At 39.2% G+C, this 65,736-nt stretch overlaps 2 protein-coding genes and 1 non-coding gene across 7 annotated transcripts; 2 read left to right on the top strand and 1 right to left on the bottom strand.

Annotated features, from left to right (window-relative positions):
• Window positions 1–8,338: 8,338 nt before the first annotated feature.
• On the top strand, window positions 8,339–18,598 carry ZBED3 (zinc finger BED-type containing 3). Of its 5 annotated transcripts, none has more exons than XM_032593367.1 (4): window positions 8,339–8,446; window positions 14,867–14,905; window positions 16,331–16,466; window positions 17,418–18,598. In XM_032593367.1, the coding sequence occupies exon 4, from the start codon at window positions 17,435–17,437 to the stop codon at window positions 18,137–18,139; it is 705 nt and encodes a 234-aa protein (XP_032449258.1). In that variant the 5' UTR covers window positions 8,339–8,446; window positions 14,867–14,905; window positions 16,331–16,466; window positions 17,418–17,434; the 3' UTR covers window positions 18,140–18,598. The 5 variants fall into 5 exon arrangements, with proteins under 5 accessions (XP_032449258.1, XP_032449255.1, XP_032449253.1 ...); XM_032593364.1 differs by lacking the exon at window positions 14,867–14,905 and adding an exon at window positions 14,756–14,828; XM_030323470.1 differs by lacking the exons at window positions 8,339–8,446; window positions 14,867–14,905 and adding exons at window positions 11,222–11,525; window positions 14,756–14,828.
• On the top strand, window positions 14,491–14,628 carry LOC115526969. The gene has a single exon (XR_003972813.1). It is a non-coding gene; the product is annotated as a small nucleolar RNA SNORA47 (small nucleolar RNA).
• Window positions 18,599–32,411: 13,813 nt separating the features above from the next.
• On the bottom strand, window positions 32,412–61,258 carry AGGF1 (angiogenic factor with G-patch and FHA domains 1). Its single transcript, XM_030323450.1, has 14 exons — window positions 60,692–61,258; window positions 57,936–58,038; window positions 56,619–56,818; window positions 55,500–55,664; window positions 52,291–52,479; window positions 50,247–50,577; window positions 49,139–49,250; window positions 47,874–47,925; window positions 45,087–45,188; window positions 44,057–44,222; window positions 41,940–42,022; window positions 38,200–38,327; window positions 36,480–36,579; window positions 32,412–34,642 (listed from the first exon to the last, which is right to left on the bottom strand). Exons 1-14 carry the CDS (start codon window positions 60,899–60,901, stop codon window positions 34,442–34,444), a joined length of 2,142 nt encoding a protein of 713 aa, XP_030179310.1. The 5' UTR covers window positions 60,902–61,258; the 3' UTR covers window positions 32,412–34,441.
• Window positions 61,259–65,736: the final 4,478 nt, after the last annotated feature.

The following is a 65,736-nucleotide window of genomic DNA, read 5'->3' as shown; positions in this document are numbered from 1 at the left end:
CACTGTGCTAGGCTTTATGGACAGAATGTCTAAAACATGAGATCTGATTCCTGCCACTAAGATCATTATATGATTGACCCTTGAACAACACAGTGTGAACTGCTCAGGTCCACTTATATGTGGATTTTTTTTTTTTTTTTTACCAACACAGAACTATAAATGTACATCTCTTCCTTGTGATTTCTTAATAACATTTTTTCTCTAGTTTCCTTTATTGAAAGAATATAGTAGATAATACATATAACATACAAAATATGTGTCAACTGACTGCTTATGTTATTGGTGAGGCTTCTGATTTACAGTAAGCTATCAGTAGTTAAGTTTTTGGGAAGTCGAAACTTATGTGAAGACTTTTGACTTCACAGAAGGGGGTCAATGCCCCAATCCCTGTGTCGTGCAAGGGTCAGCTGTACTTGAGCTGTGAAGGCAAGGCTAGCTTCTAAGATACAATGCGAATGTGTACATGCATGATACCAACCTGGAGGACAGGAGAAATTTAAATGTGCGAGATCCACCATAAGCTGGTATAGTCTAAGAAGTCTTCACAGGAGTGGTGACTCGAGGAATGAGAATGAGGTTTGGCTGGGCATGGAGGAAGGTTCTGGATTAACTAAATCATTCATACATTGAGGCAGGCTGGATCTTCCCAAGCAGCCAGAGCCAGAGCCAGTGGGCCACAGCATTCTGATCCTGTCTTTCTGAGGATAGTATGATAAACCCTAGACCTGTGAATCAGACTTCTGGTTGCAGACCCAAGCCATACATGCAATGGTTTCTTTCTCTCCTATTGTAAAACAGACACAAAAGAAAATCAAAGGATCCTTATTGTTGTTATTCTTTATAATTATGTCAAGAAATAGCCCAACCAGGTCTTTTGTGCAAGTTTGTCTTTCTCCTTTGGCAAAAGGAGTTGGTAAGAACTTCTGAAACTTGTGAGGAATGTCTGACACCAGGTCAGGTCACATCAAGTCTGACCACAGCTGGGGACACAGACCCCTGGGGTTGTGGTGAGATAAGCCTCTAGATGCTCACACTAACCAGCCACACAGGTGCTTTAAACAAGCAGTCCACAACACCCCCACTTTCCCCCGCTGCCGCCAATATTTGGAGCAAGTGGCCAATGGAGCAGCACCCAACACGTCACTTTGTAAGCATAACCCTTGCGAAGGACTCTGTGTAAGAACAGTAAGGCCTGTACTGCTGCATCATATCTCCTTGTCTTTTTTTTTTTTAACACTTTTTTTAAGTTTATGTATTTACTTTTGAGACAGAGAGATCAAGTGAGGTAGGGGCAGAGAGAGAGAGAGGGGAGAGAGAATCCCAAGCAGGCTCTGCGCTGCCAGCACAGAACTCGATATGGGGCTCGGACTCACAACTGTGAGATCATGACCTGAGCCGAAATTAAGAGTCAGATGCCTAACCGAGTGAGCCACCCAGGTGTCCTCTCTCCATGTGTTTTCTTGTGTGTTCTTTCTTCCTGGCCTCCCTTTCTTCCCTTCAAGATGTGGTAGTAAACAAAAAGGTAGTCCTGACTTTAGACGTAAACATTCCTCAGTGCATCTCACAGCAATAAGGTTTGATTCTGTCCATTCAACTGTATGTATGTTCACAGAAATTGCAACTTTGGGGCCAAGTGAAGTGGCCAGAAAGTGCACCATGGGCCTTTACGAGGAATTTTACAGCCCTAAGAGAAGAAAAATGTAAAATGTTATCGAGTGCGCCCTGCAAGCCTCCCATAGTCAGAGGCATGGAGTGGTCCATGGCGAATGGATGCACATAGACCACAACAGAACGCAGGATAGGGAACCAATGGATTCTGCAAACGTATTGAAATTCTGAGATAAATCCTTGTACTCTTTCTTCCTAACAGTTCTGAGAAATAGAAATCCTTGTCTAATGCTTCGCTGAGAATTCCCATAGGAAGGGCCGCCACCAGTGCTTTCTTCTCGTTCCAGTGACCTGGAAAAGGCCCCCTGGGAAGCAATACTTTCTAGAGGTGAGTACACAGGCATGTTACTGTCTGAGCCGGAGCTCAGTCTCTTCAAGGACACCGAGGCAGGTAAAAGATAGCAGGGAGATGGGGGAGTTACTTATTACTAAGCCATCATCCACCTGTTCTCTTGGTTATTACTTTCCGCTACATACTGAACAGTGTGAATCTTAAAAAGGTCTCAGCTCTGGTCCACAGTATTGTAATACTCCAATAGGCCTACAGGTCTCTAGTTTGTGTTCTTCAAACACAGTCCCACTACTTCCCCAAGGCGGTATACTTAAAATATAAATGTCACTATCAATGCTCTTGCTTAAAACTTCCTTCAGGACAAACTTCAAGCTTAGTTCACTATATTTCGAGCAAAAAAGAAAAGTGCATTTATATGTAATTACAGTGAAAATGTAAAGGTTCAAAGATACGTCTAAATAGTTTCATAAATCTTCAAGCAAAAAGCCAACCAATGAAAAAAGCATAAAATCTATGTGAACGTTTTTTCTAAACATTATATGGCAGAAAATGATAGACATAAAAAATGAAGAAGTTGGGTCTGAAAAAACCTAGAGGTGAGGATTGAATATAGTCTACTATGTGGGAATAAGTTTTGTTACAAGTGTAATAGCAAGTATAAAATGAAAACATTATTTGAAAGACACATTTATAGTTAACAAACGAAGCCTCTTCATCTTGGTGTGCATTTCTTTCTTACTCTCCCTGTTGCCGGGGCCTCACTTCCCATGATCACCTCTCAGACCACCTGCATTCAGTTCTTGTCTCAGTCACTGCATTTGGGGGGACCGAAGCTAAGAGAGTAGGTACCAGAGTTGTCCCAGAAAGGAGAAGCTTAGAACCTCCAAACCTCAGGATGGGATTCTGGACCTGGGTTGTTTACCCACCTGATGGTAACAAGAACCCCATTTCTGGTTGTAAGGGAGTGATGATAACTCTTGGTGGGCTGTAACAGCAGGAGAAAGATTCTCACCTGTAATGGATTAAGATGAGGAACAGATGAAAGAGGAAATGTTGGTTTATTTGGTATCTTTGGCTGATTCTATAAAATATACACATCCAGAAGCAACTAGCCTGATATACCATTAGAACAACCTATTAAATGGTCAGCTAAGATGTCATTTAGGGAATATCCTGTAGGAATAGGGTGCTGTCCTCTAAGGTAAATTATATGCATTAAATCAATGATTTATGGGTCTGTGTCCTCAATAACTAGAATACATGGGTTCTCAATACTGTGTACGCTTTCAAGCACCACAAAACCTGATGTCTATTAATATGGGTATTAAAAAGTAGCTAGATCAGAATGAAATCTTGACACTTGCAACAACACGGATGGAGCTAGAGAGTATAATGCTAAGTGAAATAAGTCAGAGAAAGACAAATACCATGTGATTTCACTCATATGTGGAATTCAAGAAGCAAAACAAATGAACAAAGAAAAAAAGAGACAAACCCAAAACAGACTCTTAACTATAGAGAACAAACTGATGGTCACCAGAGGGGAGGTGGGTGGAGTGATGGGTGAAATAGGTGATGGAGATTAAGAGTACACTTATCAAGATGAGCAATGAATAATGTATAGAATTGTCCAATTGCTGTACTGTACACATGAAACTAATATAACCCTGTATGTTAACTATACTGGAATTAAATAAGTAATGGAGTAAGTAAATACATACTTTTTTAAAGGTAGCTAGATCATACCTGTCTCCCAATTCTCAGCTCTTCAAATTACCTTTCACTTTTCTCTAGGTCAGCTAAGCTGTAGTCCTCCTAAAAGAGTAATTCTGAGAACACTTTTCCAGTCAGTCTTCCCCATTCCATTCCCCATTCCAGCAACTCTGTTCTCCAAGTTCCGTGTCTGATTTCTCTTGGCAAACTTTTCTTCCTCCCTTCCTTTGTCTCTTTTCTTCCCTCCTTTTTTCCTTCCTTTCTGCCTTCTTTCCTTCAAATTCTGCCAAGATGCATATAATTAAGAAAAAAACTAAGTATTCCAGGGCATCAGGACAAAAGGAAAATAAAAGATTAGCACAGGAACTGGTAGGTGTTACAAGTTGAATTGTGTATCCTTCCCCCTAGAAAAAGATATGTTGACGTCTTAAGTTCAGGTACCAAACCTGGGGTTATTATTTGGAAATAGAATGTTTGCAGATGTAATCAAGTTAAGGTGAGGTCATTAGATAGGGCTTAATCCAATATGACTGGGGTTTTTATAAAAAGGAAACCTGCATACAGACACACAAAGGAGATCATGTGCAAGAAAGGTGGAGACTAGAGTGACACAGCTGCAAAGAAAGCAAGGATGGCTGGCCACCACCACCAGAAGCTAGGAAGAAGCACGGAAGGATTTTCTCTACAGGTTTTAGAGGGACCATGGCCTTGGTGACACCTTGATTTTGGACTTATAACCTTCAGATCTATGAGAGAATAAATTCCCATTATTTAAGCCAATGAGTTTGTGGTACTTTGTTACAGCAGCGCTAGAAAACTAATGTAGGCATCCCATATTTGACTCAGTCTCTTCCTAGAAGCTGAAGCAAGGAAACAGTTTGTGGAATGATCCACAGTGCCCACAGGATTAAACAGTCCTATTTGCTCAGGGGATGCATAGCTTTTCATGACACTGAGAGATCAGAGAATGGTCTCCTCTATATCCTACAGAAAAAAAAAAAAAAACAACACTGTAGAAATCAATGGACAACATGTGGATGACATCATGACACTAGCCCCAATAAGAAGTTTTATGCAGCTATTTCCTACAAGGTGCACATCTAGGAATCAGAAATGAAAAAGGAGACATTACCATCAACCTTGCAGAAATAAAAAAAGTTAATTAAGGAATAATAGGCACAACTGTACATCAACACATTAGGCACCTTGGATGAAATAGACAAATTCCTAGAAAGATACAAACTACCAAAACTGACTCAAGAAGGAAGAGATGGGGGCGCCTGGGTGGCTCAACCAGTTGAGTGTCCAACTCTTTATTGTGGCTCAGGTCGTGATCCCAGGGTCAAGGACTGGGCCCTATGTTGGGCTCCATGATGAGCTTAAAGCCTGCTTACAATTCTCTCTGTCTCTCCCTCTGCCTCTCTCCCCCACTTGGGCATACTCTCTCACTAAAATAAAATTTTTAAAAAAATTTAAAAAAGAAAACAAGAAGGAAGAGACGATCTGAATAGACCTATAACAAATGAAATAATTAAATTAGTAATTAAAAAACTACTCATAAAGCCCAGGCCCAAATGGCTTCACTGCTGAATTCTACCAAACATTAAAAACAAACAAACAAATAAACACCAGTTACTTGCAAACTCTTCCAGAAAGGAGGAAAGAATACTTTTCAACTCATTTTATGAGGCCAGTATTACTCTGACACCAAAACCAGACAAAAATGCCACAAGGAAACTACAGACCAAAAGCACATATAGAATGTACCAAAAGAGTATGGTCCAAGTACACAGCTCTATAATTTTATGTCTTTGAGGTAATCTCCATAAATAGGTTTCTCACAATGGGTTTTTGGTAAGGTCAGACAGCAGATTTCAAGGCTATAATCTTTGGCAAGCATCTGGTGAGTAAATATTCCATGTTACCAATGAAATGCAGGTCTTAATGCTTTGCCAACTTCCAGAGGAGGGGAGAGAAGTGAGGTCTTCTGATGAAAACTAAATGTTATTTATTTATTGTTAAATGTATGATGGGGGCTCCTGGGTGGTTCAATCAGTTAAGGATCTGACTCTTGATTTCAGCTCAGGTCATGATCTCACAGTTCAAAAGTTCAAGCCCCATGTTAGTCTCTGTCTCTGTCAGTGTGGATCCTGCTTAGAATTCTCTCTCCCTCTTTCTCTGTCCCTACCCCACTCATATTCTCTCTCTCTCTCTCTCTCTCTCAAAATAAATAAGTAAACTTTAAAAAAAATAAATGCATGATGAAGGTTAGGGGAACTGCCACTACCAAAACAAGAATTGAAGAGCATTTTTCTTGCTGAAACCTGAAAAGTGTGGGGCAAAGAAGAAGAGTTATTAGGTATTTGAGAAATATTTTATAATTTATTTAGAAGTTAATTTAAAACTATAAGAAAGAGGTTTTAGATTATAAGAAAGTTTAGGCATTGAATCAAACACAGAAGACAAAGAGACTCTGTTTCTCTGGACTTTGAAAATAAATCCAAAACACATCTTGCTAGGATAACAAACATGTAATTTCAAGAGTCCAAATCCTACCCTTTTTCAAATTTTGGTTAAATGCTGCCAGTAAAAAAAAAAAAAAAAAAAAAAAAGAGCTGTTCTCAAATTGGTGTGGCACTTGAATGTTTCCTCTTATATAACTTTCCACTTTCTTCTTGGAGTTGAATTTGTCTTACTGTCTTACTGAAGTATAATCTTCCTGAGGGCAGGAATGGTCTCTCCAATTTCCAGACTCCTACTCGGGTTTAGGACAGTGCTTTGTTCACAACCAGCACTTAGTAAAAACTATTCTATGAACTAATGAAAATATCATGTACCTCATTACCTGGTCACTCTAAAAAATGGATTTTTAAAGTACTCAAAGTAATAAAGCCTGTTGTTAGGGGCGCCAGGGTGGCTCAGTCGGTTAAGCATCTGACTTCAGCTCAGGTCATGATCTCAAGGTCAGTGGGTTTGAGCCCTGTCAGCTCTGCTGACAGCTCAGAGCCTGGAGCCTGCTTTGGATTCTGTCTCCCTCTCTCTCTGACCCAGCTCACGCTCTGTTCTGCCTCTCAAAAATAAATAAACGTTAAAAATAAATAAATAAATAAATAAATAGGGGTGCCTGGGTGGCTGAGTTGGTTGAGCGCCCGACTTCAGCTCAGGTCATGATCTCACAGTCCATGAATTCGGGACCCGTGTCGGGCTCTGTGCTGACAGCTCAGAGCCTGGAGCCTGTTTGTATTCTGGGTCTCCCTCGCTCTCTGCCCCTCCCCAACTCATGCTCTGTCTCTCTCTCTCTCTGTCAAGAATAAACGTTAAAATTTTTTTTTAGTAAATAAAGCCTCTTGCTAAAAGGATTGCCAGATAACAATAAACTTTAAAATTTTGTTTATGAATTAAGCCATGAATAAGAGATGACTTAACCAGATTCATTTATACTAGTTACTATTCTTTTAAGCAGACATCCACAGCATTAAGTATCCTTCTAAGAAGAAAAACATTAACCTGATAGTTAATCTTCACATTGCAAAATTATCCCTTGTAAGACATCCGACCAGTTTCTTCTGAAACCATTCTTGGAATGGTAAGGAGAAATTTCATTAATAGGCTTTGAAACTTAGAAAAATGTCTAATTTATAGAAAAATAAGGTTGAAAAAAAACTACTTGAACCAAAGCATATAAGTGGACTATATTATTGTAACCAAAAATTTCCTGTCCTCCTTTTAAGAGAATTATACAATCTCTGCCCATTGTCATATAACTTGCAAGGTTTCCTTTTGAGAGTGTACTTTCTGGCCCCACTGACAACAGGCTTTGTCATATGACTTGCTTTGGCCAATAAAATGTGAGCAGAACTGAGGTGCACAGAATGTGTTTTAAGTTTTAAGAGCAGCACCTACCAGTGGTGTATAAGGGCTGACTGTAACATTTCCAGAAATTTGGCAAGCCACTTGTTAAACTTGTTAACAGTAGCTTGTTAAAAGTAGCTTGAAATCGGCCATGGTGGGTTTTTACATCATAGGTGAGTATTTACATCATGGAAACAGCAAACACTACAAACCAGGACTCCTCTTCCCTCAAAGTTGATTCCAGCACGTGGTGAGGTGAGTGTGTCCCAAAAAAGTTGATCTTTGAACCTGGAGCCTGGAGTGAATGAAACTAGTGGAATAGAGCCAAAGATACCTGCAGCAGATATAATCTGCTTGAGAAGTGAATCTTTGTTATTGTAAATCACTGAGTTGTAGGGGTTGTTACCTCAACATAATCCATGAAAAGGTGACTGATACCACTAGCTAGCGTTAAGTTTTAGAGCACCAACGGGCCCAACCTTTATCTGTCCAGACCATGGTTCAGTTGGCAACAACTTGAACCATCAGACTCCTTGAACCTGAAAAGATGCAAACTGCACTCAGACTCAAGATAGGAATCCAGGTCTTGGAAGGTTAATGTAAAAGTATAAAATAAAAATTAGATTTTCTAAAAGCACTAAACAATTGTATAATTTTTAAACCTTGGCAACCACAAGTCTGTCACTCGTGGACCTGGATAGTTAAGGAGTGACTCCCCAGTCCTTTCCCCTATAGGCCACACGTTACCACCCCACCCCCACTTTTACCCCCAGAAGCGTGAATTGAACGCTGTGTCTTTAAGGGAGACGCGCGCAGTGGTTTCCGCACAGGACAAAATGTCTGCGAGGATCCTGGAGGCGACCGGGCGATCCCAGACTTCCAGCCCGCCTTCCGCTCCCGCCACGCTTCGGGGGTGATGGGGTGAGTGTGCGCCACCACGCATGCTGTGGCGCTCCCCGAGGCTGGGTCAGGGCGCGGCAGGCCAGGGGTGGGGGGAGGGGACCAGCCACAAGCCTCGGGGCCGCAGGTGAGCCTTCGACCCGCAAACGCCAGTGTCCGCTATTATCACAGGCTGTCTGGTGCAGAGGCCGCCGGACGTGCCCTTCCTTCGCTGTGGTCAGGTTGTCCCCGGTGTAAAAGATGCGTGTGGCCCCAAAGTCTGAATAAAGGCACCGATCAGCTTCTTTTAGCACCTCATTTTTGCTCCTCCACAGTATCCCTTCAAAAAAGTTATTTGGGAATATCGAAAATCATCTGCTCTCCTTTTTAGTAAAATTGCCTTTTTTGCAGTCACACTTTTAACAGTGCAAGTGGTTGGGTGCCCTGTAGTGTGCTCTTTCTCTGAGATTATCTTAAGGTCTCAAATTTTGGAGAAGAGAAAACGGAATGCGAGCCAAATGCTCAAACAATCCCTGCCCCCACTTCCATGATGCTCAAACAAAAGAATTTTCTGATCCTCTCTGAGTACACAGGAGCAGTTTGCTGTAACTACTGACAGTAGACAAATGCCCCAAGCTTACCAAGCAAAATTATTTTTCCTTCCATGAAAGAAAAAAATAACCACCATCCGAACTTCTAATTAGCCCAGACTACATGGATACAGTGTTTAAGAGAAACTGCTGTAGAGCGAGCTTAATAAATTAACATAATTAGGGTAATTATTTTATGCACTTCGCATTAATCTATTATTTGTACACCCTTTTTGGCCAAAAATAGCTTGAGGCAAAGGACAATAAAAAGGATACAACAATGTGTAAAATGGCCAAGAGCCGAAACAAGGAAATTCTCAATTAAAAATTCTTTGTTACAAAGGCCTTCAAAGTAGGACAGCTTTAAATTCTTCTAATTCATATCAAAGTATGCATTTTACAAGACAAAATGGATCAACACCCTTCTTTTCAGGAACATATGTATTAAAGTAATGTAGGCCTGAACTAAAGATCCACTTCAGGGTAGAAAATTTTCATTTAAAAAAATGCATTAATAGAGAATACATCAGAGCCTTTTAGCTAATGGTAGAGGTATCTAAGAGTTTGGCTTAAGACACGTAGAGAACATCTCTGACTCTCCATATAATTAGTTGTGGGTCCAGTAAATTTTTTTAAAGTCCATGTGTAACCTTTATCTAATATTTTCAAACTTATCCCTTTCTTGCCTGAGCCAAGTATCTACACTTTACTTGGTTTTTAACTTCATCAAAGTCTTCAGCCTGGTGATTCCAGACTAGTTTTTCTAATTGTCTCGATTTGTTTATAAACAGATTAATTCATTAATTAATATTAGTAAACTAATATTTCTACAGAAATGGACAAGTAAAAGATGAATGAATTGTGTTTTCCTTGATATCTGGCTCAATTGTCAAGGCTAATTATTTGTTTTAATTATTATGTTCTGCTTTGATTAAAGTTACTGGTGGATGAAGTAAATGAAAATGTTTTTATTGTTTCCACACAAATCTATGTGGATTTTGCATTAGTGTGAATTTCTTACGAAAATCCAGGCTCAACCTACACATACTTGTTTGTAATCCTGCCAGATTAATCCATCTGAAGTGATTGGCCTTGGGTGTGGAAGGACAAATACAGCTATAATTCATTTGTTATTCCCTTTTGAGAACACTGCCTGGTTCTTTGGCCTTTAGCCTGCCTAATATGTTGTCTATGTTCAGGTTGAAGTGTAAAATAAAAAAATTAGTTTGTTTTATAGGATGATTTTTAATGTTCCAGTCATGTTTTTTATGTACATACACACATATTTACACAAATTACTCATCCAGGTTTTGATCTCCCTTATTCTCTATACTGGTATTCAGGGGGGTCATACTGAAGAATCTGCATTTTAATCTGATAGGTTTTGAGAAGACTGGAACTTCAGAGAACTGCAAATAAAACTTTAAATGCAGTTTGAAGTAATTCATGTGAATTTATTATCTTCCACGGCCTTTAACTTCTTACCATCCCTTCCAGATAGTGGATACTCAAATGAAACTCCCTTTGGGAGAGAGCAGAGGGTGGTACACTACTACTCTCTCCTCTTCCATGAAATAACAAAAATCTGCTTTTCTTTCAGCTTTTTTTCCTCTGAAACTGGACTAAAAAACTTCTACTGTTCATTTCATGCTAGCCACTTTTTTTTTTTTTTGTTTACTTATTTATTTAGAGAGAGAATGTGCACATGAGCTGGGAAGGAGCAAATAGAGAGGGAGAGAGAATCCCAAGCAGGCACCATGCTGTCAGCACAGAGCCCAACATGGGGGTCGAACCCACAAACCAAGAGATCATGACCTGAGCCAAAACCAAGAGTCAGAGGCTGAACCAACTGAGCCACCCAGGTGCCCCTAGCTACTTTCATTTAGCATCAAGAAATTTTATTTTAGGAGCACCTGTCTGGCTCAATTGGTAGAGCACCCGACTCGATCTCAGGGTCTTGAGTTCAAGCACCATGTTGGGCATGGAGCCTAGTTAAAAAAAAAAAAAAAAAAAAAAGAAGAAGAATAAGAAATTTTATTTTAAAATATCAGCTGGAGGGCACCTGGGTGGCTCAGTTGGTTAAGTATCTGACTCTTGATTTTGGCCCAGATTATGATCTCAGGGTTTGTGAGATCGAGCCCCATGTCAGGCTCTGTGCTGACAGCATGGAGCCTGCTTGGGATTCTGTCTCCCTCTCTCTGCCCCTCTCCCACTCATGCTCTTGCTTTCTCTCAAAATAAATAAATAAACTTAAAAAAATAAAATATGAGCTTGGAGGTCTAGTTATAAGACTAAAGAACTTGGTGAGAGTTAGCACTAGTGGCAATGTGTTTTTGGGCCCTGAAGGAGGTGGAAAGGGAAGAGCTGCTGAAGCAGCAATCTCTGCATGAACAGTTGTATAGGGCCCCTAAGGCCTACCTTTCCCCAGCATGGACACCGTGTGATGGAATTCACCCTCATGAGTGAACACTGCTCTGACCTTTACCACCTGTATCAGAATTATTGCTGGAAACATCTCTCCTCACCAGACGGTAAGCTTCTGGAGGGGATGGACTATGTGGGTCTTCTCTTGGCATCCTGGGTAGTAAGCCCTTGCCTGACCCTGAGCAGGTGCACAATGAGCAATTTGAATGAGAATAGATGGAGTGAATGGATGTAAGCAAAATAATCACATTCATTGGCACCTTTCTTATAATTTAAAAACTGTTTAAGCAGAAGAGCACCTAGGTGGTTCAGTCTGTTGAGCATCCTACTTTGGCTCAGGTCATGATCTCCTGGTTCATGGGTTCGGGGCCCATGCTGGGCTTTGTGCCAACAGCGAGGAGCCTGCTTTGGATTCTGTCACCCTCTCTCTCTGTGCCTCCCTCACTCATAGGTGTATATTCTCTGTCTCTCAAAAATAAACATAAAAACAAACAAAAAAAAAACCTCTGTCTTAAAAAAAAAACTAAGGAAAAATTTAGGGAGTTCTTATTTTTCATTTTCTTCATATTAGCTAACCATAAGTTAATAGGTGTGTGTTTTTGTTGGGTACTTGGTAAGGAAGAAATGCATATCAAAGGGCTCCAGGAAACCAGACCTCCCCATCAATTTTTTTTTCCTCCATCATTTTCTACCTGAGAGGTGAGCAACCTAATTTGCATGCAGGTCAATTTAGGAAATGAAAATAAATTTGGTTGGGGAGGGAAGGTGGATCTGTGATTCTTTGTTTTTTATATTCAAAAACCCTCAAGGGAATTCTTCCAACTTAAACTACCTATTGTAGTGAATAATAGAATGTCAAAGAGAAAAATAACACTGCCTTTAGCTACTAAGATCTTAATGTGGGCATGTATGAACAGTAAATGCTGGTAGTTTCTTTTTGCTCATGCCTTGAATTTATATGATATAGCACTAGAGAGTCCAACAGTGAGATCATCTGCATTATTTGATTTGAGCCACCAGTTTAGAGGCAGATAATCTTATCATTTCCCTTGACAGATGGGGAGATTGGGACTTGGTGAACTGGGCCTAAGAAAAGTAGAGTCAGGTCATTACACTGAATGCAGTGTCCCTTGAGTGCCCGCCTGTGCTAGGGAGATGAGTGAGGTGTGGATCAAGACTCTCCTTCTGCTCAGGCAGGGCACAGCAAACCACCTGATATCGAGCAACCCTCCACACTGGGTTCCTTCCACGACCAGATGGCAGCACCCTATGCCCCATCGGACTGATCCTCCAGTCTCCATAGTTAAGGTTGCTTAGCCCAGCCTGAGCTCACATACCCAAGGATTGTTTCATTAAATTATTTTGTATTTATGCTGTCACAAGCACTCTGTGAAGGCATGTACACAAGTTCTGTCTTTCCACAATGTCAGCTTTATTTAATCATAAAGCAAGGTTAACATAATTGTAAAGCAGATTCAGAATTCCAAACTCAAAGACCTTTCACTACGCATTTAACTTGGGGTCGTACATGACACGCAAAACAAGAAAGATACAGTAAGGGTAAGTTAATGAATGAAATGCGAAGTCAGTCCATGAGCACACAGCTGGGATGAGGCCTTGACCAGTATGGGTCCACTCAGCGCTTCCTGCTTACTGTGTTCAAGCAGTGGAGGATCTCCATCACTTTCAGAGATCAAACGAGCAGAGCCTTCAGTGGCAGTTGCCTGATGCCAGTGGGACATGGAAGGGTCAGCATCTGGAGAATCTGGCAGTTTGCCTCAAAAATCTTCCCTTTTTAAACGAGTTTCATCAGTCTAGCCCTTTCAGACTTCTTCTGGGTCTAATGATTATCGGTTCTCGTTTCTTCCAGGCTCCCTTGGTTTGGCTGGTTATCAGTTCTGGGTGCCCCCAGGCTGTTAACAGTTTTAGCAGTATCTGTTCTCAGCTCATCACCCTTGTCTGCTTTCTTGATTCATTACATCCTTGCCTGACATGAGTGACTCCATCTTGCTCTCTACATATGTACAGACCCTGCCATATATGTAGTCTACCTAAATGTGTCCACAGATGTGCATGCTTTCTTAGTACCTTTTTCCTCTTTTGTGTTGGATGCTTCCCTTTCTCCTTTCACACTAGCTGCCACCCCCTCAACCGTCCCTCAACCAACCGTGTATCTCCTTATTTCTCTTCAGATATATATAAAATCTTAATATATCCTACATAGATCTATATATTATTTAATAATAATGACATATTATACATACTTCATCTGACTTTTCTCCCTGTAGAGTTCCTCCAGAAATCCCTCTAGGTCATCTAGCAGAGTTCCAATCCATGCTTTGAATGGCTGCACAAAATTCCCTGGTGTGAACACATTATTTACCCAGCTATTCTCTGACAGGTGTTCCCATGTTTCCAGTTTTTTGACATCCCAGATAATACTGTAGTAAATATCCTAATACATTACTTTACGTATTAGTACTTTTAGTTCTACAGAATAGATTCCCAGGAGTGGATCCCTGATTATATTTATTTTTAATTAATAGAAATTGCCAGATTGCTTTCCTAAAAGCCTTCACATCTCCACTAGTAATGTATGAGCGTATCCTTTTCTTTGCCTCCCTTCTAGCTTTGGCTGACAGACCTCTTCATTTTTGTTAGTGTGACGGATCTGAGACCTTATTGTTATTTTAATAGCACTTCCCTGAATAGAAGTGATGTGTATCTTTTCACATATTTCTTGGCCATCTAACTTTGTTCTTAGGTCATTTGCCTATTCATATTTCTTGCCCATTTTTTTATTGGGTTATTTGTCTTTTTCTTGACAGTTTGTTAGAGCTCTTTGTGTATTAGGGTTGTGACTGAAGATGCTAACTAAGGCTTCTCTTCCAAGCCAAGATGGTTGGCTAGGAGGCTTCCCTCCCTCTGCACTGTAGGAAAAGTTGAAACAAGCTGAGGGGTTGTTTAGCAGAACTAGAAAGGCTGTTATGACTTGTGGCCACAGACTGCTGGTCACCGTTTAGATACTTAGTCTGAACAGAAGACTGTATTGAACCAGAATGTAGCCGTATGCGGAGGACTGAGAAGGTGAGGCAGTTCAGTACTGTGCTGCCTTCCACCGGTTAAGACCTCCGAGAGCGAAGGCCTGCCAAGGCAGAGGATGTCCCTCTGCTGCCCTTGGAGGGGCAGCGCTGTGCTGGCCGACATTTGTAGTGCTGCTTGTCTATGGCTCAGATGAGGCAGTCCACTAAGTCTAAGTCCACTAAGTCTTAATTCTGATTAAGACATCAGAATCAGTGCTTCTCACTCTTTTTTTCCACCTTCACTCTTGTAACAGATGGCATTCATGTATGTGGCACTCCTCTGGGCATCCCAGATTTTGAAGAAACCCAGAGACATCTTGCAGGGAGGTAAAGCATGACTAATTGTTCACCTCTGGTACTTTTAGGGGCACATCAGTAATGATCACTCTCAGAGTGTGGCACAGGTAAGACAGTCTACAGCTTATGCATAGTTTTCAACCCCCAGCTCAAGAAAGCATATCAGAATTCAAAGTAATAGTCTTGATATTCTAGAATACCTTTAAATCTCTTTTAATTTATAAAAAAACAAGGATTCATAATACTATTCTCTCCACTTTTGTTTATGTTTAGCAATAAAACAAGGAACTCTGAAAAGAAAAGATTCCACTGTAGACGAAATGGAATTCTAAAAAAAAAATTTTTAGGTAAATTTGGGTAACAAAAACAAAGTCTAATACTAAAATCTGGTCTGTTGACTACCCATAATGTTATATAACCATAATGTTTACTAAGCGTAAAGAAAATTATCCTTGAAAGTGGTCTGTAACTCCCCTCCTCATCCTATTACTCCCCTTTTGTGGACTTCAGGGATTTAGTAAATCTCTAGGAGGAAGTCTAGCCTTTAATTTTTAAAGATGTTTTATAATAATTGGCCTTCATGAGTAACCATATTCAAATCAATGCCTAATGTATCAGAAGATATGTAAATAGCTATTTCTTTTGTTAGAAGAAGCCTGGTACTTACTTGTCTTTTTTGATGATTCTGGTAAATTCCTTCTTTTTTTAAAAATACGAGCGATATGTTAAAGGTCATGCCTGAGCCTGATTAGACTTGCTTGGTGGGGGAAAAGTGAGCTTTGGAAAACTGTAATGTATCTGTAACAAGAATCTTAGCAATTGAAATAAAAGCTTACGCTAAACACTACTGCTATTATAGCAACTTATTTTTCCAACTTTGCCCTCCATCATTCCCAGTTAACGTTTAACCAAAAAGATGCTGGAAGTTTACTACCTCCACTGCTGCTGGCTCAAAGCCTGACAGTATGAATGGGCACTGACTATCTCACGGCACATCTTGGCCTTGATATTCCCCCTGAAATAAATTCTCAGAAGAGCTCCAAGTCTTCCACGTGTTCTCTTACTATTTTTAAAGTTCCAGAACAAAGTTGTTTAGAATCACACATTTGGTCCTTTGTGAAGCTACTTTCTGAAGAATCAACTTCACCTTTTCTATTCCCCCTTGGTTGGTAGGTTATTGCTATGATAAATTAACAGAAAAGACTTTGCAGCGACAGTCATTGGGTTGTGTTTGGATCCTTTTAACAACATACACGTTGGACAGAGCAAGTAGCTCTTACTTTTCTTTATTTTCTTCTTTCATTAAAAGTAGTGATCAAGCCTTTTATCTTTTAAATATATAGAAGGGAACACTGCATTGTGATGAGCAATAAAGAAAACAAATTTTGTTTTGTAACTGGAGCACCTGTGACAGGGTCAGAAAAACATGAACACTCGAACATGGTGCTAGCCAGCATTTCTAGTATCTATGTTTAGGGGGCGGTTTGCTGAATTTCTTTTACTCACTGCCTGTCCTCTGAATTTACTCCTAGCACTGCTGATGGTTCTTCAGAACTCAGGATTCCTGCTCAGTGTGTCCACCTGAGAACTTACATTGGCTGGAAACCATGAGGCAATGACAGGGACCCCCCAAGGCCGACAGGACATGGCCTAATACCTAATTTAAAGGTAACGATTTAGAAAACTGCTTTGTATTTTTGTTTTCCTAAAGACATACATTTTTAAAACTAAAGTTTTAGTGGTTTTTAGTGCTGCCATTTTCCTCATAAGCACGTTGTTTTTAAATTTACAAAACAAAGACTTACTTTGAAAAAAGTTCCCTCATTGAGAGGTTTTTAGAAGGCTGTTCAACTGGCACTTTCCCCCCTAAAGTGTAAGAAACACATTTTTCATTCCCAAAGCTTTCTTTTCAGCTCGTTTCTACAGTTGGTTCCCTAACACTAAGAAAACAAAACGGAGCCTTGCTCTTATTCTGAAAAGAATTCTTCAAGCTGGGGAGCAAACAGGGGTTCTCCCAGATTGCTCTGATGAGGCACTAGGATGACAGGGTAAAGAACAGTTGTGGAGGCTAAATGGCCCCCTTTTCAGAACCTCGTGCCTTCTTTTTAAGAAGAAAAGGAAAGGGGCGCCTGGGTGGCTCAGTCGGTTAAGGCTGTGAGCTCAGCTCAGGTCATGATCTCACAGTTCATGAGTTCGAGCCCATGTGGGGCTCTGTGCTGACAGCTCCGGGCCTGGAGCCTGCTTCGGATTCTGTCTCTCCCTCTCTCTGCCCGTGTCCCGCTCACGCTCTCTCTCAAAAATAAATAAAAGCATTAAAAAAAATAAAAAGTTAAAACTCATACATACAAGAGCACTTATTTAGCTGGTTTTTCCACTGAAGAAGCTTGGCTTCCCAGTTTTTAGTGTAACTACCCGCTAGCTGCGGACCCACGTGATTTTGAAGAGCGTTTCTAGTTCAGGGAAGAAGGCCTGGACACGTTGAACATTTTCTGAGGAATAAACCGTTAACACTGAAAAAGAACCCCAGGTACTACCCGAACGGAAGGAGTTTCCTCAGTTGTGAGCGTGTGTGTGTGTGTGGCTGGTGGCTGCCCTTACCTGTTTCTCCCTCGAACGCAGACGCCGCCGCGGAGAGAATGAGGAGTGACGAGCCGACGACGCCCATGGAAGACAGCGGCGCGCCAGACGACGCTACGGCGGCGCAGGGCGGCCCGTGTCCCGGCCTGGCCCCGGCCCCTCCCGGCCGCCTGGGGGCGCCCTACTGCGAGGCCTGGGGCTACTTTCACCTGGCCCCCGCGCGCCCGGGCCACGCGGCGGGCCAGTGGGCCACCTGCCGGCTGTGCGGGGAGCAGGTGAGCCGCGGCCCGGGCTTCCACTCGGGCACCCCGGCGCTGTGGAGGCACCTCAAGAGCGCGCATCGACGGGAGCTGGAGAAGAGCTCCGCCCGCAGCTCGCCGGCCGCCGCCCCGGGCCCGCTGCCGCCGCCGCCGCCTCCTCGCGGGCCCTCGGCCGAGGGCGACTGGGCGCGCCTGCTGGAGCAGATGGGCGCGCTGGCCGTGCGCTGCAGCCTGCGCGAGCGCGAGCTGGCGCGGCGCGAGGCGGCGGTGGAGCAGGGCGAGCGCGCCCTGGAGCTGAGGCGCAGGGCCCTGCAGGAGGAGGAGCGCGCGGCGGCCCAGGCGCGGCGGGAGCTGCAGGCCGAGAGGGAGGCGCTGCAGGGGCGGCTGCGGGAAGTGAGCCGCCGCGAAGGCGCCCTGGCCTTGGCCTCTACTCCGCTGCAGACTCCGCTCAAAGAAGAGCCCTTGGGGGAGAGGGACGGCTACATAATTACCAAGGTCCTGTAGGTCTGGGCCTCTTTCCACTCCCAACCCCTCCCGTGCCAGCGCTACTCCAAGAGTGGTCCACGGATCAGCCTCACCTGGGAGCTGAATCTCAGGCCCACCAAGATCTCCAAATGTGGACATTTGAGAAGCACTTAGGAAACCAGAGCAGAACCAAAAATCACTTAACGCTCTGTGCCCCGCCACGCCCCGGGATGCCTGGGAGCACCAGCTCCAGGGGCCTCCTTTGCTGTTGGGCTTCGGTGCAAGGAGGTGGTTTTCCTGCAACTCCTTTTGGAAGGACAGCTCCGTCCTATATTACCCGGAGTCCTGTAACTTCCATAGGTACCAAAGACTGCCACACCACGTGGCTGGACACCCGCCAGGGGAACCCAGGGTGGAGGGAGCACGGAAATGAGGATCGAGCGTTTTATCCAAGGAGAGTTTTATTTGTTTCCTCATGAATAAATCTTTGGCAAGTTGGCTTTGCCAGGCACGAGGTTCTGAAAAGGGGGCCATTTAGCCTCCACAACTGTTCTTTACCCTGTCATCCTAGTGCCTCATCAGAGCAATCTGGGAGAACCCCTGTTTGCTCCCCAGCTTGAAGAGAGCGCACCCCAGCTGTTCCCTTTCCGTTGAAGACCCAGTGGCAGCTGTGGTGCGTTTGTGCCTTACGCTTCCTTACTAGCAAAACATGAGCTCCTCCCTCCTTAGGAAGGGAGCTTGGTTCCCCACAAAACAGTCCTCACTTCTGGGCCACAAGAGAAGACATCTCTCCCATCTGAGGTCACCTTTACTTCTTCCCGTTTGCATCCATTCCCCTTCCACCTTTACTGGACCTTTGCTCCATTACCGTTTCTCCTTTCCTCTGACTCATTCCCTCCCTTCCCCAGACTACTCTGGTTCCTCAGCAGCAAGTCTCCCCTTGTACTAAAAAGAAAGATTTGCCCAGCTTGACTGTCACCAGCTTAACACTACCCAAGGGGGGTCCAGTCATCTTTGCTGCCTGTATTTCCTCCCCATACTTAAGTCTTTTCCTGGAGGTCAGCTTCCCATTCTACACTAGACCCATAAGCTGAATATAATTTGTTTTCAGCCTTCATCTTGCTAGTAAAATGAACACCCACATATACCCTCCACCTAGACTGAACACTTAACATATTGCCTTATTTTCTCTGCCCTCTATCCCAAACATACATGGCATTTCATCCTGAAGTATTTCAGTCTATATATCCTAATAGCCTCTAATAGAGTCCTTAATCAAAATTCCCCATTGTCTCAAAAATGTCTTTTTATCTTTCTTACAAAACAGGGTCCAATCAAGGTTCATACATTACTTTTTGATAACTTTAGTCTCTTTTAGTCTGGAATAGCTCCCTTATTACTTTTTTTTCCGTGACACTTTTTTTTTTAAACATTTATTTTTGAGACAGAGCATGAACGGGGGAGGGTCAGAGAGAGGGAGACACTGAATCTGAAACAGGCTCCAGGCTCTGAGCTGTCAGCACAGAGCCCAACGCGGGGCTCGAACTCACGGACCGCTAGATCATGACCTGAGCCGAAGTCGGCCACTTAACCGACTGAGCCACCCAGGCCCCCCTCCATGACACTTTTTGAGAGTCCCAGCCCTCTGGCTTCTAGAATGCCCTTTATTCTGGGTTTGTCTGATTGTTTCCTTAAGCCAATTTATGCGCTCATTCTTGGCTCATCTGCCTCTGTGCCAGTGACTCCTGACTGCCTCCAGCCTCACGTTTTCTTCCCAAGTTCTGGCTTCATGTCCAATCCCTGCTGTGTGTCTCTACCTCTGTATAGCGTGCCACTGCAGATGGAAAGGGCAAATCTCTTCAGTTCCACATCCCCATCCCTCACCCGATTATAACATTTATGGGGCTCTGAGAAAGTATTAGGTATATACTGCACACTGTACATGTACCATCTGACTCTGTTCTCACAGCAGCTCCTTGAGGAGGTAATACTGTGCCCACTTACAGCTAAGGAAACGGAGATAGGGGCTAAGTAGGTTGTAAGTAGTAGCTTTGAGATCCAAATCCAGTCTATACCTCCAGATGCCCTGTTCCTAGCTGCTGCACTATCTCCCTTGCTAGTCACTGTGTGAACACCAGTTTCCTCCCTAGCTCTAATTCCAGGTATACTGGCACCATGTGCCAGAGCTGTGCCAAATGCTTTAGAATAAGTGCATGGGCAGCAACCCCATGACCTAATTATTCTTATGCCCATTTTGTAGAGGAAGAGACAAACTCAGGGAACTAAGTAATGATGAGGGAGAGTGGGATTTGAATTCATCTCACTGAGGGACACCTGGGTGGCTCAGTTGGTTGAGCATCCTACTCTTGATTTTGGCTCAGGTCATAATCCCAGGGGCATGGAATCTGTGTTGGGCTCTGCTGAGCATGGAGCCTGCTTAAAATTCTCTTTCCCCCTCTGTCCCTCTCCCCCACTCACACTCACTCTCTCTAAAAGAAAAAAAGAAAAAAGGTTTGAATTCATCTCACTCAATCCTAGGCCCCTAATGTACTGAGGCTATTTCTATAAAGTGTCACACCTGTCTTCCTTCTGATGCCACCTGCTAAGCTCAAGCCTCACTTAGCATTCATCTGGGGTTCATCTTCCCATCCTTGTCTTCCCCAGTTGCCCCCTTGCTAACACTCAGCTTGGCCAAAGGAACTGTTCTAAGCCAGCATTGATTATATCACAATTCCTGCTCAAAGCCCCCACCCCCAGCCCCATCACCCATCGTTAAGCTTCAACTTTGTGGCCTGACATTCAAGTGCCCCCACCCTGGTGCCAATCTTATCTGTCCCTTCCCCTACATGTACTGTATGCTCCAGCCAAACTAGACTCTTTGTTCTTCCTGACTGTCCTGTTCTTATGGCCTTCCCTCCACTTGAAATGCCCCCTCAAACTCTGAGTATGAAAAATCCCACCCATTTCAAAGACCATGCTCAAATTTGACTGCCTGCATGTAGCTTTCCTTGATTTCTAATTTAGAGACGATTCTTTACTTCTCTGGGTTCATGGCATTTTGTATGTAAGTGTCCATTATTGGGCTGTTTGGTTTGAATCCAATCAATTGTACTAGTATGTCATTATCAGGAATGTTTTTCTTAAAACATTTTTTTTTTTTCATTACACAAGTAATGCAAATGCAATGCCCCAATCTAGGAAGAAATCAGAAAACAACAATCCCCCAGGGAGCCTGGGTGGCTCAGTCAGTTAAGCCTCTGACTCCAGCTCAGGTCATGATCTCACAGTCCGTGGGTTTGAGCCCCTCATCAGGCTCTGTGCTGACAGATCAGAGCCTGGAGCCCGCTTCAGATTCTGTGTCTCCCTCTCTCTCTGCCCCTTCCCAGCTCACGCCGTCTCTCCCCTTCAAAAATAAACATAAAAAAAAAAAAAAAAAAAAACAAAAAAAAACAAAAAAAAAACAAAAATAAACATTAAAAAAAATTAAAAACAAAACAATCCCCCAAAGTCTTGTCATCTCAGTAAAACTTCTGTTAACTTTTTAATGTATTTTATTCTTTTGTATTCCATAATTTTTACATTATTCTAATAATAGTATGTTATTTCTATTAAGTATTGAAATTTAACTTCTTCACGTGGATTTGAAAGTTGGGCTATACTATAGGAATTTGAATTTTTAGAAGGGAAAAAAAGCTCCTACCAATGTTACTCTTCTATTCCACCAACTGTTAGAACCGTTAATACCAGCAAAGACTGAGTTTTAGAATTTTAACTGCCTCCTCAAGAAAGATGACTAATGGGAGCACCAGTAGCCTCTGTTTAGGGGACGGGGGAACAATATCAGGGGCCTGATAACTTAGTGCTGGTTGTGGGAGAGATTTTACTTTCTCTTTTATATACTTCTGCCTTGTACTTTTTTTATACCAAGCATGAATTACTTTTATAATCAAAAATAAAATAATTCACATTTCTCAAATGAGAACCCCTGACCATCAGCTTTCCACTTCCTTAGTTAAAATAAACAAAACCTCCAATACAAGGACTGATGTAATCCCCACTTCTAGAAAAGCCTAGAAAGAAACGCAGCCCTTGTCCGGTCTATCATTTGACAGAGGGGGGAAAAAGAAGCCCCAGGGTGGCTTGCTCTCAATCAGAAGACTGCAGCTATGGTGGTTCACCTGACTCCAACCTCAATAGATACTGTGCCTCTTTGGCCTTGAGGACTTACGCTGGCTTGTCCAGCAAAGCATGAGGGCTGTCAGGACTCATAAGCCTGCATTGGCCTCTCTGCCTGTGTGTGACACAGTCGGCTCACAGAGTTATCACTGGCAATGGGTGATAGGGACACACCTCCCCTATATTGGCCAGGCTTCCCTGACTTATGTGCCTGGGCTTACTAAGAGCGTCATCCAGGTGCTGCCTTTGAGAGCAATGCACACAGTGGCGAGGTGGGTGGCTGGAATGGGGGTGCACAATGCCCTGAACCCAACTCCTGAAGGCCTGCCATGACAAGTGATCAGTCACTTCTTTCAGTTAAAATCTGTCAGGGAGGAGGGGGAGGCAAAACAGTACTAACAGCCAAGGCTGAAACAGCTAGGGCCCTTTACACACCTAAGCTATCATTCTGGGAGCTGCAGAAGGGGAGAAAGCTTGGCTTGGTTTGAGCTGAGTTTCTATTTTAAACGACTCCATGTCTTTAACATCTTGGAAGGAATTCATAAAGACTGGGCTTTGGTTTTGCTGCCACTCATCAGGGAACTATATATCTAAATGTTTGAACTTCTTACTTTTCCACAACCTGAATCTGTTTCTTTGTCTGAAAAATGGATGAGGTCATCATTCAAGTCCTCTTTGGCTGCTAACATGGTATGATCCCATGAAATAGTCAAACATCAATTGTCCTTTGAGTCAATGAGTTGTTCTATTTAACTGGATTTTCTTGTTAATTGCAAATTTAGAAATAAATGTTGAAAGTGACATGCCTATTAGTAAAAAATAATACTAGTGGGTCCAACTTCTTCCATAGTACTGAGGTACTAACTCTATCACTCCCTAGAACTGAAAATGTGTACAGCAGTAATGAGTACACTCTCTTGTACCCACTCTTTTTGTCCTCATGACACCCTGCAGGTAGGGCAGGTTTAGCTGCCCATATTTTACAAACGAGATCACATACTCCAACAAGGTGACGTGGTCTTTCACCTGGTCACTTCACCTTGTTGAAGGGTGTGGCCTCACACCATAGTTTGGAGGTTGGAGCTCAATCCACGGATCCCGGCCATACCTGGGGCTAGAGCTGCACCTCCTTCCAGGCCTCCCTTCTACTCCACCCCTTCACCAGTGCTATCCTGGCCAGAGCACCTACGGACACTTGGGTTGATGCTGGCTCCTCTCCACCCACAAGCTCTTGGGCTGATGGTAAGCCAGGCCTTAAGGAAGTGAGGTTGGCCTTTGCGTTAATTTCTTACTGCAGCTGTAACAAATTACCACAAACGTAGTGGCTAAAAACAACTCAAGTTTATTACAATTGCAGGTCAGAAGTCTGAGATGGAACTCAATGTCAGCAGGGCTGTGTTCCTTTCTAGAGGCCTTGGGTGGGAATGCCACCTTTTCCAGCTTCTGGCCCCTTCTACCTTCAAGGTCAGCAAGGGCCAATCTTTCTCAGATTGCATCACTCTATTACCCTCTTCCATATTTACTGGACTCTCTCCTTATCTTACTGTCGGTTAACAACCTAATTCTTTCTACAACTTTAATTCTTCCCTGCCAGGTAACATATTGATCGTTTCCAGGGATTAGGACATAAACATTTGCTGGGGGGCAAGGGTGGGGGTCTATTATCTGCCTACCACAGCATTATCCTGCCTGGCTCAGGTTTGAGGGTACATAAGAAAGGCAGAGCTTGAAGGGGGGCCCCTATTCTCCAGAAATCAATACTTTAGTGGGGGTCCTAACCTTCCCCGCCTTGTAAATCTGCCTCATGCAGGTGCAGGGAGTACTCACAAACTTTTCTGAGACAGATACCTGAAAGGTGGGTGTGAAGGATGCCTTGGGGGTTAATCAGGGGCCTCCATAATGTCGAGAACTAAATATTTAAATATCTGAGCACTAATTAGGATCTGGCTGACTAGGAAGGCCAGGTGGTGATATGTGAAGAGCTGATCAAGCCTTTGGAGTCAGATATGAATTAAAACTTAAGCTTCAAAAAAAAAAAAAAAAAAAGAGAAAGAGAACTCAAATATTACAATGGAGAAAAATATTGAAATACTTTTGAAAAATCTCAGTTCCCAACCAGGGTATGTTAGGTGTCACTTTGGCAACCACCTTAACCTCTCTGAAACCCAGCTTCCTCATCAGTAGAATGGAGATAATACATACCTTACAGAGTTATTATAATGACTAAGTAAGATGTTATTCAGGCAAATTCTGATACAGAGTTTAAACTCAGTAACTATGCCTTCTTTCTCTCTTACTTACATGAATGGGAGTGCAAAACCAATCCAAAGGATCTCAGAAAGAGCAGGTTCCCTCAGATGATTCCTGAGAGCAGCTGCTCACAGGCCACAAAAGTTGGCCAAGTCATTTTCCTTCACGACAGAACTCCTTTTCTATCAAGACATAAGTTCCATACCTGTTATTGCAAATGAGCTAATCCAGTCAAAATTCTGTATGACTTGTGACTATAAAGTAGTCTGACAGTCTTATAAGTGAATATATCAAAATCTATCCATCTAAGTGCTTTTCTCTTCAAAGTAGTCACTTTGAAAGACTAAATAGTTTTGGAGCACCTGGGTGTGGCTTCAGTCGGTTAAGCATCTGACTCAATTTTGGCTCAGGTCATGATTTCACAGTTTGCAGGTTCGAGCCCTGCAATAGGTTCTGTGCTGATGGTGTGGAGCCTGCTTGGGATTCTCTCCCTCTGTCTCTCTTTCAAAATTTCATTTAAAATATGAAAAAAAAATCGATTAAAAAAAAGGAAAGACTAAACAGTTATTCCAAAAATGTTTCCATGCTTAAAACGTCTCTGGAACTCCTCTTTTAGAGTTGCTCTCAGAGTCTCTGACACATTCTTTAAAACATAATTAAGTTGGCAAATACTCACCTTTCCAGGAAAATTTTGATTTTTGAAAAAAGCTGCCAGTCATTCAGAACCCAGCCTGATAAATATGGTAGATGGTTAACCAGATTAACATTTCAGGCTAATAAAGTGTGATTATAATAAAGCAATCATTATTTTTGTGTGGTTCATAAATTGGTCTTGATAGTGTTATATATTAAGGTTAAATAAAGGTAGCTTGGCCATAGTAGACATTAAAGCTCACTTTAGTGGGTTTATGATGTGAATTAATTCAGATAGCACTGGGAGTCATTACATATTTAAAAAGTATTAAATGCTTCTTTTCATGAAAATCTTAATTATGACATTCTCTGAAATCTGATTTCATAGTATTAAAATAAAGGCTTTAAGGAAAAGCATTAAGTGCTAATGAAAGCTTTATTATTTCGGTATATATTCTCCTGGGCCTTTGGTCAAGATAAGTAATGATCAGATGAATGAGTTGGAAACCTTCCTGGCCTCTGAAGTCTACTAGTAATTGGAAGCTAAGTAACACACTGTCACTAGCTTGAATACATTTAATAATATTCCACCAACTTCTCCCTGTCTTTTGCTTTCTGGACAATGAAATACCATGGCATCTTAACGCAGATGAAAAAAGGTAGCAGGCAGAAGACAATGTATGCCTCGATTCACATTAACTTCCTCCCCAGGGTGTCTGCTTCTCATCTTCCAGGGACTTTCTGATTTACATGTTCTCCATCAACTCCAATTTCCAATGACCTGATTCATGGTTTTGTTTAATTTTGTTTTGTTTTTTTGGTACTTCAATGATCTATCGTTCAGACTAAGAGCCACCATACCCAATGTCTGAGTAGGCAGAGTCACTATCACTCTCAGGTAACCAGAGGAGATACATAATTGAATGAAGGGCTGCAGCCTCAGTAAGGTTTTACTGTTGTCTATATATCCAAAACCCTCAAAAACATGAATACAAATTTTTTGAAGACAGAGATGATAAGATTCCCCTAAAAAGGTCCTGTTTAGAGACAGATCTGAAAACATTTGAAAAACACAAATTGCTCCCCTTCCACCCCAAGAACTTTTGCAAAAACTCTGAAATGAACAGAAACTGTTTTCTTTAACACTCAGGAACTATCAAGGGCTTCATGTGACCAGTTGGCCTTTACATTCTACAAATACCATCTAAAAATAAGCTCCAAGATGACAGTCTTGTCCCATTTACTACTGTATCCTGAGTGCCTAGAATAGTGCCTGGCCTGTATTAAGTGCCCCAAGGTTATCTGCTGAATGAATGTGTGCTGTTGAAAGATTTTACTGTCTGAAATCTAGTTCCTCTTTCAGTTCTCCCTATAGTTCTCCTGCTTCTAGAGTGTAATGAACACCAGGGTGGGCCTGCTAAATGTCCCTGTCACCTTCTCCAGAAGCTTCATTCCCAAAGTTATGCAGAATCCACCCTTCTTGGAGGATGACCTCAAACGGTCACATACAATACCTTCTACCCTTTCTCACTCTCTATCATCTACTAGTTTCCTGCTCATTCTGCAGTACTCGTTAAGAAATCCAGCTCCTGGGGGCACCTGGGTGGCTCAGTCGGGAAAGCGTCCAACTTTTGCTCAGGTCATAATTTCACAGTTTGTGAGCCTGAGCCCCGCGTCGGGCTCTGTGCTGACAGATTGGAGCCTGGAGCCTGCTTCGGATTCTGTGTCTCCCCCTCTCTCTGCCCCTCCCATGCTCATGCTCTGTCTCTGTCTCTCAATAATAAATGTTTAAAAAAATTTAAAAAAGAGAAAAGAAATCCAGCTCCTGTAATCAAGACAGTATGGTACTGGCACAAAAACAGACACTTAGATCAACAGAACAGAATAGAGAACCCAGAAATGGACTCATAAATGTATGGCCAACTAATCTTTGACAAAGCAGGAAAGAATATCCAATGGGATAAAGACAGTCTCTTCAGCAAGTGGTGCTGGGAAAACTGGACAGCGACATGCAGAAAAATGAGCCTGGACCACTTTCTTACACCATACACAAAAATAAACTCAAAATAGATGAAAGACCTAAATATAAGACAGGAAGCCATCAAAATCCTAGAGGAGAGAGCAGGCAAAAACCTCTTTGATCTTGGCTGCAGCAACATCTTACTCAACACGTCTCTAGAGGCAAGGGAAAACAAAAGCAAAAATGAACTACTGGGACCTCATCAAAATAAAAAGCCCTGCACAGCAAAGGAAACAATCAGCAAAACTAAAAGGTAACCGACGGAATGGGAGAAGATATTTGCGAACGATGTATCAGATAAAGGGTTAGTATTCAAAATCTACGAAGAACTTACCAAACTCAACACCCAGAAAAGAAATCATCCAGTGAAGAAATGGGCAAAAGACATGAATAGACACTTCTCCAAAGAAGACATCCAGATGGCCAACCAACACATGAAAAAATGCTCCACACCACTCATCATCAGGAAAATACAAATCAAAACCACAATGAGATACCACCTTACACCTGTCAGAACAGCTAACATTAACTCAGGCAACAACAGATGTTGGCGAGGATGCGGAGAAAGAGGATCTCTTTTGCATTGTTGGTGGGAATGCAAACTGGTGCAGCCACTCTGGAAAACAGTATGGAGGGTCCTCAAAAAATGAAAAATAGAACTACTCTACGACCTAGCAGTTGAACTAAAGGTATTGATCCAAGGGATACAGGTGTGCTATTTCGAAGGGACATATGCACACCAATGTTTATAGCAGCACTATCAACAATAGCCAAAGTATGGAAAGAGCCCAAATGTCTATCGATGGATGAATGGATAAAGATGTGGTATATATATACACTGGAGTATTACTCGGCAATCAAAAAGAATGAAATCTTGCCATATGCAACTACGTGGATGGAACTGGAGGGTATTACACTAAGTGAAATTAGAGAAAGACAACTATCATATGACTTCACTCATAGGAGGACTTTAAGAGACAAAATGGATGAACATAAGGAAAAGAAGCAAAAATAATATAACAACAGGGAGGGGGACAAAACATATGAGACTCTTAAATATGGAGAACAGAGGGTTACTGGAGGGGTTGTGGGAGGGGGGATGGTTTAAATGGGTTAAGGGGCATTAAGGAATCTACTCCTGAAATCACTGTTGCACTATATGCTAACTTGGATGTAAATTAAGAAATACATTAAATAATTAAAAAAAGAAAGAAAGAATTCCAGCTCGTGAGTCAGCCTTCTTATCCACACCTATCTATCATCACCTCAAGGAATGAAGATGACCCATCCACTTATTTGCCCCACTGCTCTCACTTCAATAACCACCATACCCACTCCAGAATGCTACTCCTAAAACTGTACCCTTGCTAGGGGTAGCAGGGCATAACAACACAAAAAATTGCTAATATTTGAGGACTTATGTACCGGGCAGTGTTCAATACCACATAGGCCTTATCTCAACTTCCCAGTAACTCCATGAAGACTAATTAAAGTATACAGGCTTAAATAAACTTTTAAGTATCACTCAGCTCAGGAGTGGTTGAACTGTAATGTGAATCCAGGTCAGTCAGACTCATAAGCCGGTGCTCTTAATAGTCCACTGGGATGAAAAGAATAAAGATTTAAACCCAAGCTCTACCACTCTGCCACACAGACTTTTTAGAGGTGCCTGGGTGGCTCAGTCAGATAGGTGTCCGACTTCGGCTGAGGTCATAATCTCGCAGTCTGTGGGTTCAAGCCCTCCATCAGGTTCTGTGCTGACAGCTCGGAGCCTGGAGCCTGCTTCGGATTCTGTGTCTTCCTCTCTCTCTGCCCCTCCCCTGCTCATGCTAAGAACAGATAAATATAAAAAAAAAATTTTTTTAAATAAATAAAACATAGAAAATAAAAAAAGTTCTCCAAATCTCAGTTTTCTAACTCATAAAATAGTGGCAGGAATTAAGAAGATAATATACATTAAGTGCTTAGCACAGTATTTGACATAGCACAAATGTGTGTTCCATTCATCCTACCACAAATGCTCACTGAACACCTCCTAAACATCCAATGCTGTGATAGGTACTGAAGATACAGCAGAGAATAAGACCAAAAAGGTCCCTGCCTTCACAGGTCTGCACAGCTCAATAAATGGGTGCTCAATAAATACCAAATAGAGGGGGAAAAGCCCTCACAGAGGTCTGTCAGCCTCCACTCTGCCCCTCTTCAGTCAGCCATAGCTATTTTGCTATAAAGTGATATAATGAGAATTAGATTCTCTGCTTAAAATCCTCCAGGAATTCCTCACTGATGAAGAGACAAAAAAATCCAAATTTCTTAACACAATATTTGAGAATAGCTGTAGGTATGTGTTTCAGTTCCCCTCCCCACTGGCTCCTCTTTTGTTTTTTTTTTAATTTGTTTTTTCTTAATGTTTATTTATTTTTGAAAGAGAGAATGTAAGCGGGGAAGGGGCAGAGAGAGAGAGACAAAATCTGAAGCAGGCTCCAGGCTCTGAGCTCTCAGTACAGAGCCCAAAGTGAGGCTCGAAGTCAAGAACTGTGAGATCATGACTTGAGCTGGTATCAGAGGCTTAATTGACTGAGCCATCCAGGTGCCCCTCCCACTGGCTCCTCTTAAAGAGGTAAAACCTTTCTCCATATGAAATCTATCTGGAAGTTTGAATTGTAAACCAGTCAATGTAGACCACTTCTGGTAACAACACAAGAACGAGAGTCACCAGTTTGGCACCTCAACCCCTTCCCACCCCCATCACCCATTCTGTCTGTCTGTCTGTCTCTCTCTCTCTCTCTCACACACACACACACACACACCTGCAGTTCTGTAAGGCAGTGTCAATGTCATAGATTCTGTGAAACCATCTGAAAACCAAGCTTTAAATCCACATTTTTCCAATTGTGGGACACACGCCATCAGTGGATTATACAATCAATTTAGTGGCTGGAATCAGTGACTTGGAAAACAAAATAAAGAGTCCATTATGTGAACTAACAGCTAAGTACTAGTGTATAAAACTTGCTATAAATGCATACACAAGGCACATACTGAGCTGTCATATAAACTGTATTTCTTAACATGGACCATGGTCAAAATGGTTTGAAACCCACTACCTCATACCCTCTATGTAGCCTCAGTTCCTTCCATGTTTCCTCAGTCACACAAAACCCATCTGTATCAAGCCGCTTGCAGTTCCCCAAACCCACCTTGCTCTTTCACTGTTTGCCTTTAAGTATACAAGCCAGGCTGGGTACTAGGAATACAACTGTGAGAAAAACCCGGGCCTTGCCTACATGACATGTAAGAATCTACACAGACAAATGCTATACTAATCACATTAATATATGTGAACTGAAATAAGTAGTCTAAATGAAACAAATACAGATTTTCAAGAACATTTATCAAAGGCAATCCAGTCTACTGGACAAGGGAGCCATCCCTGAAGAAAATCAATTAGCAGAGATCTAAATGTCAGCGTCAACTCTAAGGGTATAGGAAGAACATTCCAGATATACCAGAATAAAAGTGGCCTTAGGGTAAGAGAAGGTGTGGCATGTTTGAGAACTGAAAAAAAAAGGTTCCTGCTCTGACAGGGACCAGAAAAGCTGGCAGTGGCTAGACCAGGTAGAATGTTATGGGCTAGGATTTTGTTTTCTGTCCTCAAGAGTAATGGAAAGCCACAGGAGGATTTAAATAGGAAATGATGAAAGAGGGGTTGTGAAGACACTGTCCGTGCCTGCAGCGTAGAAGATGGACTGGAGGGAGGACAGAGTGACTGCAAGCCGACCAGCCGGGAAGCTAGTAGAATAGTCCATGTGGAGGTTCCTCAAAAAAATTAAAAATAGACCTACCCTATGACCCAGCAGTAGCACTGCTAGGAATTTACCCAAGGGATACAGGAGTACTGAGGCATAGGGGCACTTGTACCCCAATGTTTATAGCAGCACTCTCAACAATAGCCAAATTATGGAAAGAGCCTAAATGTCCATCAACCGATGAATGGATAAAGAAATTGTGGTTTATATACACAATGGAGTACTACGTGGCAATGAGAAAGAATGAAATATGGCCCTTTGTAGCAACATGGGTGGAACTGGAGAGTGTGATGCTAAGTGAAATAAGCCATACAGAGAAAGACAGATACCATATGTTTTCACTCTTATGTGGATCATGAGAAACTTAACAGAAACCCATGGGGGAGGGGAAGGAAAAACAAAAAAAAAAGATGTTAGAGTGGGAGAGAGAGCCAAAGCATAAGAGACTCTTGAAAACTGAGAACACTGAGGGTTGATGGGTGGTGGGAGGGAGGGGAGGGTAGGTGATGGGCATTGAAGAGGGCATCTTTTGGGATGAGCACTGGGTATTGTATGGAAACTAATTTGGCAATAAATTTCATATATTAAAAAAAAAGAGATGAACAAGAAAATAAATTTTACAATACTATTAAAAAAAAAAGAAAATGTATCAAATTAAGAAATAATCTTTAAAAGAAATTTTTTTTTACATTTATTTATTTTTGAGAGACAGAGCACAAGTGGGGTGGGGGCAGAGCGGAAGACACAGAATCCAAAGCAGGATCCAGGCTCTGAGCTGGCAGCACAGAGCCCGATGCAGGCCCTAAACTCACTAACCATGAGATCATGACCTGAGCCAAAGTCAGACGCTTAGCCAACTGAGCCACCTAGGCACCCCTAAGAAATAATCTTTAACATGAAAAGTTGGAAGGTGTTTGATTTGGGTGAGCCATTAATTTTCATTAAGTTCAGAACAGAATAAAAATGAAACATCACAAGTAAAAACTTTTAAAAGCAGGCAGAAAAGTCATTATGAGGAAAAAGTGCTACCTAGCTATTTAATTCTACAAAATAATTTCTTTATTTTACTCTAATGTTGACGGTTTCTTCTCTTCTCAAATTTCACCAGCTTCTCATGTTCTGGCAAAAAGAATTCAGCAACTTGTAGCTCCACTTAAAATAAACCTTTGGGTAGCCTAGGTGGCTCAGTTGGTTGAGCATCCAACTTCGGCTCAGGTCATGATCTCAGGGTTTATGAGTTATAGCCCCGCATCAGGCTCTGTGCTGACAGTGCACAGAGGCCGGAGGCTGCTTCGGATTCTGTATTTCATTCTCTCTTCCCCTCCCCCACTCGTACTGTCCTCTCTGTCTCTCAAAAATAAATAAATGTAAAAAAAATTTTTTTCAATAAAATAAAAAAATAAACCCTTAAAGGTTACCATAATTAATTTACACTGTGTGAATATAATTTAAAATGAGACACAAAACAATTTTATGTGTAATCCAAACTACATAATTCACATCTACGCTTCTAAACAAACAGAAGCTCACATCTCTGTACTTTTACAGTGTACAAACTGCTTTTATATACATTTTCTCATTTTCTATTCAAGACAGACACGTGAGATAAATATTATTCTTATTTCACAGATGGAAACAGACTTAGACATTATTCAGTCCTTTATCTACCATATAGTATAGCCCTGAGACTTTAGATTTGCAAAGGGTTTTAATAACATAAATGTCACATATATTTCCATTTTTATCACCATTTTCAAGTCTCCATTTTCTTAACAAAAGAAAGCAATGAAAAAAGTTTTCTACAATCTAATAATAAAAATGGGAAATATTATATACACAGTTGTACTTTACTCAGTGAGTAAAATCTACCACAATTCTACTTTGGGCCTCCTATACTATTACCTATATACAGGGCCCAAGTGCCAGAAACACATGTAAATTTTTGTTTTCTATTTTAGAGAAAATAATGCAGAACACTTCTGTTGCCTTCAAGTCTAATGTACATAAAGAAGTGCTGGGTTGTGTAGGTGGCTAGAAACAATACAGAAAATGACTTTTTGCAGATCTGGAGTTATAGGGCCTCTGATTATCCCAGTTTAGGCATGTAGGGTCTTGACAACTTGTTTGGTCATATGTCCCATCTTTTGTGATAAACTTATTTTTCTTTCCCCACACTCCTCTTTTCTTCCTAAGTACCCTGTACCATCCAGAGTAGAAATTCCAACAGGGCGTCTTTCTTTCTGAATTATCTTCCCCATTACATACTTTTTTTCAGAACTTTCTTTTCCTATTTCTAAATCTTGAAGATATTTCTTTATAGTAGATGAGGGGGGAGCTATAGCTGATATTCACTGCCAGGAAAGACAAAGTCCCAGCAGTAATTTCCCAGCAAAAAGCTGAGACAGAAGTTAAATGGAGAGGAAAAGAACAGTGATAACTGGCAGGGCAGGGACATCTGCACTCAGAAAGCTGCACTGCAGTTCTCCAATATTTGAAGTTCTCCTGTTGTTACTACTCTGCCAATTTAAAGAGAAAATTCTGGCTGGTCGTGAGTTCAAAGCAGACCAATATATTTAAAACATTGGTTTAATGAATCACTCTTTTTGATATTATGATTATAATGTTTTTATTGCATTTGAAGACATTTTCAATAAATATCTTGAGTTTGAGGCCTGGGCTAGGCAATCCTTTTGCAATAGAAATCAGTTTTCTCTGGCACAACTCCATTGCCAGCAATGGGATTTATCAAAACTATAAATGCCAGCACATGGAATATTTCAATACTGTACTCAATTGCTCATATCTAAATATTTCAGCTATAAAACAAACCAAGTGTAAATGCTTATTGTATAGTACAAACCAACAAATTCTTCACAGAAGAAAACAATGAAAGACTAATTTTCTATAACATATCACCTGTTCATTAGTTCTTCAACAATATTACTTAGGATATTTTAGGAATAAAATTTATGCACCACTACCCCTGTTTTCTCAACATTTTCCACCTAGGTTCTAAAGGGCATAAACAAGGATGCTTGTAATCATACTTGTTTTTATAAACTTCCGATGTTTCTCTTGTTGTATATCTTATAATGATGAATATATGGAGACAAGGACAAATGTACATTTAAAATTACTGGTTATATGAATTTTGCTTATATGGGTCTTATAAATGACAAGATAAAATAACAAAGTCTGATAAACTCAGTCGTGCCCTGTGAACTTTAGTTTGCTCACAGCATAATCTAATTCAGTTACTATTTATTAGTTTTAAAAAAATGTTTTTTAAAAGCTGCAAACCACCCTTTATTACACATTTCTGAATCATGAGGGGGTAACATTGTGATACAGTTCCCTCATGTTACAGACTCTTTTGGAGGGAAAACTTTTGCAATAAAGTAAGAGTTTCCAAACTCTTTTAAAAAAGCTTGAATTGTGTTCTATGACTGACATTCATTCTACAGTCCCTTTGACCCAAGGGACGGTCGCTGGCACATCTTTTTGAGATTTAGTTTCTGGGAAGTTTTCGGCAAACCTCTCGCGTGCTTTCTCCCAGTTCTTTTTGCTCTTGTTTTGGAGAAGGTGAATGTCTTCAATTGAGGATGGTTTTCCTGTCCCCAAGCCTGCATGTGTTCGCCGAAGCTGAAGCTGGATCTGTTACCAAAAAGTGAGATGACTTACTGTGGAGTCTAAATACATTGAAATCTGCTGTACCTAACGTGGTACTTTAATTCTCTGACTTAGAAAGACTGATGCAAAATAAAAACCTGTCAAATCCATCAAATACATAAAGAAATACATACATGATTATACATAGAACTTGAACTCATTTTTCTACTATGTCTTGTCTATCAATAGTGTCTATGTACTGTCTATCAATAATTACAGCTGTCTCAATACAGAAAATACAGTGCTCCTTAAATAGCCATCACCGAATTTCAATGAGATGCTGCACAATCTGTCATTACTCCCACTCTAGCCAGAAGAAAAGGTAATACTACTATCATCCTAGCCTTACCTAAGAAAGTGAATGGGTAGATTAAACATTAAGAGTCATAAAGAGGGACAAAGAGAGTCATAAAGAGAACCTGATTGTTTATTTTCATGAAAAGAGGGAAAGGACTTCTCATTATTTTGAGAACCATTAAAAGCCACCAGTTAGTTACTAAATGCCTACTGTATGTCAAGTACCCCACTTGGGACTTTACCTTCATGACACCTCTTAGAAAACAATCCTTATAATCCCCATTTTTACTGATGAAAACTGAAGTCCAAACTTGCCCTACATCACACAACTAGTAAGTGATAGAGCACCTATTCTAACAAAATAATTCTATTTAGTGTAGGTTTGACTACAAAACCCATGTTCTTCTCATTGTACCTCAGTAAGAAAGAAAATTCACATTAAACCTCATACTGATGTATCCATTACTTCTTTAGGTACCAGGTAATTATCAAGAAAGTTCTTTTTTTTTTTTTTTTTTTAATGTTTATTTATTTTTGAGACAGAGAGAGACAGAGCATGAATGGGGGAGGGTCAGAGAGAGAGGGAGGCACAGAGTCTGAAACAGGCTCCAGGCTCTGGGCTGTCAGCACAGAGCCCGATGCGAGGCTCAAACTCACGGAGCGTGAGATCATGACCGGAGCTGAAGTCAGACGCTTAACCGACTGAACCATCCAGGCGCCCCAAGAAAGTTCTTTAATCATGTTACTTTGTAAGGTTTTTGTAAAAGATAATTTAAATTTCAGGGCCCCTGGGTGGCTCAGTCGGTTAGGCATCCAACTGCAGCTCAGGTCATGAGCTCACAGCTTGTGAGTTCGAGCCCCACATCGGGCCCTGTGTGGACAGCTTGGAGCCTGGAGCCCGCTTGAGACTCTGTGTCTCCCTCTCTCTCTGCCCCTCCCTCACTCATGCTCTGTCTCTCTCTCTCTCTCCCTCAAAAATAAATAAACATTTAAAAAAAGTCTCGGAAAAAAAAAAAGATAATTTAAACCTCTGATGAACCATGGGGACTTAAACACACTACAGTGTGTTTAAGAATTAAACCACTGTACTGTCTTCCAGACATTATTCCCTCTACTGCTTGTTACATGACCTGATTATTTAAATCTAAAACAGATTATCTATCTAATACAGAATCTGCCTGTTTGTAAAGTAACACTGTGATTGTTCCTACACTATTTAGTACCAGACATAGCATGGAAGTCATTAATAACAACTAAAAGACACAGAAGAACCTATGGCTCAGGAAATGACATTTACTATCCCAGCTTGGAGGAAGGAAAAAACTCTAACGGGTTTCCAAAAAACGTTAAAAACAGAACACATACACATATATATATTTGGTAATTGTGAATACCACAAAAACAGTAATCCTGTCTGTGTTTGATATTATATTCCTGAAACGTAAGGCAATGCCTGGCACATAGCAGGAACACAGTAAATATATCTGCTATAAGAATAAAGAACGAAAGGAAACACAAGTCTTACCGGAATTTTCATTCCTCCACCATCCTTCCCTAGGCCCTCTCCCTTCTTCCAACCCATCTTCTCCAACATCTTCCGACCTTTGTTGCTATCAGTAATTTCACTTTAAAGAAAATTAAGATGTTGATTTCTAAAAGAACATGTAGGTCACATTTATAATAAACTAACAATAAAAGTAATTGGTGCAAATAGTAAAGACAATTGTTTGGCACTACCTAATAAAGATACACAAATTCCCCTCCCCATATTACTTAACAGAAAGTAGTGCACCAAAAAGATATGTACAAGAATGTTTCTGCAGCAAATCTAATAATAACTACAAGTTGAAAACAACTCAGATGTTATCAATGGTAATATGTATAAATTGTGGCATACTCACGTAAGAGAACATTATAGAGCATTGAAAATAAAATATACTTAACAAAATAATGTTGGACAAAAAGAATATAGACACAAAATAAACAGTGAATTACTCATTTAGAATTCAAAAACAAGTGAAATTAATCTGTTCCTGTTGGAAGTCAGGAGAGTGGCTGCCTTTGGAAAGGAAAAAAAACAAATAGCTATCAGGAGGAGGCACTAGGAGGGAAGGTTTCTGGGGGTTACTGATAATTTCCTATTTCTTGATAAATGTGTATTCTGCAATGTGTTAATCATACAATATATTATTAAAATTGATACTTAATTTGTGTATTCTTTGGTATGTAAGTTATATATCAATAAAAAGGTAAAAACAAAATGAAATAAAAGCTCTCCTTCACTGTGTGCATTTTGTTCTATCATTTTATTTTATGCTAGTTTAAGGGTATTTTAATTTTATGTTCCGACATTGTATTTTCAGTACTACAAAATATGTTAAATTAGCTCTTCAATAACAATAAACCAAGCAATATCAGACCAATGTATTTCATTTTTATTTCTGCCTTTACTTTAATACAATCTTCATATTTTCCAGCCATTACATCAAAAAATATTAAACTTTAAAATGTGCCATGTTGTTGAGTCTACCTAATTAAGAATGCTATATTCTATCAAATCTGATGGATATAAGATGCAATGCTGTTTTATGTACCATAAAGAAAAAAACTGCTGTCCTATGTAACTAAAACTCTATCCTAGTAGTGTATCTTAGAACTAATAAAATATATTTAATAAAAGTTTATAATTAGCTGCCAGTCCTACCTGAAAGATTTAAATTCTAACTAAACCTTGAATTTATATTCTCAGGAAAAAAATGTAGCTGATAAAATATTAAAAGCAGAAATATGGTCATATTGTATAGGCCTCAAAATTATATTCTTCATATTATCACTGCTACTTTACCCAAAGAACAGTACTGAATCAAAAAATAAGACAAATAGTATTTCAGGGTCAACAAGAATAAAAGTGGATGAGTACTGAAATGATTATAAAAGATACCAGTCCATACTAATTTCTTACTAGCCCAACCTTCTAGATATCTAGTATACAAAAATATGTTTACTCAAGTGGGTGGCTAAAATGTTAGCTATGTGTATATATGTATGTTTAAGTATGTGTACTTATGTATATGCTAAGCAATTTTCTAGGGAATGAAATTCTAATTAGAGGAATACTTCCACCTTGTTATGAGCCATTCCTTTAAAGGCTACTTATCAGAATATACAACCCTGTAAGTTATATTACCCTACAAATGTGATTATGGTACAAAGAATGTTTCAAGCAATTCAAATGTAGTACTTACGAGTGAACGGATGCAGGAGCATCATCTCTTTGGAAAGTTCCTTCACTTCCAACCTGCTCCCTACGTTTTCCAGCTCTATCTTTATATTTTGGATTCTTCAATGCCTTTTCATCTTCATAGTCTGTATTCTTTATAAACATGAAATATTCATTGAAGAAAATAAAACTGATACATACAAATGTACTATCTGCATATTTGCTTTACCTGGAAATATGGTTCAAAATGGTCTCTGTTAAAATAACAAACCAGGCCATGATATAAATTGATACAATTATGTTAGAGTATGCTATTTTTATTCTATCTCCTTTAAAATGCTTATATTTTGTCCTGTGTCAGGCTCCACACTGGGCATGGAGCCTGCTTAAGATTCTCTCTCTTCCTTGCCCTCTGCCCCTCCCCCCTCCCTGCTCACGTGTGTGCTCTCTCCTCTCCAAAAAAGTTTGTATTATTTCAAGTTGTAGAACATAAACTGTATGTAGAAGATAATATAAATCATACATAAATCATAAAATGTATCATAAGAAATAATACAGTGAAAATACTGTATGTCTTGACTTAATACTATGTATTCATAGTCTCATATGAACTGACAGTATTCAAAGAAACATGTAGAACCCCTGGGGTTGGCAAAAATCTTTCTCCTTTTCTCTAAGGAAATCAAAGTTCAAAAGGACCTAAAATAGTGTGGCATTATTCCTTGAAAGGGAAAAATATAAAAAGTGTGGTACTCTTTTACAGTAATAATAGCTTTTTGCTTCAACAGTGTTCCATTTATATGATTAGACAGCTGCTCAAGAAATGTTTACTGAATGGAGACAGCTGGGTGGCTGTCAGTTAAGCAACTGACTCTTGATTTTGGCTTAAGCCTCAGGTCATGATCTCACAGTTGTGAGGTCGAGCCCCACATCGGGCTCTGTGCTGGGCATGGAGTCTACTTAAGATTCTCTCTCTCCCAGTCTTTCTGCCCCTCCTCTGCTCGCACGCACACATGCTTTCCCTCAGAAAAACAAAAAAAAACCCCACATCTAATTCTGTCATTTAGCAGCTGGGTGACCCTTAGCCTACTTTCCCAAATGTAAACTGGAAATACTAATTACCTTCCTGGTCCACTTATGGGATTAAATGGTAACCGCCCCACCACCTTTTTTTAATTGTTATTCCAATTCAATTAACTATAATAAATTGCACGTAAAATATACAATTAGGTGCTTTAGAGATTTGTATATACCTATGAAACCATCACCACCATCATGATAATAAACAGATCTATCTCCCACAGAAGTATCTTCATCTTTCTTTGTAATCCATCACTGCAGACTCTCCCTGTGCATCCTTCCTCTCTTGTATCCAGGCAACCACTACACATTCTGTCATGATATGTTAATTCACTCTCCTAGAATTTTATATAAATGGATGTATACAGTATGTATTCTTGTTGTCTGGCTGCTTTCTCTCAGCATAATTATTTCGAGTTTCTACCGTAGTGCAGCCTGTATCAACAGTTCATGCTTTTCTATTGCTAAAGAGTATTTGACCATATAGATTTACTACAATTTGTTTATCCATTCATGATGGATACATGAGTCTTTTCCAGTTTCTGGTTACTAGAAAAAAAGCTGCTAATACCACAATGAAATACCACTTCACACTAATGAGAATGGGCAATATGCAAAAGACAAAAAATAACAAGTGCTGGTGAGGATGTGGAGAAAAGGGAACCCTCATGCACTCTTTGTGGGAATGTAAATTAGTACAACCACAGTGTGAAACAGGATGAAGGTTCCTCAAAAAGTTAAAAACAGAAATACCACAGGATCCAGGAATTCTACTACTGGATATTTGCCCAAAGAAAATGAAAACAGTACTTCAAGAAGACATATGCACCCCTATGTTTACAGGAGCATTAGTAACAACAGCCAAGATATGGAAGCAGCCCAAGTGTCCATCAATAGATGAATGGATAAAGATGTGGTATACACACACACACACACACACACACACACACAAATATCACTCAGCCATAAAAAAGAATGAGATCTTGCCATTTGTGACAAAATGGATGGGCCTAGAAGTTACTATGCTAAGTGAAGTAAGTCAGAGAAAGACAAATGCAATACAATTTCACTTACATATAGACTATTAAAACGCAAACTGACAAAAACCAGAAACTGACTCATAAATATAGAGAACAAGCTGGGGGTTGCCAGAGGGGAGGGGAGGTAAGGGATGCATGAAATAGGTGAAGGAGATTAAGAGGTACAAACTTCCAGTCACAAAATAAATAATCCATGGAGATGAAAAGTAAAGGATAGGGAATATGAATATTTTAATAACATTATTTGGGGACCAATGGGAACTCCACTTATGTGGTAAGCGTCACATAATGTATATAATTGTCAAATCACTATGCTGTACACCTGAAACTAATATAACATTGTATGTCAACTATGGCAATAAAAAATTTTAAAAATTAAAAAAAAAAGTTTTTTAAAAGAAAGAAAAAAGCTGTCACAAACATTTGCTTACTAGTCTTTGAACATATACTTTCTCTTGGGTAAATACCTCGGAGTAAATGGTTAATCACATGGTAGGTGAACATTTAACATTTAAAGAAACTACTATTTTCCAAAGCAATCAAACCACTTTATATTCTCACCACCAGTATATGAGAATTTCCAATTCTGCTACATGACTACCAACACTTGGTATGGATAGTCTTTTTAGTTGGTTTTAATTTACAATTCCCCAGTAATACTGAACATCTTTTCATGTGCTTAGTTGCCATTTGTACACTTGCATTGCTGAAGGGTCTACTCAAACCATGTGCTCATTTTTAAATAGTTTTTTTATTGAGTCTTGGGAGTACTTTATACATTCCAGATATAAGATCTAGGATTTTTTTTTTATCAGATATATGATCTATAAATATTTTTCTGAAGTCTGTGGCTTATCTTTGCTTTAATAGTGTCCTTATAATAAGAACAGAAATTTTGGAGGAAGTGCAATTCATTAATTTGCACTTTTATGGATTGTGCTTTTGGTGTTAGATATATCTTCAAAACTACTTGTTTTTCTTAAAGGTATGCTTCTAGAAACTTTATTGTTTAAAGTTTTAAATTTATATTTATGATCCATTGTGAGTTCATTTTTATAAGTTACAAGGTTTAGATCAAAGTTCTTTTGTTTTTGCAAATGGCTGTACAAGTGTTCCAGCATATTTATTGAAAAAGGCCATCCTTTCTGCACCAAACTGCCTTCACACCTTTGCTAAAAATCATACACATTACGCCCCCATACGTTGGTTTGTTTATCTATCTATCTATCTATCTATCTACCTACCTACCTACCTACCTATCAATTTATTTCTCAAGTCACTATTCTGTTCCCCTGATCCATTTATCTTTATTCCAATACTGTACTAATTACTGTAGTTTATAATAAGTCTTGAGATCAGGCAGTACCAGTCCTCCAAGAACATCCTTCAAAGGTACCATTTTAATGCATATTTTTTAAAAACCAGAAATGGCTATTCAAATGTTGGATATTATTATCATTTTTCTACTCTAGCCTCAACAGTTGTTGAGGTAAACAGTAACCAACTTACAGAAATCACATAAATCTCAAAATCATTATAAACAGCTCTATTTTTATATATAAAATGGACTAAACATACCTAAAGACATTTTTAACTTAGAACCAGATGAACAATTAATACATGTAACAATATTTAACATCCTTACCTGCAAACCATATTTTACTCGTATTTTCTTTAATTCTTTTCTCCTTTCCAACTCTTTTTCCTCCTTACTTAGTGCTGGACCAACTAAAAGGAAAAAGTGAGTTTCTTTAAAAAAAAAAAACTAAACCTGAGAGATTTTACATAAAATAGTGTTGTTTAATAATAAAATTAATACTAATCCACCTGCATATCAACTAAAAGTTCAAATAAGCATTAATATAAAAGAATCTTGGGTTGTGGTGATGTCCTTTCAGCATTTTGGTAACTAAATCTACTTGGAAAATAAACCAAAACCCAAAAGTTATAAGAATGTTACAGTATGGACACCAAAAGAAACATTGAATTTTTTAATATTATCATATTTAATATTATCTTAATTTTTTAATATTATTTTAATAGAATCCTAAATGGAGAAATATTGTTAATTTTCCAAAGGAATACAGGCATGTTCGAAAGAAAAATCACTGAACCCAAGATTCATATTATTGTGTAATGTAATGTAACTCATTTTCATAATCTAGTATCAGAAAACAGAAAATAGGGGGTCCTTGGGTGACCTTAGATTAGTGGATATTTTTTTAATGTTATTTTGAGAGAGAGAAATCGCATGTGTGCGCATGCATACACACACAAGCGTGCACACATGAGCAGGGGAGGCAGGGAAGGGAAGAAAAAGAGAGAGAGAATCCCAAGCAGGCTCTGTGCTTATCAGCAGGGCTTGATCTCACTCACCATGAGATCATGACTTGAGACAAATCAAGAGTCGGACACTTAACTGAGCCACCCAGGTGCCCTTGGATGAGTGGATTTTAAAGCAAAATAGCAACCTCTTACGGGGTTACTATAGAAAATAATGGTATATTGGGGCACCTGGGTGGCTCAGTCGGTTAAGCGTCCGACTTCAGCTCAGGTCACGATCTTGCGGTCCGTGAGTTCGAGCCCCGCGTCGGGCTCTGGGCTGATGGCTGATGGCTCAGAGCCTGGAGTCTGCTTCCGATTCTGTGTTTTCCTCTCTCTCTGTCCCTCCCCCATTCATGCTCTGTCTGTCTCTGTCTCAAAAATAAATAAACGTTAAAAAAAAAAAAGAAAGAAAGAAAATAATGGTATATACACAAATGATATATCAACACAAACGGTAAGTAGGAAAGCAAATGTTATCAACCAATAACTCTTAATACCCTGGTCTATTATTTTCTATGTTATTATCTGACAGAGTTTGTGGATGACTTCTTCATATCCCCAAAGAGAAGTCAAAAGCAAACTAACCTTTACTATAATTATGTCACAATTCTTTTTTAAATTTTTTTTAAATGTTTATTCTTTTTTTTTTTTTAATTTTTTTTTTTCAACGTTTATTTTATTTTTGGGACAGAGAGAGACAGAGCATGAACGGGGGAGGGGCAGAGAGAGAGGGAGACACAGAATCGGAAACAGGCTCCAGGCTCTGAGCCATGAGCCCAGAGCCTGACGCGGGGCTCGAACTCACGGACCGCGAGATCGTGACCTGGCTGAAGTCGGACGCTTAACCGACTGCGCCACCCAGGCGCCCCGGTTTATTCATTTTTTGAGAGACACAGAGTGTGAGTGGGGGAGGGGCAGAGAGAGAGAATGGGGGAGACAGAATCTGAAGCAAGCTCCAGGCTCTGAACTGACAGCACAGAGCCTGATGCGGGGCTCGAACTCACAGACCATGAGATCATGACCTGAGTGGAAGTCAGATGCTTAACCGATTGAGCCACCCAGGCGCCCCCACAATTATTCTTTTGAAGGACATTTAGCTATCACTGCAGTGCTGCCTCCAAAGCCTACTAAACTGGATTAGCAAAAATAGCTCATCATTACCTTACATGTCAGAAAGCAACCTAATGCTGTAACAGCACAGCTAAATTGTTACACAGAAAAATCAACTAAAATCATAATCTACTAGTCTAGGTTTCAAATTTCAACTATATGTCATTCCTTAGTCTCATGTGATAATATTCACTGAAATCCAAATGTATCTCAATATAGTGTTATATCAAATAGATATGAAAGTTGATAGTTGATACATTTTAGAATACTCCAGTGAATTAAGTAAAAAACTTATCATGCTTTCATGTAACAATACATTTCACGTACCAAAAGATTCATCTTTCTTATCAAGACGAAGGTGAGCTCGAACCTGTCCTGGTTCACAGCCGTCACAGGTATCACTGCCAGGGTGGATGTGAAAGGACAGTACAGTCTCTCCAATTTTCACTTCGTCACCATGCTCAAGTACATAAGGGTCACATTTAGTTTTAGGCTAAAAGAAAAAATTACAAAACAGAAACCCAAGTATTACATTAGATTATTTTATGTCTATGCTAAGTAATGTCTGATTAAAAAAAAAATATTTAGGATGGTTCTCACTGAGAAAGACACACACATGCACATACGGCATACATTTCCACAACTTGAGGATGACAGAACTTTCAACTAAAGGAGAAGAAAGCTGAACTGAGCAACTTCTAACTTTTATATTATCAAATCCCCTAATCTCCCTGGCTCCATGCACAATCCTATAGAAATACCCAACCCAAACATCAAACAATCTATTACCAAAACAAATATCCATCACAGTCAAAAAGATAAAATGTTAAGGGGATAAGGGCACATTTCCCTTTTTTCCTCTTATTGTCTCTGATAATTCAGTTTTATTTCATTTTTTATTCTTACAGACTAAAAATTAAGGTATTCCCCACTCCCTTCCATATAGTTTATTATGTGTTAATAAGCACCTTAAAGAGTTCACTGGATAGACACAGCCTCTGTCTTCAAGGAGTTTCCAGTTTAGCGGTATTTCCATTAAAATAATTTTTTTAAAAACACCAAAAAAAAAGGAGTGCCCCTAAAGTTACTGTAAGAATGTTTACTCTGAATAGCTTTAAAATGCATTTATTTCTAAAATAAGATAAGATATACAATTATGATAAAACTCAAGAGTTAGGTATCCACTTATTATATACATTTTTCAGCTGTTTCTGGGAACCCCCTTCCATGTAATACATTTGGGCTTGAACAGTAATCTGAACCAAATGATAAGTATAATAACTATGGCCTTCAGGAATAAAAATTTCAGTTCGGTTTTTAAAACTGATGTGCAAGTAATTAATAAATATACACTCACCTGAAGAATCTGTTTTCCGTTAACAATTGTACCATTTTGACTACCTTGATCCACAAGGACATAACTTTGTAAGTCATGGTCAAAATAAATTTCTGCATGAAACTTAAAAAAACAAAAAAAACAAAAAAACCCTGAAGTAATTATAAAATTTAATACTTTTTAAACCACAGATAATTTCTCTATGATAGAATAAGATAGATTTAAGGCTCTGATAACTTTAGCTATTTAAAAAAAATTGTTTTTAAATAAGCTCTAGGCCCAATGTGGGGCTCGAACTCACAACCTCGAGATCAAGAGCTGCAAACTCTACCAACTGAGCCAGCTAGGTGCCCCAACTTTTGCTATTTTTAATACTTTTTTTTTCTGAATACAGAAATATTGTAATACCCCTGGCAGAAATGTGACGGCTACAGAAAAAAAGTTCCTTATAATTCCGTCTATCATTGCCATTAATAATTTAGTGTGTGTCTTACATTTTCTAGTTTTATAACATAGTTCAGATTATATTACAACAACAATTTGAAATTATTTTTCACCTAATGTAAGTATTGGTCTTTATCATTGAAAATTCTTAATATAAAAGTTGATTGAAAATATTCAAGGTGAACTTATAAGATTTTATTATTTGTTTTAACTTTATTTTTACTTATTTTGAGGGCGATACAGAGCAAGCGAGGGAGGGGCAGAGAGAGAGGAAGACAGAATCCCAAGTAGGCTCTACGTGGTATCAGTACATAGCCTGATGTGAGATCGCGACCTGAGGTGAAATCAAGAGTTGGGTGCTTAACCAACAGAGACACCCACGCACCCCTAAAGATTTTATTTAAAAATATATTTTTTAAATGTTTTTATTTATTTTTAAGACAGAGAGAGAGCATGAGTGGGGATGGGGCAGAGAGAGAGGGAGACAGAATCGGAAGCAGGCTCCTCCAAGCTGTGAGCACAGAGCCCAATGTGGGGCTCAAAGTCACGAACTGTGAGATCATGACCTGAACTGAAGTCGGATGCTTAACCAACTGAGCCACCCGGGCGCCCCAAAATTTTATTTTTATAAGTAATCTCTACACCCAAGATGGGGCTTAAACTCACAACCCTGAGAGTCACATGCTCTAACTGAGCCAGCCAGAAGCCCCTGAAGATGAACTTCTCAGGGAAGTTTTTCCAGATTTTCAATACTCAGGACCAAGCATTCCCTCCTTGCTCCATAGTACTTTGTTTACATGGGGTGCCTGGGTGGCTCGGTTGGTTAAGTGTCTGACTTTGGCTTAGGTCATGATCTCACAGTTCATAGGTTTGAGCCTGCATTGGGACCTGTGCTGACAGCTCAGAGTCTGCAACCTACTTCAGATTCTCTGTCTCCCTCTTTCTCTGCCCCTCTCCTGCTCATGCTCTCTCTCTCTCAAAACAAAAAAAAATTTTTTTAAAGTAAACTCTATCACCAACATGGGACTCAAACTCATGACCTTGAGATCACGAATCACATGCTCTATGGACTGAACCAGCCAGGTGCCCCACCTAGTCTGCCTTTTGAATTTGTTTAAAAAAGAACTTCAAACTTAAATTATTCAAAATTATCTTGTCTTCTGTGATTTTTTCCTTTTTCTAAACTTAGAAGTTCTTCTCCTATCCAGTGGTTAAATATGTGTTTCTATTTTTTCCCCTAATATTAAGTGTGTGGGTTTTTTTAAATTTTTTCATCAACTTGGAAATGTGTGATATATACTGTCAAACTGATTTCACACAGCAAGAAACTATTTACCCCATCACTGAACACCTTAGTTTAAAAGAAAGAAAGAAAAGGCAGAAACGCCACCACACAACTACCTATATTTTAGATAGAGTGGGAGAAGGACTTCTTTGCTATTTAAATCACAGTTTTCTTTGGAGGCAGAAGAATTAAGAGTCATAGTAAAGTAAAAAAGCAAGATAATTTGCTCAGGGTTAAAATTATGAAAATTTCCTCCCTTCTAAATGAGTCAAAACAAAGTAAAAAGTACACTTTTGAACAAATAATGGAAAACAAGTTTCATCCCCACAAGACAAAAACCACATAAAATATATACTTTAAATCCATATTACATTCTACTAAATAGAAACAAAATGGTGATTATGAAAGATCAGAAAAAGAAAAAAGATAACAACCATAAAAGAGAAGCAGAAAACAACAGAAAATACACAAGAAGATAATATCAACTATACAGAGTCTCAGTAGCAAAATCTTTTGTTTTTCTTCTTGTAACTAAAATTGTAACTGTTCTTACTGTTTCATTTGAAAACCCAAGTGTTCTTTTTCCTGAAACCATTACAGGAGCAACTAGGAAGAGTTATAAATGGAGAGCCTTGGGTGGTGGAGGACAGATTGTTCTGGAGTTGTAAAATACTCTGGACTCAAACACAACCGTCTAGTAACAGCCTGAATCGCAACCGTCTAATAACGTAGCCTGAATCCAGGTCTGATTCATTTTTAAACTACAATCATATCTAGCACATTTATTTCATTTAATAAATGTTTGTTAAATGGGTGTTACTTTAATACTTAAATTAATCCACATTTCTACTCCTGCTCCAAACTGTTAAAAATTAAATATAATTTTGTTTACTCAAATTTTGATAAAACATTATTTTCTCAAGCAGTGGAATAAACAAATCTAAATTGTTTTCATTACCATCACTCCCTAAACTATTAAATTTCTACTAAATGAAAAAGCCCCTAAGTTTTCTGCCCTAATGAAGATTCATAAAATCAGTATCTATGAAGCTACACATTTGAAAAGCCAAAGAGCTTACCTTACTAACACCAACTTCAGGGATTCGGAGAGTATGCTCCATATCTTTCTCTCTGCAAAGTAAGATGTCTTTAACAATTTTTGAACCATATATATAGATTAAGCACTTATAGTTAACAAAGAAACAATTTAATATTTATTTAGAGAGAGAGAGAGAGAAAAAGAGAGAGAGAGAGAAAGAGAGAGAGAGAGCAGGTGCATGCACATGAGAAGGGGAGAGGCAGAGAGAGAAGGAGACACAGAAGCTGAATCAGGCTCCAGGCTCTGAGCTGTCAGCACAGAGCCCGACACAGGGCTCAAACTCACCAACTGTGAGATCATGACCTAGGCCAAAGTCACATGCTTAACCAACTAAGTCACCCAGGCACCCCAACAATTTTTTTTTTAAGATTTTGTCATTGTTGTTTTAAAATATAATGTTAAAAAACAAGCCTTTCTATTATACTAAGTCCAGTTTCCTTAATCCTACTCTAAATTTCCTATTTGAAAGGAAGTTCCAGGATCACTTTTACTTTTTGAAACATCTACCCCAAGTTAATATTAACATCCAGTAGGACACCTGGGTGGCTCAGTCCATTAAGCATCTGACTCTCGATATCGGGTCACTTTACCATCTGATGATTCTGAGATGGAGTCCCACGTGGGGCTCTGCATTGAGTGTGGAACCTGCTTGGGATTCTCTCTCCCCCTCTCTCCCTGCCCCTCCACCACGCTCATGCACGCACACTCTCAAAACAAAAATTTTTAAAAATAATAATAAAACATCCAGTGGGACAACATATCCTATGTACTAGTATCAATCACCTATTCCAAATCTGTTGACTATTTGCCACTTCTATTACTGCATATAAAAGGACCATACTATTCTCAAGAATTTAAAGTTAAGATACTATATAGAATCTGAATTAAGAATAGATTTTTCTTTCCGGTTGGCAAAAAATGAAATTATCCTACTCATGATTGAAACCTACCTCTCTACCAAGCTGGTTACGAGTCACAAAGAAACAGAGGAGGAAGATTAAATACCAGACGAACACTGTATTTAAGTAAGTAATTTAAACCTAAAAAGTTAAGAAAATGACAAAATCTCTGTGAGAAAACCTAAGTATCAACAATATTTTCTGAGTGGAAGAGGGAGGAACATGGATGTCATTAAGTGTCTGCCCGGCAAAAAGTGTTTGCACATTTCAAGGTAACAGCTTGAGTAATGTACAATCCACTGGAATAAGATAAATATACAAACATAGTAACATTAAACATTTTTACCTTCCAATTGTAGCAGGATTAACAGCTGTAATGATAAAAAGTGATCCTGTCTCCAACACTGGTGATCTAATAACAATTACTCTAATACATGGGGGCCAAATTTTTTCCTCATCTGTTAAAGAAAAAAATCGGTAAAGTATTAATCCAAATGCTATGGGAAAAAGTTAGAGATGTCTAATTTCTAGGCAGGAATAAGAAGCATCCATAAAATAAAATGTATTGATCAAAATCTTAATTCTGTTTGAAACCACCTTCTTAAATTCTGCTATATGACATACATAATAAGTAAGGTTTTAACACTTAAGATTTAAAGGGATCAACCTAGGGGCACCTGGGTGTCTCAGTCAGTTAAGAATCGGACTCTTGATTTAGGCTCAGGTCACGATCTTAAGAAGGTTTGTGGGTTCAAGTCCTGCATGAGGCTCTCTGCTGTCCTCACAGAGCCTGCTACAGATCCTCTGTCCCCCCTCTCTCTCTGCCCCTCCCCAGCTAGCACTCTCTCAAAACAAAAACAACAACAAATTTCTCCTAAACAAGAATTCTTATATTAACTTACAAAAACTGAGTCCTCCTTTAAAAAAAAAAAGGGGAGGGGGTGACTATTTTCAAGAAGAAAATAAGTTCATATGGCCTAATATGAAATCTTGGGTTTTAAAAGTATGCCTTTATGACCTCAAGTTAAGAAATGTTAAGACTTACCCTAATACTTACGTAGCTTAATTTATGGACTACATGTTTTTAAAGGCAATTTATTTTTTCCCTTCAATTTCATAAGTGGCCTCCAAAGATCTAGCCCACTCAGACAGACAACACATGTATCTTTAGGGTTAGAATATATGTAACTTGGTTTTGTTCTACTGATTAGGCCATTCGATGCAATAAAACTTTAAAGGTCCAAGTATTAGTCATGTATTCAAATCCTTCCCTCTAAAAATAACCAAGTGGTAGCCCACATAATTTTCAACACTATCATTAAAATAATCAGCTTCAAACAGTTTATTTTTTGGCAGATACATTACATGCGTTTCTAACATTTTTAATGTCTTGCTCTTTTACAATGACCAAACTGGGTTCTTTATAGAAAAGTAAACAATGGTTATTTATTCACCTTCATCCTCAGTATCTTCTGCAGTTACATTGTCCTCACTGGTAATGTCTTCATCATAACTGTCCTCTGTCTGAGAGTCTGTAATTTCACCTTCTTCTGGCTCACTATCAGTCTCCACGATTTTCTCATCTTTAAATGACATTGAATTATAAATGTTTTCATTAAGAGAAGATTCTACAGTCTTTCCACTAACTGGAACAGTGAATTTGGTGGGACTGTTTTTGTAATGAATGTCCATTTTGGCTTTCTTTTTCACATTTGCAAAATCTTCTCCCTCACTGCAGCCTATATGTTCAACACTGGATGCTTTTTGATCTTCTGAATTCAAATCCTGGAAAGAGGGAGGTAGGGAGGTAGGAACAGAGAAAAATGTCTTAAACACGACCATCTTCTAATGTTTAATGCCAAATGTTTCAATGAATTAGTGAAGATATACGTACATTATATATGAAATAACAACAGCTTTTACCTATAACCCCTCTTCCTCTCATGTTCCCTTTCTTGCTTAATGACATTACCATCCATTTATCATCCACATCAAAAATCGTATAGTTATCTTTGACATCCCCTTCACTATTACATGGAATCAATTACCAAGTGCTATGGACTATGTTTATACTTTATCCCAATTCTCTCTCCTTATCATTTGTCCTAGTACAGGCTCTTATCACATATTGCTTAGACCATGCGACAGCCTAGACCACTGCTGTCCAACAAAAATATAATGTAAGCCGTGTATATACTTTAAATTTTCCTAGAAACCACAGTAAAAAGGTTAAAGCAGGTGAAATTCATTTTATTATTTTATCTACCTAGTATCTACAAAATCTTATCATTTATTATATATAAATAACATTTTATCAGTATAAAATGATTAATGAACGTGAGTACACTCAAGTAGGAGAGTTGGGGAGTGGCATAAAGAGAGGGAGACACAGAATCTGAGGCAGGTTCCAGGCTCTGAGCTGTCAGCACAAAGCCCAAATTGGGGCTTGAACTCCCGAGCTGTGAGATCATGACCTGAGCGGAAGTTGGAGACTTAACTGACTGAGACACCCAAGCGCCCCTAGTATCACAAGCATTTTTAAAGTTCCCCTCTGTCTTTATATATTACCATTTTAAGACCTAAAGAATGTTTTTTCAATCAAACATACTATCATTTTCTTAACCAGGATCTTGCAGGCCATATGAACTCTTCATTTTTTTCTGTTCCTAAAAATATTGCTATATAGGGGCACTTGGGTGGCTCAGTCAGTTAAGCATCCAACTCCTGGTTTCGGCTCAGGTCACGACCTCACGGTTTTGTGAATTCGAGCGCTGCGTCGGGCTCTGCATGGACAGTATGGAGCCTGCTTGGGATTCTCTCTCTCTCTCTCTCTCTCTCTGCTCCTCTCCTGTTCATGCTGTCTCTGTCTCTCTCAAAATAAATAAACTTAAAAAAAATATACTGCTATATAACAAAGTATTTTTCTTCCTTTGGATTTTGAAAATTACTAGAAATGAGATTTTCCAGTTAAAGAATATGAACATTTTTATGGTGATTGATACAAAGGGCCCATCTACTTCCCCTAAACACACCAATTTCCCTTCTAATAAATATGTAACTACCCTGTATTTGCTAGCAACTGATTTAATGTTTGCTAACATAATAGGTAAGAAATAGCTCAACATGATTAAGAAGTTGAACTTTTATCTACACCTACATACAATCTGTGCTTTTCTTTTATTATTGTAAATTGTGCAATTACACAATTGACTGAGGGTCTGACTGCTCTTCTTCCAAATTATGTAACACATGAATATTTTATCTGCCCTAAATCTACCTCCTTCAAACTTTAAGAAATTCCTTCTATTTGTAGTGACTGAGAATTTGTGAAAAAGTACATGTTCACCCCCATGTGAATGCTCCTTGGTTGATAGATTCTGATATCTTGTTATCTTGATATGCTTGAAATATAGTTACTGAATTATGATTTTCAGTTTCATCAAAAACTTTGACAGAATTACATCATTATATAAATTTTCAAAATTATGAAGACATTACCTTTTCCTCATTTGTTATAGAAGAATCTGGATCCTTTCTTTTCTTCTTCAATTTTTTATCCTTACTTTGTTTGGTGCCACAAGTCTGATAAGGTTGCAAATCAACTCGAGAATGAAATTGGTATCGACCACTTTCCACATCACAGTAGTAATAAATTCCGGTGGAAGGATCATAATATAGTTGATTTTCCTTTCAAAGACAAGAAAACAGAAGTTCTAATCAGGTAAGATGAAATAAAATTTAAAAATAAACAACATAAACCAAATACATTCAAAAATAGTAAAGATTTCTTTTTTTTTTTTTTAATAAATGTTTCTAGTATTTTCTGAAGATAATGAGTAAAGATGACAGATAGGAAAATGCTTATAATTTTCCAAAATACTTTGCTATGCAATATTTGCAGTGATTTTCTTAGTACGAAAAACGAATACATTTAAATATTAAACTGAATCTCGTGAAACTGGCAATATTTGACCACTTTCACATTTACAAAAACAGGAATTTCATATGGTTCAACTTAATACATTAATGAAAAATGACAACAAAAAAACCTTTCAGAAGTCATGAAAACTAAGGCATGCATCAAAAACAGCTGACCATAAAAGCAATTCCAGACTTATTATCCTTATGATTACCCAATAATGGTTTGGTAGTATAAAACCCCCAACCATTCTCTCAATGTCATGAAACAAACATCTGCCTTTTAGTGTTCACGACTAAAAGCTCTGAAGAAAAATTGAAATTAAAATTAAGCTCTGGGGTGCCTGGGTGGCTCAGTCAGTTGAACATCCAACTCTTGATTTCAGCTCAGGTAATAATCCCAGGTTTGTGGGATCTATTCTCTCTCTCTGTCCTTCTCCCCAGCTTGTGCTTGCTTGCTCTCTCTCTCTCTCTCTCTCTCTCTCTCTCTCTCTCACAAAACAAAACAAACCCTCAAACTTACAAAAATTAAGCTCATAAATACAACATAATAGTTTATATAAAGAAAGTGATAAATAACTGTCTTTACTAATTCTACCATAAGTAATTAAGTAAAAGAGCTATGCAAAAATGAATTTTGGCAAATTATGGATAAAAACCACAACGATTAATTTATATAATCATCTATATTTATTAGATACTGGCCCATATTTTATAATTAAGATTTAATGGAACAATCTATGTTTTATTTACATCATAAACCTATATAGATCAGAGTTGGAAACATCTTACAATATACTAAGGTTAACCAACTAAACCTGCCTGGAAAAGACTATTTTCTAAGAGTTGATATTACTGCAATTTATTGTGTTTAATTCACTTTGCGGATCTCTTACAAAAATACTTAGAATTCTCACTATCTTTCCTGAAACTAAAAAACTGAATGGAAGTGATGATAGTAAAACTTTTATAACTCAAACCTATTTAATCTCGTGTCTTCCAGTCCAAAACACATTTTCAAAAATAGAAGAGGGGCGCCTGGGTGGCGCAGTCGGTTAAGCGTCCGACTTCAGCCAGGTCACGATCTCGCGGTCCGTGAGTTCGAGCCCCGCGTCAGGCTCTGGGCCGATGGCTCGGAGCCTGGAGCCTGTTTCCGATTCTGTGTCTCCCTCTCTCTCTGCCCCTCCCCCGTTCATGCTCTGTCTCTCTCTGTCCCAAAAATAAATAAAAAACGTTGAAAAAAAAAATAGTTTTAAAAAATAGAAGAAAAATGAAAATTAAAATAAAAAAATAAAATGAAAACTGGTACAATAAAAAGGGCAAAACAATGATGTCCCTAATTTACTAAAACACAACCTACACAATGTTACACATAACCACTTATAGAAGAGATGTAGGAGGAAAGAGACAGAAAGGAAGGTAGATGAATGATGAAGACTAACATCATATACGTACAAACTCTGTATTCTCCTCAAAACCAAATAAATATTTAATCAGCTACTCTCTTTGGTAATAAAAAACATTAATTTTTTGGGTATTAATTAGCATTGTCAATTAGCATACCTCTGTGGAAGAAAACCCTTTCTTCATAAGGGATTTACAAAGAAAACCAAGAGCAAACTGACAAGCTAATGAAATCTTTCATCTAACTATTTAGTATTATCATTATGTTCCTTCAATTAGCTAACAATAATTCCAGTGATTGGAATGGTGAACATCTGCTCCACTTTGGGGTACCACATTCTATAATTCCTGAGGAGATCACATGCCTAAGCCACTGAGGTTGAGGTATATACATATGTAACTGCCATCATCATTTTCATCAAATCCTAAATGAAATCCCATTTCAAGTACCAGACAGCAACAGCCATAATACTGAATTATAAATCATGAACTTTGTTTTCTCGTTCTGTCCTGGTCAGTGGTCAATTACACGCATAACATGTCTGATTCCATACTAAATCCCTAGTTCTCACTGTTAACATTGATTTTTAAACCAAGTGAAATGCTGGGGCACCTGCGTGGCTCCATCAGTTAAGTGTCTGGCTACTGATTTCAGCTTAGGTCATGATCTCACAGTTCATGGGATCAAACCCCATGTCAGGCTCTGTGCTGACAATGTGGAGCCTGCTTAGGATTCTCTCTCTCTCCTTCTCTCTTTGCCCCTCCCCTGCTCATGCTCTCTCTCTCTCAGAAATAAACTTAAAAAAATAAAAATGAAAAAAATAAAAAGAAATGCTTAAAAGCCAAAGAAGTTTTAAACTAATAATAAACATGGTATTGAGAATTCCAGAAAAAGACTCCCTTTGGGGCTCAAACGGATTAAGTATTTGAAACAACTCTAAAGTATCTCAGGCCAAGCCTAGCATTAACAATGTCACTTCCTTATCAATTCTATGAAAAAATATTAGTTTAGGTTTTTAAACATTGTACAACAATATAGTTAACTGTTTTTATTAATACTCTAAAATCGCTTCTTGGCCTTTTGGCTAAGATCAAGTGTATTGATACCCTAACATCTCTGCATGTTACTTGACATATAAAAGGTTATTAGACCTTTCGGAAATATTAATCTATAATAACCACAATTAACTTATTTAGTTAAGAAAATAGAAATGTATAATCATAAGCTATTCTACAACTCTTTACTCATGTTAAATAGCTTTGAATCAAACAGTTTTGAATTTAAACACAGCCTCTTGCTTTTCTTAATTCAGTTTAAGGTTGAATACTTGGTATCGAGCAGCAAGGACACAACCATACAACACTGAAAGGTCGGAGATACTTACAGAATCATAATAGAAGCCGGTGCTGTGATCAAAATACAGTCCAGTGTTCTCATCATAGCTAAATCCAGTCTGAGACACTGCAGCTTCTGCTGCAGCTCTCAAACTTTCAGCTAAAGAAGAACCTTCTAAGGATGTATCTTCTGTTGCTAATACGGACGCTGGCTCCTAGGTAAGATACATTCATGTCAAGTAAGACCAATACTTCCTTGTGTCAATTTAGAAGTTGGCAGAATTAGAAAAAAATAGACTTAAAGCAATTTTAAATAGTAAGACTTCAATTTCTGCAATAGAAAGAAATGGCTATCAATTACAGTGTGGTCCAGTGTAAAAAATAGTTACTAGTGTTTTAGTTAATTCAATTTTGACCCAGTTTTGAAGATATTAGAAGTGAGTGAGTGACCATTACTCAAAAATATTGCCTGATACTATAGGGTAATAATCTACAAAATATAGACTCTGATATATTCTTTAAGAATATCTTCGGATCCTGGGATCCTGATTGAAAGTGAAGAAACACATTTCTATGACACTCAGGCAATAGTGGGAAGATATTTGACATTAAATAAGAATTAAAATAATTTTAGTATGGGGGTGCCTGGCTGGCTTAGTTGGTGGAGCATGTGACTCTTGATCTCGGGGTTGTGAGTTTAAGCCCCACATTGGGTGGCAAGATCACTTAAAAAATAAAATCTTAAAAAAAAATTTTTACTGTGAACAAGATATTGTGGCCACTGCCCAAAATTTTTTGGTTGGGTCAAAATATAGTGATAAATTTTCTTTTAGCTTATGTATATCACAAATTTTTAGAACACAATAGAGTAGAAAAACAATTATATATATTAACAAGTTCCAATTTTTGTTTCCCAAAAACTGTTAGTATTCACTGCATAACTATGCACAGAATTTTTATAACTCTGATATATGTCATAAGGGACCAAAGAAGTCTATTTTTCTATATAATAACAACAGAGAAAGATATGTTTCGGGCATCAACAGTTTTTTTTTTTTCTTTTCTAAGTTTTATTTACTTAAGTAGTCTCTACACCCAACATGAGACTCAAACTCACAGCCAACTGAGACAGCCAGATGCCCCATCAACAGTTTCACGCTAAACGTTACCTGTGAATTTGAGGCAAAATGGTCTTCCGTACATTTAACATGTTCTGTTATATCAGTACCAGCGTAAGCATCATTTTCTACTTGTGACTGGTCTTCAGAATTAAAAGTAGAAGCTTCGATATCCTGATCTTGGTGAACTGAGAGTTCAGTCACTTTATTTGGAAGACTAACATCCTTATAGTATGTCTGATAATAATAATCTGTAGCAAAAACAAATTAGGTTATATCATATTAGAAAAACATATATAAAAGAAGTTAATTCCAAACCACTGGCACTGAACACAAAACAGCACACAAGGCAAACATAATGTATTTTTATAACTGTATACAATTTAACAGATTAAAATGGATAGTGCAGATAAATCTGCAGAAGTAGGTATCTTTGATTGTAACATCACCTTCAGTACCCCTGCTGTCAAACTAAAAAGGAAAAAAGTGGTAGATTTGGATTTTTCCATAGCAAGAGTAAAAAAAGAAAAAAGGTATATAGGTCGTGTTCTGTCAAAAGAAATGAGCTACTCATCACGTACGACCTTAATATAGTTGCCTATCAAATGATCATGGGATAAAGATCAAGCTGATTTTTTTTGGTCAAGTTTCTTTCATGATGCTGACTTAAATGTGTGTGTGTGTGTGTGTGTGTGTGTGTGTGTGTGTGTGTATACATATATATATATACACATGATCATGTTACATACGTCATATTATATATAATATATATATAATACGTGTGATCATATTATATATGATATGTATATATATCATGCATATATGTAATGTCAATTCTGCTGCTGTGTTTAACAATTTAGTCAAATCACATACTGAATTTAAAAAAAGCAAAACTTAATGCAAAGATCATTTCTTGTGATCCGTATTTATTAAAACTCAGTTGCTCAGTTATTTTGCCTCACAATGTCATTGATGAGGTCATAGCAGTGAGCTCATCACTCTCACAAGAGCCTAAGAGAATGGCACTGAACACAACACTAAGTGGAATGCATCAACAAGAAAACACATGTGCCTGGTCACAAGGAAGGCCAGATATGAGTAGATGGTTCACAGCATGGCAAACATTACTCAGTTAATGTGCCACTGAAAACATATTAGCAATACTACATATTTACAGGAATGACATTTCTATTTTCCCACCAGAGCAGCATACAGATTACCTGAAAACACCAAATCATATGGAGAGAAGTCAATGTAACAGTTCTCATGTTTATTTCGATATTTGTCTATTTTAAGTTTAAAGAAAACTCTGCCTTAGCAGGATGTGAATGTAACAGCATTAAGATAACTTCATTATAAGCTGAATACCTGAGATTGACCAAGGAGGGTGGTTCTCCGTTTGTACTTCTACATCAGACTTTTTATTATCCTCGTTTCTCTCACAATGAAGTATTTTACTGAGCTCTTCTACCTAAAAGAAAACAAGACTTAAGGAAAATAAACCGTATAGCAACCTAATAATATACACACCATGCTCCTGAAATTGTAAGAATTGTATTTCTTGGTAAAAGTTTTAGAGAAGCACCAAAGCTGCTAGTCCCCTTTTCATAAAAATAAAAAATGCTATAACTGACTTTCTTTCACCTTTCACATTTGCATAGGGAAATGTTTTCTTTTTTTTAGGTTTTTAAAATTTTTTTTATTTAAGTCATCTCTATACCCAATATGGGGCTTGAACTCACAACTCCAAGACAAGAGTCACAAGTTCTTCCGACTGAGCCAGCCAGGCAGTCCAGAGATGTTTTTATTCTTATACTCTCTTGCCAAATCTCAAAATATTTCCTCCAAAAATCAGATGAATTAAATTAACAGGACTTTTCAAAAAGGATCCCTTATTTCTAACAATACAAATGTTTTTATACTAAAATTTTAATCAGTTCTCCCTAAATAATTAATTTGAAAAAACATTAATTCTTACTCATCAGATGAAGCTATCTAGTATCATTCAGTGTCCTCCACCTGGAATTAACCATTCACCTAAATATATTAATACTCATATGCTTTAATGCACTTTTTTTCTTTAAACAGCAGACATGTTCTTTAAACAGTCTGTTCTTTAAACAGTCTCATGACTAAGTAACTGCAGCAAAAGGGAATGGAGGTGTGCCTCAGGGGGCTATCTATCCTCCTGTGCCTCACTGAATGCCAAGGTCACAGCAGCAGTATGGAAACACCCATAAGCAGATGAGAAGCAATCCCATAAATACATCTCATTTGGGAAAGATCTCAGTGTGACACAACGTCTATTATAGGCATAAAACTAAAAAACAAAAAGAAAAAATGAAAAAGTTAAATATTTAATGACACATAAAGCTTAAAAGGCGAAAGGTGGTAATCTGATTACACACAGATTATCTAGCCACCTCATTAGTTATCAGATCCTATTAGTACCACCCAGTGGAACTAGAGTGAACCAAACAAGGCACCAAGACCACAAAATTTAAGGAGGCACTCATTCTCAGTTTCACAGAAGTAGAGGGTCTGTACCAGACAATGAGTACTCCTTAAATTTTTTGCCCTGGGTTACTGATTGCCTTGCCCCAGTCCTGGCTCTGGCTACTACCACTATTACTAGATAATTTACTTAGTATTTGCTACATCCTTGGCACTGAACTTAGTACTCTCATTATTTCTTCCAAAAACCTTACAAAATAGTGATCCTAATCACCATTTTGCATGAGAAATCTGAACAAAGTAATTTGCACAAAGTTCTTTTGACTCCCAAACCTGTATTATGTTTATCAGTTCACCCTCAATTCTCAAGCCACTCCAAATAAAACACTAGTGATTTGGGATGACCGTTAACATTGAAACCATACCCACCACCAGGGGAGGCTCACTAGGAGGAGGGTAAAGAGGAGTTACTATCAACAGTAGACTGAAGGTTTTTTATGCATTCCAATTTTCATGTTAAGACCACCATATCAAATTAATACTAGTAACAAAATGCTGGCTCTTCGAAGACTAAAAAATGTTCTTTTAGATCTCTGTAACAAGCTGTACTTTAACAATTTATAATTATAAAAGGTTTTTTTTTTAAGGCTGTCATATTTTGCTCCCCTTCCCTCATATTTTAACCATTTGAGTAATCTCCTAGCATAGTCCTTATGCATTCATGTTAAGTGTTCAAGAACTAGTTACTGAGCAAACAAATATATTTTCTATAACGTCCTATCAACAACCTATACAACGGACACACAAGTCACTGCATCTCGGCCGTTATTTTCACAGATCATTTGATAACAAAGCATAACAAAGTTTGCTACCATTTCATGTAGAGCCTTTATGTGCAATTTTGGGAAATGTACCAGTATATCACAAAGAACTAGACAATTTAACTGACATTAATAATTAAAGGGAAATAACTTGTTGGGAGAGTGTAACTACCCAACAAACCAAGCTGAGGAAAAAAAATATGCTCGTTTTTAAAAGTGAGAAAAAAAGAAGTGTGACTGCTTAAATATTTATGCTTACTCCATTTTATGGAAATGAAGTCAGCTGGTTAAAGTCTCTAACAAAGACAGTTTGGGCCTCCCTACTTTCACCAGAAAACTCAAGATGGTAAATGCCCAGAATAACAACCTGGCAAATATATAGCGTTCAACAGTGTGTAAAACTCTAAAACCATTTGCTCACGCTTAATTTGCTTGTGTGGTACCAACATTCTCATTTTATGGCCAACCGAGGCTCAACATCAGTTTACACCAAGTGAGTGATAAATGGGATCCTACTTGAAGGCCAGAGCTTTAACAAACTCAAAAACGATCTAGAAAAAATAGTATAAATGTTCCTAACGCCAAGGGAACGTTACAAATGAGAACAAAAACTAAGGTAATGAAGTTCACTTCCCACCATCAGCTCACGCACTTGTCTAAATCGAGGAACCCAAACTCTTAGGCTAGTTCCAAAAGTACTTGGATTTGTAACAGCACTGAACTTTTATTTCAGGTAACTCTATAAAGCAGTTCTGGGCCCCTGCCAGGCAGCCCTTCCAAGGCTATCAAAGGCTCCGGAGGCATCGCCTTGGGTGGAATGGGGCACGAGGCTGGAAGCAGACCGCGCACCTGGGTGCGGAGCTCCTGGTTGTTGCTCTCTGCGCTCTGGTACAGCCGCTCCGTGTGATGCAGCAGCTTCTCGATCTCCCGCACCTGCCGCTTGCAGCTCCGCAACTCGCATTCCAACTTCTCCACCTTCCGCCTCAGCTGGGCCAGTTCAGGCTCGGGGGAGGGTGGTGACGACGGCGACAGCGAAGGCGACGGAGCCTCGGAGGCCATGGAGTCTTGCGCAAGGCGGCCCGCGGGCGTGGAGGGACTGCGCTCACGCTGAGGTGGTCGCCGGAGGGACCAAAAGCCATGAGAGCCCGCTGGCAACCGAAGTTGGCCTCAGACCGGCCGGGCCCGATCGGCCCCTGGCCATGACACCTTAAAGCTCCTTGCCAGTAGCCTAGAAAGACTGCGGGCAGTAAGCAAGGGGACAGAGGATGAGCCCGGCCCAATCCGCCAGACTTTGAAACGGGGAAACTTTATTGGCAGCTACCTTCCCCACAACCGAAAAAGCTGAAAAAAACGATGGCGAAAGCGAAATGGTCGGCCAAAAGAGCAGTGGCCAGAAACTCGGAAGCTTCCTGGGCCGAGCCGGAAACGCTGGTGGTGGGCGGGGCCAAAGCCTAAAAGGAAACTACGGGAACTGGGAAGGGCCTTACGACACATGCGCATTCTCTCTACCTTACCGCCAAACGTCTCTGTGCGCCTGAAGAGAATCGGTATGAAACTGCGTGCAAGGCCCTGGAAGCTAGGTTGAAGGTCGCTTCCTCTGGTTGCGTTTTTTGCACTTGCCTAAGTCAGGGAGCAAGAATTCGTGTCTCCTCAAAGGTCCTTATAGCTGCTCTAAGAATCAAATTCACATGAGACATATTAACAAGAGAAAAATCAAATTTAATAGGCGTAGGTATGGGGAAATCCACATAGAAGAGGAAATTCCAAAGATAAGCAAAATGAGGTTTTTATGTCATTCTGAACTAAAAAGAAGGTAGAGGTCTGGGACTTAAGAGGAAAGGAATGCACTTCCATAGAATGATAAAATGGGTAGATGTTTGGTAATTAGATGTTTGCCCTACCATGCAGATGGGTCACTCGGATAAAATTTATCTCTGTTAATAACCCTTATTCTGGAAAAGACCCAATTTAGGTTCTTCTGTGGGTAAGGAAGGACAAAAATTTCTTCGAGCTCTCAGGGCCTCAAGTGACCTCAGCTCAGGATAATCCACATGGCAAAGTGGCATATTGGGAGGGGGGCAGTAACTGTCCTAAACCCCTTCACCTACTAGCAAAAAGTTTTCACGCTTTTTGCACAGAGTCCACTTTCTAGCTCCTCATTTCACAGATGAGAACACTGAAACTCCAGAAATAATTTGTCATGGTTTATAGAGATAATGCCAGACAAGGACTAGAAAATAGTTTTCGGATGCTCTGCTTACTTACCATTTCTGCTGATTTTGTGAGTTGAGGCCCCCAGGAGATGAAAGCAGATTCATTAAGTCTGAGCCGAGTTGCAGAGAGGAACATCTCTGGTGAGAAAATAAGCAGCTATATCCTGTGAAAACGGGAGAGAAAAATGCTCTGTTTCAGCAGATTTATGTGCTGCTTCACCTGTGTAGAACAGGCATTTGTTCACCAGCCTTTAAACTGATGAGGGCCTCTGGAAGTATCTTTCTTTCACCACGGTCAATTAGAATTACAGCCTGAGCTCAGGAGGATGTGTCTGAGACCTTTGGAGGTCAGCAAATATGCCTCGCCAGTCCTTTCAGGGTCCAGCACAGTGCCTGTCACAGAGCAGCTTTCCTTAAGTGTTTGCTGAACACAGCCAAACAAAAGAATTCCGTTTGATGTCCTAGTTCAGTGTGCTTTTTTGTCACTTGCACCGCCCACAACTTCAGTCACAGTCAGTGAGTTCTGCAGTGGGGATCTCCCCTTTCTCAGTCCTGCATACATTATACTTTAGTCCCTAAGAGCCCTTCTACAAGGCACCCTATGTCAAGGTAACAGTGATATCCTAGCCATCAAAGGATATTTAGTGAGAAGGCACAGTATGTCCTCCCTCATGTAAAATAGAGATATCCTGCAAAAAAAAAAAAAAAAAAAATCAGACTTACCTTAATGCATTATGACTCTGGTCAATAATTTATCAAAACCTTTTAAAATAAAAGCTGTATCTTCCACTCTGTCCACCTTTGGGGGGTAAGAAATCCCATGAATACCACCTATAAGGTAGCTTTGAGACAGAGCTCACTTCCTAGGTTCTCATTTTACAGATGGGAAATTTCAAGTGTTAACTATTAGCTATTGAATGAATAAATATTTATTAGCTACAACTTGAAAAAGTGTTTCTTTCGTTTGTCTTAAAGGTAATCCATTTAAGCCTAAATTCTGGCTTCATCATGCTGCTATTCTATAACTTCTGACCATTAGTCTGGAAGAAAAGAATGACAATTTCATTTTTAAAGAAAAAAAGAGGAAGCCTAGTGTGTCAGTAATTGCATTAAGGTTAGTAACAGCTGTTAGTCTACAGTAAACAAACTAGGAGTTTATTCTATTACATTAAAGATGTAAGGATACAGGCTTCCAGAACTCGTATAGTGGCTTTACCAGGTCTTCAGGAACCAGGCTCTGTCTCTGTGCTCTGCTATTTTCAGAGCATTATTTCCACCCTTCCAGTCAATTCATTGTATAAGATAGCAAGGTACAAGAGAACGTTCCTGAAGCTCCACTCAATGACTTCTGTTTATATCTCAATACCCACCTTTGCTACAAGTGTGGCTAGGAATTGTGTTTATTCCCAATAATAAAGGGTTCTATAAGAATGGGAGAGAATATATATGGTGAGTAGTTGATCATCAGTTTTTACCACAGGTAGTTTTCAGAACAACAGTTACTTACTATAGTGGGCAGGGCCAGTGCCCTAGAGAAGCATACTACGTGATGCTCTTCACAATTTCATTTTACTTTTGTAATGTTTTTTTTCTTAGTCATTATTTTGTACCTCAGATTTTAGTCATAGTTCTTAGTTCACGACACATTATCAACATTGGCCTGTGAATGGTTCCTAGTGTCACTCTATGTCCCCAGTCCCCAGTCCCATTACCTCCTTTCTGCCAATGGGTAACCACTCTCATGTGTCTGCTATATGTCTTCAACTTTATTTACTTTTTTTTTAGTCATCTCTACACCCAACATGGGGCTCAAATTCATGACCCCAAGATCGAGTCCCATGCTCTTCTATCTGAGCCAGCCAGGCATTCCTATATGTCTTTACATATAAATCTATCCTTATATGTTTTGTGTGTGCATTCATTTTACATAAATCATATTTGGTTTTAAATCTTACATTGTTTCTTATTTTTCCACATTAAGAGATGTTTTTAAAATTCATATATATTGCTATGTATACATCTAAGTGCTCCATAGTATTCCAAAGTGTAAGTATACCACATTTAATTTATCCATTAGTTGTCAACATCTAAGTTATCTCCTATTGAGATATCAATTATTCTCCATTGATACCACAATGGAAACCCTTGTTCATCCCACTTTGTTGGCCTGTGCATTCATTTCTTCAGAACATGTAGCAAGGCATGTGACCTCTGGTTCCTAGAGAGAACATTTCACTCATTTCCACCACATTGTTTTCCAGAATGGCTGTATGCTCCCTTTGCTAAAGAGTCAGAAACTCCCCTCCACCTTTGAATCTGGATTTGGCCATGTGATTTGCTTTGGCTAGTTGAGTGAGGTGATTTCCAGAACAGTGGACTAGTTCTGAGCCTACATCTCAAGAGGCCTTAGTATTTCTGCTTGCTTTCTTGGATTTCTTCCATTGCCAAGAGAGGAACATACTCAGGTATGTCTGCTGGTCTTAGATGGGGGATAAATGACACATAGAACAGATTCGTTCCAGCTAAGATAATCCAGCTAAGTCATCCTATAGCAGAGATCCCAGGAAACCCTTAGACAGTTGGCAATCCCAGCAGACATCAGCCAGAGCCCCCCTCACCCCAGGCTTGTGAGAAATAATAAATTATGTTTACTGGAAGCCACTGAGTTTGGGGATATTTTTTATGTAGCAATAACTAACTGATACTCAACCTGATCTAGAGCCACTCCAGGAACCTGTAAGTTTCAGCAGGCTAGAGTCCAAGTACCAGAGATATTCCTATATCCTGCAACAGAAGAATATTGTCAAGTATGTAAAACTTGATTTATATCCAATTTCATTTAGAATGTCATCAATTCTATACTTAATGAACATTCACCTGTCATAATTTATCTTGGATCCAATGGGTAGCAAACTCTCTCTTATCTGATCCTACTGTTTGATGTCACACAAGAATATCTGGGGAGCCATAGCATTTCAATAGTTCTAATTTATTGCTCCATATTACTTTTGGTCAATTGACCATTACCTATTTCCACCCACTGGAGACCCAAGGAAAGAATGAGTGGGTGTAACACTAAAACACTGGAGTGATGGTAAAGGAAGGAGGCCAAAGGAAACGAGGCAGGCCCCTCTTCTCCATCCCTAACTGAAATACTTGCATTTTGCACCTTCATTTTATGATTGTACCCTGAACTTAAAAATTACCATATTGTAGGGACGCCTGGGTGGCTCAGTTGGTTAAGCATCTGACTCTTGATTTCACCTTGGGTCATGATCTTGCGGTTTGTGAGTTCGAGCCCCACATCAGGCTCTGCACTGACAGTGCAAAGCCTGCTTGGGATTCTCTCTCTCCCTCTCTGCCCTCCCCTGCTTGCACTCACTCTCTCTTGCTCTCTCAAAATAAATAAATACATAAATAAATAAACATTTTAAAAAATTACCATATTGTAAATTTTCCCATGTGCCCCTTCTCCACCCAAATCACTACTCCCCACACAAATCACTGATATTCAGAATGCTGACTCTAAGGAGAATCTGTCTCCACTGGACCAATTCTAGGTTTTCAAGATGCAAAATCAATGCTTTAGACTGGAACAGTACTTTCTCAAACTCCACTTTGAAGGACCATTAAAAAAAAGTTCCAATCCATGTAGATTGATACTTTTGTAAAATACAACAA

Source organism: Lynx canadensis, chromosome A1, assembly GCF_007474595.2.
Source record: "Lynx canadensis isolate LIC74 chromosome A1, mLynCan4.pri.v2, whole genome shotgun sequence".
Lineage (NCBI taxonomy): Eukaryota > Metazoa > Chordata > Mammalia > Carnivora > Felidae > Lynx > Lynx canadensis.
Note: the sequence above shows the minus strand (reverse complement) of the source record. Positions and strands in the feature narration are given on the sequence as shown.

Coding starts and splice junctions, on each gene's coding strand:
- ZBED3 (XM_032593362.1), top strand. CDS start 17,435: ATGAGGAGTGACGAGCCGACGACGCCCATGGAAGACAGCGGCGCGCCA.
- AGGF1 (XM_030323450.1), bottom strand. CDS start 60,901: ATGGCCTCCGAGGCTCCGTCGCCTTCGCTGTCGCCGTCGTCACCACCC. Junction 55,665..56,618: donor ATTTTGCCTCAAATTCACAG/GTAACGTTTAGC, acceptor TATCTTACCTAG/GAGCCAGCGTCCGTATTAGC. Junction 44,223..45,086: donor ACGGAAAACAGATTCTTCAG/GTGAGTGTATAT, acceptor TTTTTCTTTTAG/CCTAAAACTAAATGTGACCC.